We start from the raw sequence: 72,089 nt of genomic DNA on the forward strand, positions 1-72,089 counted from the left end.
TATATAGTTGTTACTCGTACACTTGATCGGTGTATCGCCAGTATACGGTAAACTAAAGACGTGTGCTCGGCTCACGCAAAGGTTAAAGCTTTATAATCAAGTGCTCATGATAAGTGTATATTATTACGAAGCTTTTCAGAAATCTCGTGGCCTAACTTAGGATGAATGTTACTTGAACTTGATGTTTACAAACTTGAAACTAGATATGGTAATGTCTACAAACAGATGATACGAAAAGAACTTTTTGATGTCACTCACAGTTGAAACTTGACATCTTACAAACAGTTTATTACTTAGCATTTGCTATATGCAAACTTTTGAGATTAAACCTTAGCGGTTTATTCAGATAAACATTTTTAAGAAATGACTTTCGACAAACGATTTATGGAAACTGTTTTATGAAACATACAAGAACTATTTACTCAAACCTGTAGATTCACTCAACTTTATGTTGATCCATTTTGCATGTTTTATCTCAGGTATTAGTTGCTCACGCTGTAGAACACTGCTGTTATGTAGAAGTCAAGCCAAGCATTGGGACCAGAGTTAATACGCCATTAGTGGATTTTGACGGGGTATTACATTTGGTATCAGAGATTTGGCTATAGAGAACTAGGATACATTAGTGTGCTAACCGTAGAGCGCATTAGTGGGTCTAGTCTATAGCCGTGTACTTAGAATGACTGTTATACGCCATGCTTGCACTGTTTGCTCTACTATGCTACCCGTAGGGCTACATATTAGACATCACATGCATATACGCATCTATATCTATAATGATATGGATTTGGACTAGATATATGATATCACGAATCACATATGTACACACGACGTGACACTTAAGAGCATTAAGTTGACTACGCTATCTTGAACTTATGGAGTAATGTCGAATGGATATGTGCGATAGCGTAATGTAATGACTGGGATTATATTACGGTGACTCATATAGAAGTTTTGACATTGCAAAATAAGGAATGGGGAGCGAGTCAAATAGGTTACCTGGATAAGCCCCGTTTAGAACATGAACCGTATAATCTCAAATATGAGTGGAAATTTACACTGTGCGCATTAATTGCTAATAATCCACTAAGAAGCGTATAATCACGTCGCAACTTGTCACTACTCGACACTGTCCGTCACCACCGATCATTACTTGGCACTACGAAGACACTGCCTGGAATATACTCGTCACCTCATACCACTACTCCTTACTACACATCGTTACTAACTACTACTCGACGTCGCCTCTCACTGCTAGACACGACTGATCGCTACTTTCTCACTGCTTGTCATTACTAGTTACTACTTAATGCTACTCGTTGCTACTTAAGACTGTTGAGTAATACTCATCACTACCAGCACCTCTACGATTTACTACTAGCTACTATGCGTCACGACTCATTTCGGATTTATCTTTAGAGGATGAATTCCTTGTAACAACCTGCTAAATCCGTAGTAGATATTGTCTACTTAACGTCCGACTTTCCTATCATTCAGGCACTCGCGGCTTTACGATTTTGCTTTCCAATATGAGTCTACCAGAAGAGGTATTCACACCTTCCCTCATAAAGGGTATTTCGTTCTTCTCCCCCACCGATGTGGGCAAGTCTGATAACTCACCCTGCTTTCAATATCAACTTCAATAAAGTTTGTCACGAATTCATTCTTACTTAACAATCATAATGTTTATGTACTCTCAACACCAGTGCCGATAGAAGCTTAGTCGCTAAAGAATTCCGTCACAACATTTAGAATCCAGTATCTGCCTTAGACAACGTAAACTCTATGGAACTATCAACTGGGAAGAAAAAGCATAAAGATTGATGTCATTTTAGTTTAAGGAGGTTCTGCTTTAAGAAGGTTAATCGTACACTCCCATCATAAACATCTCTCACCCGATCCCACCCTAAACTTAAATCAACGATTGGTCCTAAACCTTTTGCAAATTAGAAGCTAAGACCCATACTGTTAAGCTCATAACAACCTTCCGTAGCGAACAATACTTTTTTCGATGATTGGTGAGCCATTATAATAGAAATCTACTTGGGTGACCTTTGGAGTTAAATTATTTTACTTGGACTACCATATTTCTTTATTTGACCTTGTGGTTGGAATGGACTGGTTATCTGACGACACAACCGAGGCTGTTGCGACCAGAAGGCCATTCGAATTCCTTTTACCGAATACGAAACAATGATGGTGTATGGAGAGAAGATCAGTACACCGTTACGTTACATTAATTGCTCGAAGGTCCAGATGTACATGAGATAAGGATGTCTCGCAATTCTGGCACATATAAGCAAAGTTGAATCAGTAGTTAAGAGCTTGAAGATGTCCCAACTTTTAGAAATTTTCCTTAAGGTCCTTCTGAGAGAATTACCATGTCTTCCACCGCATAGAGACGTAGAATTGCAGACTGACTTAATGTCAGGAGTGGCGCCTGTAGTGAAATGTCCCGTTCTTATTGATTAAAAACGTTCCATATTAATTGATTTCGTTGCGAGGTTTTGACCTCTATATGAGACGTTTTTCAAAGACTGCATTCATTTTAAAACAAACCATAATCTTTATTTCATCAATAAAGGTTTAAAAAGCTTTACGTAGATTATCAAATAATGATAACCTAAAATATCCTGTTTACACACGACCATTACATAATGGTTTACAATACAAATATGTTACAACAAAATAAGTTTCTTGAATGCAGTTTTTACACAATATCATACAAGCATGGACTCCAAATCTCGTCCTTATTTAAGTATGCAACAGCGGAAGCTCTTAATAATCACCTGAGAATAAACATGCTTAAAACGTCAACAAAAATGTTGGTGAGTTATAGGTTTAACCTATATATATCAAATCATAATAATAGACCACAAGATTTCATATTTCAATACACATCCCATACATAGAGATAAAAATCATTCATATGGTGAACACCTGGTAACCGACATTAACAAGATGCATATATAAGAATATCCCCATCATTCCGGGACACCCTTCGGATATGATATAAATTTCGAAGTACTAAAGCATCCGGTACTTTGGATGGGGTTTGTTAGGCCCAATAGATCTATCTTTAGGATTCGCGTCAATTAGGGTGTCTGTTCCCTAATTCTTAGATTACCAGACTTAATAAAAAGGGGCATATTCGATTTCAATAATTCAACCATAGAATGTAGTTTCACGTACTTGTGTCTATTTTGTAAATCATTTATAAAACCTGCATGTATTCTCATCCCAAAAATATTAGATTTTAAAAGTGGGACTATAACTCACTTTCACAGATTTTTACTTCGTCGGGAAGTAAGACTTGGCCACTGGTTGATTCACGAACCTATAACAATATATATATATATATATATATATATATATATATATATATATATATATATATATATATATATATATATATATATATCAAAGTATGTTCAAAATATATTTACAACACTTTTAATATATTTTGATGTTTTAAGTTTATTAAGTCAGCTGTCCTCGTTAGTAACCTACAACTAGTTGTCCACAGTTATATGTACAGAAATAAATCGATAAATATTATCTTGAATCAATCCACGACCCAGTGTATACGTATCTCAGTATTGATCACAACTCATACTATATATATTTTGGAATCAACCTCAACCCTGTATAGCTAACTCCAACATTCACATGTAGAGTGTCTATGGTTGTTCCGAAATATATATAGATGTGTCGACATGATAGGTCAAAACATTGTATACGTGTCTATGGTATCTCAAGATTACATAATATACAATACAAGTTGATTAAGTTATGGTTGGAATAGATTTGTTACCAATTTTCATGTAGCTAAAATGAGAAAAATTATCCAATCTTGTTTTACCCATAACTTCTTCATTTTAAATCCGTTTTGAGTGAATCAAATTGCTATGGTTTCATATTGAACTCTATTTTATGAATCTAAATAGAAAAAGTATATGTTTATAGTCGGAAAAATAAGTTACAAGTCATTTTTGTAAAGGTAGTCATTTCAGTCGAAAGAACGACGTCTAGATGACCATTTTAGAAAATATACTTCCACTTTGAGTTTAACCATAATTTTTGGATATAGTTTCATGTTCATAATAAAAATAATTTTCTCAGAATAAAAACTTTTAAATCAAAGTTTATCATAGTTTTTAATTAACTAACCCAAAACAGCCCGCGGTGTTACTACGACGGCGTAAATCCGGTTTTACGGTGTTTTTTGTGTTTCCAGGTTTTAAATCATTAAGTTAGCATATCATATAGATATATAACATGTGTTTAGTTGATTTTAAAAGTCAAGTTAGAAGGATTAACTTTTGTTTGCGAACAAGTTTAGAATTAACTAAACTATGTTCTAGTGATTACAAGTTTAAACCTTCGAATAAGATAGCTTTATATGTATGAATCGAATGATGTTATGAACATCATTACTACCTTAAGTTCCTTGGATAAACCTACTGGAAAATAGAAAAATGGATCTAGCTTCAACGGATCCTTGGATGGCTCGAAGTTCTTGAAGCAGAATCATGACACGAAAACAAGTTAAAGTAAGATCATCACTTGAAATAAGATTGTTATAGTTATAGAAATTGAACCAAAGTTTGAATATGATTATTATCTTGTATTAGAATAATAACCTACTGTAAGAAACAAAGATTTCTTGAGGTTGGATGATCACCTTACAAGATTGGAAGTGAGCTAGCAAACTTGAAAGTATTCTTGATTTTATGTAACTAGAACTTGTAGAATATATGAAGAACACTTAGAACTTGAAGATAGAACTTGAGAGAGATCAATTAGATGAATAAAATTGAAGAATGAAAGTGTTTGTAGGTGTTTTTGGTCGTTGATGTATGGATTAGATATAAAGGATATGTAATTTTGTTTTCATGTAAGTAAGTCATGAATGATTACTCATATTTTTGTAATTTTATGAGATATTTCATGCTAGTTGCCAAATGATGGTTCCCACATGTGTTAGGTAACTCACATGGGCTGCTAAGAGCTGATCATTGGAGTGTATATACCAATAGTACATACATCTAAAAGCTGTGTATTGTACGAGTACGAATACGGGTGCATACGAGTAGAATTGTTGATGAAACTGAACGAGGATGTAATTGTAAGCATTTTTGTTAAGTAGAAGTATTTTGATAAGTGTATTGAAGTCTTTCAAAGTGTATAAATACATATTAAAACACTACATGTATATACATTTTAACTGAGTCGTTAAGTCATCGTTAGTCGTTACATGTAAGTGTTGTTTTGAAACCTTTAGGTTAACGATCTTGTTAAATGTTGTTAACCCAATGTTTATAATATCAAATGAGATTTTAAATTATTATATTATAATGATATCATCATGTATGAATATCTCTTAATATGATATATATACATTAAATGTCTTTACAACGATAATCGTTACATATATGTCTCGTTTAAAAATCATTAAGTTAGTAGTCTTGTTTTTACATATGTAGTTCATTGTTAATATACTTAATGATATGTTTACTTATCATAGTATCATGTTAACTATATATATATATATATCCATATATATGTCATCATATAGTTTTTACAAGTTTTAACGTTCGTGAATCACCGGTCAACTTGGGTGGTCAATTGTCTATATGAAACATATTTCAATTAATCAAGTCTTAACAAGTTTGATTGCTTAACATGTTGGAAACATTTAATCATGTAAATATCAATCTCAATTAATATATATAAACATGGAAAAGTTCGGGTCACTACAGTACCTACCCGTTAAATAAATTTCGTCCCGAAATTTTAAGCCGTTGAAGGTGTTGACGAATCTTCTGGAAATAGATGCGGGTATTTCTTCTTCATCTGATCTTCACGCTCCCAGGTGAACTCGGGTCCTCTATGAGCATTCCATCGAACCTTAACAATTGGTATCTTGTTTTGCTTAAGTCTTTTAACCTCACGATCCATTATTTCGACGGGTTCTTCGATGAATTGAAGTTTTTTGTTGATTTGGATTTCATCTAACGGAATAGTGAGATCTTCTTTAGCAAAACATTTCTTCAAATTCGAGACGTGGAAAGTGTTATGTACAGCCGCGAGTTGTTGAGGTAACTCAAGTCGGTAAGCTACTGGTCCGACACGATCAATAATCTTGAATGGTCCAATATACCTTGGATTTAATTTCCCTCATTTACCAAATCGAACAACGCCTTTCCAAGGTGCAACTTTAAGCATGACCATCTCTCCAATTTCAAATTCTATATCTTTTCTTTTAATGTCAGCGTAGCTCTTTTGTCGACTTTGGGCGGTTTTCAACCGTTGTTGAATTTGGATGATCTTCTCGGTAGTTTCTTGTATAATCTCCGGACCCGTAATCTGTCTATCCCCCACTTCACTCCAACAAATCGGAGACCTGCACTTTCTACCATAAAGTGCTTCAAACGGCGCCATCTCAATGCTTGAATGGTAGCTGTTGTTGTAGGAAAATTCTGCTAACGGTAGATGTCGATCCCAACTGTTTCCGAAATCAATAACACATGCTCGTAGCATGTCTTCAAGCGTTTGTATCGTCCTTTTGCTCTGCCCATCAGTTTGTGGATGATAGGCAGTACTCATGTCTAGACGAGTTCCTAATGCTTGCTGTAATGTCTGCCAGAATCTTGAAATAAATCTGCCATCCCTATCAGAGATAATAGAGATCGGTATTCCATGTCTGGAGACGACTTCCTTCAAATACAGTCGTGCTAACTTCTCCATCTTGTCATCTTCTCTTATTGGCAGGAAGTGTGCTGATTTAGTGAGACGATCAACTATTACCTAAATAGTATCAAAACCACATGCAGTCCTTGGCAATTTAGTGATGAAATCCATGGTAATGTTTTCCCATTTCCATTCCGGGATTTCGGGTTGTTGAAGTAGACCTGATGATTTCTGATGCTCAGCTTTGACCTTAGAACACGTCAAACATTCTCCTACGTATTTAGCAACATCGGCTTTCATACCCGGCCACCAAAAATATTTCTTGAGATCCTTGTACATCTTCCCCGTTCCAGAATGTATTGAGTATCTGGTTTTATGAGCTTCTCTAAGTACCATTTCTCTCATATCTCCAAATTTTGGTACCCAAATCCTTTCAGCCCTATACCGGGTTCCGTCTTCCCAAATATTAAGATGCTTCTCCGATCCTTTGGGTATTTCATCCTTTAAATTTCCCTCTTTTAAAACTCCTTGTTGCGCCTCCTTTATTTGAGTAGTAAGGTTATTATGAATCATTATATTCATAGATTTTACTCGAATGGGTTCTCTGTCCTTCCTGCTCAAGGCATCGGCTACCACAGTTGTTTCTGATTAAATATGTGTTGAAGACTTTTGTGGTCAGTATATATAATACTTTTGACCCCATATAAGTAGTGCCTCCAAGTCTTTAATGCAAAAACAACCGCGCCTAATTCCAAATCATGCGTCGTATAATTTTGTTCGTGAATCTTCAATTGTCTAGACGCATAAGCAATCACCTTCGTTCGTTGCATTAATACACAACCTAGACCTTGCTTTGATGCGTCACAATAAATTACAAAATCATCATTCCCTTCAGGCAATGACAATATAGGTGCCGTAGTTAGCTTTTTCTTCAATAACTGAAACGCTTTCTCTTGTTCATCATTCCATTCAAATTTCTTCCCTTTATGCGTTAATGTAGTCAAGGGTTTTGCTATTCTGGAAAAGTCTTGGATGAACCTTTTGTAGTAACCAGCTAGTCCTAAAAACTGGCGTATGTGTTTCGGAGTTTTCGGGGTTTCCCACTTTTCAACAGTTTCTATCTTTGCCGGATCCACCTTAATACCTTCTTTGTTCACTATGTGACCGAGGAATTGAACTTCTTCCAACCAAAATGCACACTTTGAAAACTTAGCGTACAATTCTTCCTTCCTCAATACTTCTAACACCTTTCTCAAATGTTCACCATGTTCTTGGTCATTCTTTGAGTAAATAAGTATGTCATCAATGAAAACAATGACAAACTTGTCAAGGTATGGTCCACACACTTGGTTCATAAGGTCCATGAACACAGCTGGTGCATTAGTTAAACCAAACGGCATGACCATAAACTCGTAATGACCGTAACGTGTTCTGAAAGCAGTCTTTGGAATATCATCTTCTTTCACCCGCATTTGATGATACCCGGAACGTAAGTCAATCTTTGAATAAACAGACGAGCCTTGTAGTTGATCAAATAAGTCATCGATTCTCGGTAGTGGGTAGCGGTTCTTGATGGTAAGTTTGTTCAACTCTCGGTAGTCGATACACAACCTGAATGTACCATCTTTCTTCTTGACAAACAAAACAGGAGCTCCCCACGGTGATGTGCTTGGTCGAATGAAACCACGCTCTAAAAGTTCTTGTAATTGGCTTTGCAGTTCTTTCATCTCACTGGGTGCGAGTCTGTAAGGAGCACGAGCTATTGGTGCAGCTCCTGGTACAAGATCTATTTGAAATTCAACGGATCGATGTGGGGGTAATCCCGGTAATTCTTTCGGAAATACATCGGGAAATTCTTTTGCAATGGGAACATCATTGATGCTCTTTTCTTCAGTTTGTACTTTCTCGACGTGTGCTAGAACAGCATAGCAACCTTTTCTTATTAGTTTTTGTGCCTTCAAATTACTAATAAGATGTAGCTTCGTGTTGCCCTTTTCTCCGTACACCATTAAGGGTTTTCCTTTTTCTCGTATAATGCGAATTGCATTTTTGTAACAAACGATCTCTGCTTTCACTTCTTTCAACCAGTCCATACCGATTATCACATCAAAACTCCCTAACTCTACTGGTATCAAATCAATCTTAAATGTTTCGCTAACCAGTTTAATTTCTCGATTCCGACATATATTATCTGCTGAAATTAATTTACCATTTGCTAATTCGAGTTAAAATTTACTATCCAAAGGCGTCAATGGACAACTTAATTTAGCACAAAAATCTCTACTCATATAGCTTCTATCCGCACCCGAATCAAATAAAACGTAAGCAGATTTATTGTCAATAAGAAACGTACCAGTAACAAGCTCCGGGTCTTCCTGTGCCTCTGCCGCATTAATATTGAAAACTCTTCCGCGGCCTTGTCCATTCGTGTTCTCCTGGTTCGAGCAATTTCTAATAATGTGGCCCGGTTTTCCACATTTATAACAAACTACATTGGCATAACTTGCTCCGACACTACTTGCTCCAGCATTACTCGTTCCGACACCATTTATTCCTTTCGTTCTATTAACCCCTGGTCCGTAGACCTCACACTTCGCCGCGCTATGACCATTTCTTTTACACTTGTTGCAAAATTTGGTGCAGAACCCCGAGTGATACTTTTCACACCTTTGGCATAGCTGCTTCTGATTGTTGTTATTGTTGCGGTTATTATTGTTATTGGGATGATTATTGTAGTTGCTGTTGTTGTTGTTGTTGTTATTGTTGTTGTTGTTGTTGGGCCATTTGTTGTAGTTGCGATTGATGTTGCGATTGTTGGGATAATTGTTGCGATTATTGTTGTAATTGCTGTTGTTGTTGTATTGGTGATTCTTATCACCGTTTTCCTCCCACTTTCTTTTGACTTGCTTCACATTGGCCTCTTCAGCTGTCTGTTCTTTAATTCTTTCTTCAATCTGGTTCACTAGTTTGTGAGCCATTCTACATGCCTGTTGTATGGAGGCGGGCTCGTGTGAACTTATATCTTCTTGGATTCTTTCCGGTAATCCTTTCACAAACGCGTCGATCTTCTCTTCCTCATCTTCGAATGCTCCCGGACACAATAGGCACAATTCTGTGAATCGTCTTTTGTACGTGGTAATATCAAATCCTTGGGTTCGTAACCCTCTAAGTTCTGTATTGAGCTTATTGACCTCGGTTCTGGGACGGTACTTCTCGTTCATCATGTGCTTGAATGCTGACCACGGTAGTGCGTACGCATCGTCTTGTCCCACTTGCTCTAGATAGGTATTCCACCATGTTAACGCAGAACCTGTGAAGGTATGCGTAGCGTACTTCACTTTGTCCTCTTCAGTACACTTACTTATAGAAAACACCGATTCGACCTTCTCGGTCCACCGTTTCAATCCGATCGGTCCTTCGGTTCCATCAAATTCTAAAGGTTTGCAGGCAGTGAATTCTTTGTAGGTGCATCCTACATGATTTCCTGTACTGCTAGATCCAAGGTTATTGTTGGTATGTAGCGCAGCCTGTACTGCGGCTATGTTTGAAGCTAGAAAAGTACGGAATTCCTCTTCATTCATATTCACGGTGTGTCGAGTAGTCGGTGCCATTTCCTTCAAAATAGTCAAATGGAACAAGTTAATCATACAGAATATTAAGAGTAGTTAATAGTATTTCGTAGCATAATATGAACTCATTTATAAAAGCTTTTTCTTCATATTAGCGTTTTATAAGTTTAAATTCGGGTAGTACCTACCCGTTAAGTTCATACTTAGTAGCTAATATACAATTCAACTACTATAATTCTATATGAAAAACTGATTATAATAATATTTCGCGTTCAAACTTTTACACAATATTTTACAAACTTACAATACCGCTTATTTTACATATAGCATGAAATATAGCACACAATAAATTTGATACAAGATGGTTGTGAAGATAATTCTAGCTAGTACACAAGTCTTTCAGCAATGGCAATAAAGACACGTAATTCATACGTCCAGAAACAAGTCATGCATTCTGGTTTTACTAGGATTACTTCCCATCCTTGGTCTTGTGGAACATAACCGTTATGGCCGTTGATAAGACAGTGTGTTGTAACGTCGTCAAAGGGACGAGGGTTACGTAATGTCTAACAGTCTCGTAACAATCTAAAAACCTCATTTCTTACCCCAATTACCGACTCCGTCACTTGTGGGAACGTTTTGTTTAATAGTTGTAGCCCGATGTTCTTGTTCTCACTTTGGTGAGAAGCGAACATTACTAATCCGTAAGCATAACATGCTTCTTTACGTTTCATGTTAGCCGCTTTTTCTAAATCACGAAGTCCAATATTCGGATATATTGAGTCAAAATAATTTCTTAACCCATTGCGTAAAATAGCATTTGGGTTCCCCGCAATATATGCGTCAAAGTAAACACATCGTAACTTATGGATTTCCCAATGTGATATCCCCCATCTTTCGAACGAAAGCCTTTTATAAACCAAGGCATTCTTGGAACGTTCTTCGAATGTCTTACAAATTGATCTCGCCTTAAATAGTTGTGCCGAAGAATTCTGACCGACTCTAGACAAGATTTCATCAATCATGTCTCCGGGTAGGTCTCTTAAAATATTGGGTTGTCTATCCATTTTGTGTTTTTATACTGTAAAATAGACAAGAATTAGATTCATAAAAAAAAAATACTTATTAATACAAGCAATTTTTACATATATCATAAAGCATAAGCACACTATATTACATATATTACACCACACGAATACAACTATCTTATTCCGACTCGGTTGTTTCTTCTTCTTCGGTTTTGGTTCGTTTTGCCAAGTTTCTAGGGATATATGATGTTCCCCTAATACGAGCCGTCGTTTTCCACATTGGTTTAGAAAAACCTGGTGGTTTAGAGGTTCCCGGGTCATTGTTACAACTTAAGGACTTCGGGGGTTGACGATACATATAAAGTTCATCGGGGTTGGAATTAGATTTCTCTATTTTTATGCCCTTTCCCTTATTATTTTCTTTTGCCTTTTTAAATTCAGTTGGGGTAATTTCTATAACATCATCGAAATTCTCGTCGGAATCCGATTCATCGGAGAATTGGTAATCCTCCCAATATTTTGCTTCCTTGGCGGAAACACCATTGACCATAATTAACCTTGGTTGGTTGGTTGAGGATTTTCTTTTACTTAACCGTTTTATTATTTCCCTCACCGGTTCTATTTCTTCATCCGGTTCCGATTCTTCTTCCGGTTCCGATTCTTCTTCCGGTTCCGACTCTTCTTCCGGTTCCTCTTCGGGAACTTGTGAATCAGTCCACGAATCATTCCAATTTATATTTAACTCTTCATTATTATTAGGTGAGTCAATGGGACTTGTTCTAGAGGTAGACATCTATCACATAATATCAAACGCGTTAAGAGATTAATATATCACATAATATTCACATGTTAAAAATATATAGTTTCCAACAAAATTTGTTAAGCAATCATTTTTCAAGTAAACACGGTCGAAGTCCAGACTCACTAATGCATCCTAACAAACTCGATAAGACACACTAATGCAAAATTCTGGTTCTCTAAGACCAACGCTTGGATACCAACTGAAATGTCCCGTTCTTATTGATTAAAAACGTTCCATATTAATTGATTTCGTTGCGAGGTTTTGACCTCTATATGAGACGTTTTTCAACGACTGCATTCATTTTAAAACAAACCATAACCTTTTTTTCATCAATAAAGGTTTAAAAAGCTTTACGTAGATTATCAAATAATGATAACCTAAAATATCCTGTTTACACACGACCATTACATAATGGTTTACAATACAAATATGTTACAACAAAATAAGTTTCTTGAATACAGTTTTTACACAATATCATACAAGCATGGACTCCAAATCTCGTCCTTATTTAAGTATGCAACAGCAGAAGCTCTTAATAATCACCTGAGTATAAACATGCTTAAAACGTCAACAAAAATGTTGGTGAGTTATAGGTTTAACCTATATATATCAAATCATAATAATAGACCACAAGATTTCATATTTTAATACACATCCCATACATAGAGATAAAAATCATTCATATGGTGAACACCTGGTAACCGACATTAACAAGATGCATATATAAGAATATCCCCATCATTCCGGGACACCCTTCGGATATGATATAAATTTCGAAGTACTAAAGCATCCGGTACTTTGGACGGGGTTTGTTAGGCCCAATAGATCTATCTTTAGGATTCGCGTCAATTAGGGTGTCTGTTCACTAATTCTTAGATTACCAGACTTAATAAAAAGGGGCATATTCGATTTCGATAATTCAACCATAGAATGTAGTTTCACGTACTTGTGTCTATTTTGTAAATCATTTATAAAACCTGCATGTATTCTCATCCCAAAAATATTAGATTTTAAAAGTGGGACTATAACTCACTTTCACAGATTTTTACTTCGTCGGGAAGTAAGACTTGGCCACTGGTTGATTCACGAACCTATAACAATATATACATATATATCAAAGTATGTTCAAAATATATTTACAACACTTTTAATATATTTTGATGTTTTAAGTTTATTAAGTCAGCTGTCCTCGTTAGTAACCTACAACTAGTTGTCCATAGTTAGATGTACAGAAATAAATAGATAAATATTATCTTGAATCAATCCACGGACCAGTGTATACGTATCTCAGTATTGATCATAACTCAAACTATATATATTTTGGTATCAACCTCAACCCTGTATAGCTAACTCCAACATTCACATATAGAGTGTCTATGGTTGTTCCGAAATATATATAGATGTGTCGACATGATAGGTCGAAACATTGTATACGTGTCTATGGTATCTCAAGATTACATAATATACAATACAAGTTGATTAAGTTATGGTTGGAATAGATTTGTTACCAATTTTCACGTAGCTAAAATGAGAAAAATTATCCAATCTTGTTTTACCCATAACTTCTTCATTTTAAATCCGTTTTGAGTGAATCAAATTGCTATGGTTTAATATTGAACTCTATTTTATGAATCTAAACAGAAAAAGTATAGGTTTATAGTCGGAAAAATAAGTTACAAGTCGTTTTTGTAAAGGTAGTCATTTCAGTCGAAAGAACGATGTCTAGATGACCATTTTAGAAAACATACTTCCACTTTGAGTTTAACCATAATTTTTGGATATAGTTTCATGTTCATAATAAAAATCATTTTCTCAGAATAACAACTTTTAAATCAAAGTTTATCATAGTTTTTAATTAACTAACCCAAAACAGCCCGCGGTGTTACTACGACGGCGTAAATCCGGTTTTACGGTGTTTTTCGTGTTTCCAGGTTTTAAATCATTAAGTTAGCATATCATATAGATATAGAACATGTGTTTAGTTGATTTTAAAAGTCAAGTTAGAAGGATTAACTTTTGTTTGCGAACAAGTTTAGAATTAACTAAACTATGTTCTAGTGATTACAAGTTTAAACCTTCGAATAAGATAGCTTTATATGTATGAATTGAATGATGTTATGAACATCATTACTACCTTAAGTTCCTTGGATAAACGTACTGGAAAATAGAAAAATGGATCTAGCTTCAACGGATCCTTGGATGGCTCGAAGTTCTTGAAGCAGAATCATGACACGAAAACAAGTTCAAGTAAGATCATCACTTGAAATAAGATTGTTATAGTTATAGAAATTGAACCAAAGTTTGAATATGATTATTACCTTGTATTAGAATGATAACCTACTGTAAGAAACAAAGATTTCTTGAGGTTGGATGATCACCTTACAAGATTGGAAGTGAGCTAGCAAACTTGAAAGTATTCTTGATTTTATGTAACTAGAACTTGTAGAATATATGAAGAACACTTAGAACTTGAAGATAGAACTTGAGAGAGATCAATTAGATGAAGAAAATTGAAGAATTAAAGTGTTTGTAGGTGTTTTTGGTCGTTGGTGTATGGATTAGATATAAAGGATATGTAATTTGTTTTTCATGTAAATAAGTCATGAATGATTACTCATATTTTTGTAATTTTATAAGATATTTCATGCTAGTTGCCAAATGATGGTTCCCACATGTGTTAGGTGACTCACATGGGCTGCTAAGAGCTGATCATTGGAGTGTATATACCAATAGTACATACATCTAAAAGCTGTGTATTGTACGAGTACGAATACGGGTGCATACGAGTAGAATTGTTGATGAAACTGAACGAGGATGTAATTGTAAGCATTTTTGTTAAGTAGAAGTATTTTGATAAGTGTATTGAAGTCTTTCAAAAGTGTATACATACATATTAAAACACTACATGTATATACATTTTAACTGAGTCGTTAAGTCATCATTAGTCGTTACATGTAAGTGTTATTTTGAAACCTTTAGGTTAACGATCTTGTTAAATGTTGTTAACCTAATGTTTATAATATCAAATGAGATTTTAAATTATTATATTATCATGATATCATCATGTATGAATATCTCTTAATATGATATATATACATTAAATGTCTTTACAACGATAATCTTTACATATATGTCTCGTTTAAAAATCATTAAGTTAGTAGTCTTGTTTTTACATATGTAGTTCATTGTTAATATACTTAATGATATGTTTACTTATCATAGTATCATGTTAACTATATATATATCCATATATATGTCATCATACAGTTTTTACAAGTTTTAACGTTCGTGAATCACCAGTCAACTTGGGTGGTCAATTGTCTATATGAAACATATTTCAATTAATCAAGTCTTAACAAGTTTGATTGCTTAACATGTTGGAAACATTTAATCATGTAAATATCAATCTCAATTAATATATATAAACATGGAAAAGTTCGGGTCACTACATTACCTACCCGTTAAATAAATTTCGTCCCGAAATTTTAAGCTGTTGAAGGTGTTGACGAATCTTCTGGAAATAGATGCGGATATTTCTTATTCATCTGATCTTCACGCTCCCAGGTGAACTCGGGTCCTCTACGAGCATTCCATCGAACCTTAACAATTGGTATCTTGTTTTGCTTAAGTCTTTTAACCTCACGATCCATTATTTCGACGGGTTCTTCGATGAATTGAAGTTTTTCGTTGATTTGGATTTCATCTAACGGAATAGTGAGATCTTCTTTAGCAAAACATTTCTTCAAATTCGAGACATGGAAAGTGTTATGTACAGCCGCGAGTTGTTGAGGTAACTCAAGTCAGTAAGCTACTGGTCCGACACGATCAATAATCTTGAATGGTCCAATATACCTTGTATTTAATTTCCCTCGTTTACCAAATCGAACAACGCCTTTCCAAGGTGCAACTTTAAGCATGACCATCTCACCAATTTCAAATTCTATATCTTTTCTTTTAATGTCAGCGTAGCTCTTTTGTCGACTTTGGGCGGTTTTCAACCGTTGTTGAATTTGGATGATCTTCTCGGTAGTTTCTTGTATAATCTCCGGATCCGTAATCTATCTATCCCCCACTTCACTCCAACAAATCGGAGACCTGCACTTTCTACCATAAAGTGCTTCAAACGGCGCCATCTCAATGCTTGAATGGTAGCTGTTGTTGTAGGAAAATTCTGCTAACGGTAGATGTCGATCCCAACTGTTTCCGAAATCAATAACACATGCTCGTAGCATGTCTTCAAGTATTTGTATCATCCTTTTGCTCTGCCCATCAGTTTGTGAATGATAGGCAGTACTCATGTCTAGATGAGTTCCTAATGCTTGCTGTAATGTCTGCCAGAATCTTGAAATAAATCTGCCATCCCTATCAGAGATAATAGAGATTGGTATTTCATGTCTGGAGACGACTTCCTTCAAATACAGTCGTGCTAACTTCTCCATCTTGTCATCTTCTCTTATTGGCAGGAAGTGTGCTGATTTGGTGAGACGATCAACTATTACCCAAATAGTATCAAAACCACTTGCAGTCCTTGGCAATTTAGTGATGAAATCCATGGTAATGTTTTCCCATTTCCATTCCGGGATTTCGGGTTGTTGAAGTAGACCTGATGGTTTCTGATGCTCAGCTTTGACCTTAGAACACGTCAAACATTCTCCTACGTATTTAGCAATATCGGCTTTCATACCAAACCACCAAAAATGTTTCTTGAGATCCTTGTACATCTTCCTCGTTCCAGGATGTATTGAGTATCTGGTTTTATGAGCTTCTCTAAGTACCATTTCTCTCATATCTCCAAATTTTGGTACCCAAATCCTTTCAGCCCTATACCGGGTTCCGTCTTCCCGAATATTAAGATGCTTCTCCGATCCTTTGGGTATTTCATCCTTTAAATTTCCCTCTTTTAAAACTCCTTGTTGCGCCTCCTTTATTTGAGTAGTAAGGTTATTATGAATCATTATATTCATAGATTTTACTCGAATGGGTTCTCTGTCCTTCCTGCTCAAGGCATCGGCTACCACATTTGCCTTCCCCGGGTGGTAACGAATCTCAAAGTCGTAATCATTCAATAATTCAATCCACCTATGCTGCCTCATATTCAGTTGTTTCTGATTAAATATGTGTTGAAGACTTTTGTGGTCGGTATATATAATACTTTTGACCCCATATAAGTAGTGCCTCCAAGTCTTTAATGCAAAAACAACCGCGCCTAATTCCAAATCATGCGTCGTATAATTTTGTTCGTGAATCTTCAATTGTCTAGACGCATAAGCAATCACCTTCGTTCGTTGCATTAATACACAACCGAGACCTTGCTTTGATGCGTCACAATAAATCACAAAATCATCATTCCCTTCAGGCAATGACAATATAGGTGCCGTAGTTAGCTTTTTCTTCAATAACTGAAACGCTTTCTCTTGTTCATCATTCCATTCAAATTTCTCCCCTTTATGCGTTAATGTAGTCAAGGGTTTTGCTATTCTGAAAAAGTCTTGGATGAACCTTCTGTAGTAACCAGCTAGTCCTAAAAACTGGCGTATGTGTTTCGGAGTTTTCGGGGTTTCCCACTTTTCAACAGTTTCTATCTTTGCCGGATCCACCTTAATACCTTCTTTGTTCACTATGTGATCGAGGAATTGAACTTCTTCCAACCAAAATGCACACTTTGAAAACTTAGCGTACAATTCTTCCTTCCTCAATACTTCTAACACCTTTCTCAAATGTTCACCGTGTTCTTGGTCATTCTTTGAGTAAATAAGTATGTCATCAATGAAAACAATGACAAACTTGTCAAGGTATGGTCCACACACTCGGTTCATAAGGTCCATGAACACAGCTGGTGCATTAGTTAAACCAAACGGCATGACCATAAACTCGTAATGACCGTAACATGTTCTGAAAGCAGTCTTTGGAATATCATCTTCTTTCACCCGCATTTGATGATACCCAGAACGTAAGTCAATCTTTGAATAAACAGACGAGCCTTGTAGTTGATCAAATAAGTCATCGATTCTCGGTAGTGGGTAGCGGTTCTTGATGGTAAGTTTGTTCAACTCTCGGTAGTCGATACACAACCTGAATGTACCATCTTTCTTCTTGACAAACAAAACAGGAGCTCCCCACGGTGATGTGCTTGGTCGAATGAAACCACGCTCTAAAAGTTCTTGTAATTGGCTTTGCAGTTCTTTCATCTCACTGGGTGCGAGTCTGTAAGGAGCACGAGCTATTGGTGCAGCTCCTGGTACAAGATCTATTTGAAATTCAACGGATCGATGTGGGGGTAATCCCGGTAATTCTTTCGAAAATACATCCGGAAATTCTTTTGCAATGGGAACATCATTGATGCTCTTTTCTTCAGTTTGTACTTTCTCGACGTGTGCTAGAATAGCATAGCAACCTTTTCTTATTGCAAGGATCAGCATGTTACTCTAAGATTGATCTAAGGTCCGGTTATCATCAGATGAGAGTAAAGGAGACAGATATACCGAAGACAGCATTTATGATACGCTATGGACATCACAAGTTCACAGTAATTCCATTTGGATTGACGAACACACCGGCTGTGTTCATGGATCTCATGAACTGTATGTGTAAGCCACATCTGAACAAGTTTGTTGTTGTGTTTATTGATGATGTTCTGTTATATTCTAAGAACGGGGAATAACATGAACAACATCTCCGTTTAATACTAGAGATGCTCAGGAAGGAGCAGATGTATGCGAAGTTTTCAAAGAGTGACTTTTGGTTACAAGAAGTTCAATTTTTGGGTCATATAATAGGATTTAATGGTATTCACGTTAATACTGCGAAGATAGAAATGGTCAAGAAGTGGGAGACTCCTATGTCACCAACGCATGTTCGGCAATTCTTAGGTCTTGCCGGTTATTATAGAAGATTCATTGAGGAATTTTCTAATATTGCCCGGCCGTTGAAAATAATGACTCACAAGGGTAAAAAGTATGAGTGGACTAAGCAACATGAGTCTGCATTTTAGTTGTTATAATAGAAATTGACTACTGCTCTGATTTCATCCGTACCCGAAGGGAATGAAGATTTCGTGGTTTACTGCGACACTTCACGACAGGGTTTTGGTTGCGTGTTGATGCAACGTAAGAAAGTGATTTTATATGGATCACGACAATTGAGGATACATGAATAGAATTACCCGACACATGATTTGGAACTTGATGCTGTGGTCTTTGCTTTGAATATGTAGAGACACTACTTGTATGGTACAAAGTTTACTATTTTCACGGATCACAAGAGTTGCAACATATCTTTGACCAGAAACAGCTTAATATGAGGCAGAGACGTTGGATAGAGCTATTGAATGACTATGACTATGAGATTCGCTATCATAATGGCAGACTAATGTCGTTACAGATGCCTTGAGTAGGAAGAAAAAGGCTAAACCTCTCCGAGTTAGAGCATTGAATATGACTATTCGAAGAAACCTTACTTCTCAGATACACGATGCACAACTAGAGGAATTGAAAGAAGAGAATGTTGTTACCGAGTCACTTCCAGGAATCGATAAGAAGTTTATTACTCGAGAAGATGGAACCCGATATTTCATAGACAGAATATGGGTACCGAAATTTGGCAAATTAAGGGAACTAGTGCTAGATGAGTCACACAAGACAAGGTATTCTATTCACCCTAGATCTGACAAGATGTACCAAGATCTTAAGGCACTGTACTGGTGGCCTAATACGAAAGCAGATATAGAAACCTATGTTAGTAAGTGCTCAACGTGTGCTAAGGTAAAAGCAGAACATCAAAAACCATCAGGACTGCTGACACAGCCAGAGATTCCCTAGTGGAAATGGGAATGTATTACTATGGATTTCATCACTAAGTTGCCCAAGACTGTGGGAGGTTATGATACGATTTGGGTTATCATTGATCGTCTCACAAAGTCTGCTCATTTTCTACCAATTAGGGAAATGGATAAGATGGAGAAGTTGGCACAGGTTTACCTAAAAGAATTGGTTTCTCGACAGGGAGTGCCAATATCCATTATTTCCAATGGATACATCAGATTTACATCTAGATTCCGGCAAGCATTGCAAGAGGCAATGAGAACTCCTTTAGATATGAGTACGACATATCACCCTCAAAAAGATGGTCAAAGTGAGAGAACCATCCAAACACTAGAAGACATGTTAAGAGCATGTGTTATCAATTTTGGAATCGGATAGGATAAACATCTACCGTTAGCAGAGTTTTCATATAACGATAGTTATCATGCAAGTATAAATGCAGCGCCTTTTGAAGCACTGTATGGCAGGAAGTGCAGATCACCCGTATGTTGGACTGAGTTAGGAGATAGTCAATCGACTGGTCCTTAGATTATACATGAAACAATCGAGAAGATCGCGCAGATACAAGAGAAACTGAAAATGGCGCGGAGTCTTCAAAGGAGTTACGCCAATGTTAGAAGGAGAGATTTAGAATTTCAGATTGGAGAAAAGGTTATGCTCAAGGTATCACCCTGGAAGGGTGTAGTACGTTTCAGTAAAAAAGGCAAGCTAAGTCCGAGATATATTGGACCGTTTGAGATTACAGAAAGAATTGGACCGGTAGCGTACAGATTGAAACTACCACAAGAACTTAGCGAGATTCACGACACTTTTCAAGTTTCTAACTTGAAGAAATGCTCATCGGACTAAAGTTTGATAATTCCTTTGGATGAGATACAAGTTGATAGTAGACTTCATTTCGTATAGGAACCTATTAAAATTACGGACCCTAAGGTCAAACGTATAAAGTAGAGCAACATACCGATTGTCAAAGATCGGAGGAACGCCCGTAGAGGACCAGAATTCACGTGGGAGAGTGAAGATCAGATGAGACAAAAGTATCCGCAATTGTTTCCCGAGGAGACGACTACGGCGGACGTGCACTAAAATTTCGGGACGAAATTTTTCATAACAGGTGGGTAATGTAACAACCCGACTTTTTCCGTTACTATCGTTACTTGTCCGTTAAATATTTAACGGTGATTACTTAGAACCTTATGTGTTTAACAGAATTAAATGCATATTTGATCCTAGTGGATTACTTGAATTAATATGTTATATTAATTTATGAACTTATTTCGGATAGCGAAATAACTAGAAAACGTTACGATTAAGTTAATCGCCTAGAAAGCTTTTCAGTTTACGGAACTCGGAAAAACGATGAAATAATTATTTTCAATAATTATTGACTTTAAGAAAAACTTATTTAATTTATTATTTAATTAATGGATTAAATCCGGTGATTTCGTTTTAACGACTAGTTAACGTTCCAGAGATCCGGTACGGTTAACGGCACTCGAAACGGACCACGCGCGTACAAGAAAATAACGAAACGGATAGTATTTCACTTTTAATAATTATTTTATGTAATTATTATGTTTTAAACATACTTTCAATTTATTAGAATTTATATAGATTAAGAATGCGAGAAATTAACGTTTATCGATCCGGTTTGCGTTTTCGGCTAACGACACTTAAAGGCTCTTAACGGGATCCCATAGAAAATCATCTAGCAACATTTTCGAACCCCTGGACTCCTTTTTACAGCCCTTGGTCGAAATTTACAAGGGGAGGGCCTTCTTCGATTTATTTTGGGCTAGTTGTTATTTGAGTCCATGTAAATTAGGCCCTAACTTATCCCTAAACCTAATTTAATCAAACATAAGGCTTCTATTCTTCCCTCTCTCCAAAACCACGACCAAGAAGCAGCTCTAAACTCCCATACAAGTCGACATCTTCATCTCCTTCAGTCTCCATCAATTGCTTGCTCGTTTGCTTAATCGTTTACATATTCGTGATCCTCTCGTTCTCCTCTACACGTATCTACTTGCAATTTGTGATTTAAAGGGATAAAACCATCAACCCTAATCTTTTTAGATCTTATTTTGATCAATTACATGGTGTACAAGAGTCTAGTGCTCACTTGATTGCGGTTAGAGTCGTTGTTCGTCGTTAATTTGCTCGATTGTTGTCTTTGTTATGAAAACTGAATTTGATTGTTATGAATCTGATTATGTGAGTTTATGTACTTATCATATAATGTATCTAGATGTATATATCTCGAAAAATTAATAAATTTGGACTTTGAATTTGCATGATTTCGTTACCGGATACTTAAAAAAAAACAAAAAAAACAAAAAAAAAAAACTGAATGAAGCAGCAGAAAACTGTAGGCAACCGTAAACGACCTTAGTCGTCGGAAGTTTGATGATAAAGAATAGTATGTTGGAAAAGCTCAAAAACGTTGGGAACTGGAAAACGGATTGAGCTAACCACGAAGGAGACCAAGGACAAATACAAGGACCAAACCCTATATTCAAAGAATTCAGGTAATTCTGGATCCGATGAAATCTTTAGAGAATATCTTGCTCCGAGGTCATGTTAAAATCTTGCGGAAAATTTTTCTTCATCAACCATCGAACTTAGAAATTCCAAAATATCATCATCAATATCTTCGATATTTCTGAGGATATTTTCATAAATATTCTTGTCCGAAATTATATACCTCTTCGTGCTTCCGGTGTATCATTATATTGGAAACATTCAATAGAAAATTTAGTACCGAAAAGCAGATTATGCGAAGCTATGAAGAAAGTCATGGACAAATCACAAAGAATAAGTTTGACTTCAAAGAATCCAAATGATTCAATGTCTGCTAAAGTCTTTAGTGAATATCTTGCTCCTTACTCTAAACCCTTGCAGATAATAGTTTCTATCATCCTCTGATCTTAGATATTTCGAGATATTATTGTATCTTTCATTATAAATATCATCCATATTTCTGGAGATATTTTTATAACTATTCTTATCTGAAATCATTAATCTCTTCGTTCTATCGGTATTACATCATATAGAAACTGTTAGTTTCTATATTCTGTAAACTTTCGAGCTTAAAATATGAATGTTATTGAAGTAATGTTGGGAACTGATGCATGAGTTAGTATAATATAATGACACTTGATCAACGTGATTATATTACAGTAAGTCATGCTGAGTTTCTAATGGGACGTGATGATTCACAGATCATAACGTCATCATGTGCCATGTTACATGACTCTTACATTTTATCTGCTATATAAACATATAAAGAACATATTTTCTTGATAGTTCTATCTTTTTCGGATATTCTCGTAATTTGACGAATCAAGATCGTGCTATTACCATCTCTTTCTTAGAACATTAACTATGTTCATTTCGAAATTCATATTTATGAATTCTAGATCATTATTCGCTTGATTTAAAGTCGGGAAGAGAAAACAAAAACATGGAGCTCCGAAATATAAAGGAGGATATAAAGCCAGATAACAACCCGAAAAGATCTTATTATTATATATTTCAAACCGTGTATGTCAATGTTTATCGCAACATAAAGACACGGGAGAATTAAAAACACTATAACCCCAAGGGAAAAGTAGAAGTAAGCAGATTCCTCTGGTGAAAGTTGAAAAAGGAGAATGGTGGTTGTGATAGTAATGATAAGGACAATGATTAGAACTGAATTTAGCATTTTCATAAACTTTTGGATATGGGGATTTGATATAGGACTGGTAAAAGTAACGGAATGGAAGAAGTTTAATTTATAATGGAAATATCAGACAGAGTAATCGAGGCAGATCACCGTAATTAATTATAGAGATCTTAATTTCCTTACTCGCCGAAGAATCAAATCTTTTATATTTCGAAGATTTTCTTTAAATCCCTTGAATTCCGGAATTCAACCCTGACTCTGTCAAAAGTTAAGACGAATCTTTATTTTTTCTATTTCAATCTTTTGCGATAGCTTCACTCATACGCTTCAAGTAACCGAATCGTTAATCTATATTACTCGGTAATGATAAAACTCTAGTAATCAACTCATATTCGCCATGAAAACATTTTTATTGTTAGCCATGACCACCTCACTCAAATTTCGGGACGAAATTTCTTTAAATGGTAGGTACTGTGATGACCCGGGAATTTCCAACCAAATTTAAACTTTATTCTTATTTGATTTCGACACAATAAGCAATGTCTGTTAAATCGAGTCTCGAAAATTTTGAATTATATTATATATTCATTTACCGTTTGACTGTTCTCGACTATTCACGAACAACTAATTGTAAATAGAATTATATATATTTAAATATATAAATATATACAATAAATTAAAATATAATTATAATATACGATGTAAATGATAGAATCAATTATGTAAATTAAAGTAATATATAATATTTAGTATTTTTATTATTATTAATAATATATTAACAGATTTTATTAATATAATTGTATTATTAATTAGTATTATTATTATAAACACAAATATTAATTAATAATGATAAACATAATGTCAGTTAATTACGCGTAATTTGTATTATATATCACTATCAGATTACTTTTCCTGCATTCTGTTCTGCTTGTGGTAAATGGTCGACACATTCAATCTATAAATCCATTTGTCCTTGCTTCATTTCACTATACACGTTTCTATTTAATTTGATTATTATAGTTCCTTATTTCCTTTGCCTTGTCTGCTTCTGTACTATCACCCGACACCTTTCTTGAAAATGGGAACACACATCTACATCCTTCTTTTTGTCTTGTGCTATTGATCCCACAAAACTACACTAATATTTTTTATTTCTATTATTATACAGATTACATGTACTATATATCTATATTAATATATATGAGTACTTATATGATACATGTAAACCAAGGCCACCCTCAATTAATTATCACCCTCCTTCAAACTAACCGGGAACTACAATCATCATCATGTTAGTTAATGAACATCACCCTCCAAAACTCCAACCATCATCACCAAAGTTTGATCACCACCTTACTTAATGAAAACCATCGAGCCACCAATCACCACCATCAAAACGCTACTACATATGCGTGACTTGTAAACCGAACTACTACCTATTTCCTGGTTGTATTCGACCACCAACCCAACCCGAACAAACCTTAGTTACTAATGCAACCAATCGAATACCATCACTATTTGATAAAACCATTTCCATACTGCTCGACTTATTGCTAGTTGTTGTTGCTATTGGTTTAAACCCAACCCATGATCACCACAAGAATCAAATGTTTATTATTAGATACTGCTTCTATTTCTGTTAAAACCTTATCAACACCTTCAAACACCCTTTAACCATCATCTAATACCTCAACATATTGCTACGTGTACCCGTGTTTCTGTTTTTCTGTTTCTGGCCAGGTCAAACACCCATCACTTTCATCATGCTCGATCACCATTTGGTTTCCACTCAACTGCTACTATCTTATTATTCAATCGACCAACAAGAACCACACAAAACACCACTAGCAATTAAATATTAAAAGTTCCAATCACTAAAATACCAACTACGTGCAACTGTACCTAGTGGGAGTGGGTGTCGAGAAAAAGAAAAGAAAAAGAAGGGTAGGGGATGGCGATGGGCAGAATATATTATACATATGGGACAACTTGCAAACCTTGTGGCCGACATGTATCCACCAAACAATTCCAATTGTTGATTAAAGAAACCAAATCAACCACTCACATTACTTTATTCTATGGCTATCATTCTCTATTACGGTTCCAAGGTCTTGTGTTTGTCTATTTCTCTTAATCGAAGCCATATTACATTACATTCATTTCTAATTTGACCAAATTACTTCCTAGCAACAATAAGCCAACAATTTTTGTGGCCCAAGCGAATGATGAAAATGAGATGGTGATAAAAGAAGGTTGATGATGAATATGGATACGCGATGCAGCAATGATGAGAAAGATGATGACTTTGTGATGTTGTTGTCGAACCCTATAAACCCCACAGGTTACCATCTCGTTTGTATTTTTTTTCTAACTTCCCGACAACAAATCCCATAACAAACGGGATTGATAAACAATTATGTATATATACCAAATCACTAAATGGGTATCGTATTGGTCTATGAATTGGGCCGACTAATCTAATTAGTAATGGGCTACTCTTGGGCTCTAGAGCAACTTGGGCCACTATATTGCAAACTCATCATTTTCTGTTTCCTTAATTGACGACAACACACACACATATTATTTAAGCGATGATGATGTTATGAGGAAAGTACCACAATGATAAACGATCATACAGTAGATGATGTTAGTAGGATAATGTTGATCATAGATCCGTGATCATGAGTATAATATACAGATGTAGTAATAATAATCGATCATGATGATCATTGTGATAATAAAGCTACTCGATAATGATCGTGAAGATGAAGATGAAGATGATCATGACGATGGCGAGGTCATGATGATGATGATCGTGAATTGATGATGATGCGTATGAAAAGGATGATGCCTTGATGATACTGTATTAATGAAACGACTAAGATATTGATTATGATTAAGGATGATAATGATAGCGGGTTAAAACAAAATCATGTACCATTTAAAACAGAAAAGTAACAATTGGTTTATTGGTTTGGGCGTGTGGGTGGTTAGCAAGAGGTCGCGGGTTCGAGCCCTGGCAACGACAGTTTATTCTTTTAAAGCCTTACCCATTTAAGGTTGTCATTTTTATTTATTATTATTATTATTATTATTATTATTATTATTATTATTGTTATTATTATTATTATTATTATTATTATTATTATTATTATTATTATTATTATTATTATTATTATTATTATTATTATTATTATTATTATTATTATTATTATTACTAAAAATAAATGACTAGTATAATTGTCAAAATTAATATTAACATTATTAAATCTAAGTATTATTATTATTATTAATATTAATATTATTATTATTATTATTCTTATTCTTATTATTCTTATTATTATTATTATTATTAATATTATTATTAATATCATTTTTAGTAAATACTCTCAATTATATTAAAAGAATCATTTTTACTATTATTATTATTATCATTATTAGAGAAGTTATCATTTTTTTTTTATCAAAATTATTATTATTACTATCATTATTATTATTTTGACATTAATATTATTATTTTTATATTATCAATAATATTATCATACTAACTATTATTATTATTATTGTAAAATAAAAATAAAAATAAAAATAAAACTTTTAGTTATTATTATTATCAATATTATTTTATCAAATAAATATTAGTTATATAAAACTATATTTAATACACATAACATAACTATATTAATAGTTTTATAATAAATATTAATAAATATAATTAATAAGGTTATTAATGAAAAACCTAATTAAAATAACAAATATACCACTAATAATGATATATAAATTTATTCGATTATCATTATATGTGTTAATATATATATAAATGATATAGGTTCGTGAATCCGAAGCCAACCCTACACTTGTTAAATGTCGTCATATGTATTTTTACTACAAAATACAGTATGGTGAGTTTCATTTGCTCCCTTTTACTCTTTACATTTTTGGGCTGAGAATACATGCAAATGCTTTATTAACTGTTTTACAATATTTATATGCGTGAGTCTCATTAATTCCTTTTTAAATATTTTTGCAATATATATTTTTGGGACTGAGAATACATGCGCTGTTTTTATAACTGTTTTACGAAATAGACACGAGTAAATCAAAACTACATTATATGGTTGAATTATCGAAATCGAATATGCCCCTTTTTATATAGTCTGGTAATCTAAGAATTAGGGAACAGACACCCTAATTGACGCGAACTCTAAAGATAGATCTATCGGGCTCAACAAGCCCCATCCAAAGTACCGGATGCTTTAGTACTTCGAAATTTATATCATGTCCGAAAGAGGATCCCGGAATGATGGGGATATTCTTATATGTATATTGTGAATGTCGATTACCAGGTGTTCAATCCATATGTATGATATTTTTGTCTCTATGCATGGGACGTATGTTTATGAGAAATGGAAGTATGAAATCTTGTGGTCTATTAAAATTATGAAATGATTACTATAAACTAATGAACTCACCAACCTTTTGGTTGACACTTTAAAGCATGTTTATTCTCAGGTATGAAAGAAATCTTCCGCTGTGCATTAGCTCATTTTAAGGACATTACTTGGAGTCGATCATCGCTCTGGAATCAAATGTTGATGACTTCGTCTAGTTGGATTAGGACGGGGCATTTCACATATAATGTATCTATATGTATAGATCTCAAAAAATTAATAAATTTGGACTTTGGATTTGCATGATTTCGTTACCGGATGCTTAAGTTATGATTAATCGAAGTTTCGTTAGGGTTTTACATGTAATCCGAATTTTCTGAGTTGCATGCTTTGTGTTTTAGTTTATATAAAATGTACTACTGTATTCCTTGTGAAAAGTTATGCAATTTAGACTTGAGATTTATGTCAAAAGGTTATGTAATGCTCCCGTTATGTCAAAACGAAGATTTGATTTTTAAAGTGAGCTGAATCGTTTTTCAAAGTTACATAAAAATTGATAGAGTGAACTAGGAATTGTTTGAGACTTTTATATTCTGGAATTTGTTTTTTTATATGTTTCTTGACATGTTTCATTTGTATGTGAACTTGAGAGAATGTGATTTGACATGAGATATATGCTCGTCTAAATGATATGTCTGCTTGATGATTAGAATCTGATGAGTCTGTTAAGATTTGCGAAACTGTACAAATTGGCTAAATCAATGTTTCTGATTATTTTATCACTAAATTTTTGAGATGTTTTGAGATGACTCCAATTGGCCGTTCATCAAAATCTATTTTCTATATGTTTTGAAAAATGTTTAAAAACTGACGCGCGGGCAGAAATTGCTGTAACGAACTATGAATAGACCCTTTCTGATATTAGACTTTTATTTATTGTATGAGGCTTTGACCAGACTTTTTGGAATCAATTTTAAGTGTAGTTATGATCTGGAGTTGTTCATGATTTAATGGTTTATGTGCTATGAGCTATAGTTGGATTTTTCTACGACGCACGAATTTCTAAGGCATGCTTTAAGGTCCAAAAGTGCAATATGCTTAATTATGATTTGTAAAGTGATACTTGACCTAGGTTTGACTTGTTGACCATGTTTGAATGACCTACTGAGATGTTTGACTTTAGTTGACCACTTTGACCGAGTTGACTTTAAGGTTGACTTTGGTTGACTTTTGTTGACTTGCTTGGATTAGTTGACTTTTACTTGTTCATTGAGTCAGTCTGAGCACTAGGACTTTGTGTACACTATGGGTTGACATAGTATTACCTATATGTGTATACTTAAGATGACTTACATGATTAGGTTACGTTGTTCGATCGAGATTGTTCGATTACTATACGTTTTGCTAAGATATTCAGGTGCTTTTGCTAAGGTGAGTCTACAGTCCCTTTTTCATCAACATTTTTGGGATGAGATACATGCTACTTTTGAAATATTTCTTAAACTGTTTTTACAAACATATTACATATTAGGCACGAGTAACTTACCAAGAATATTGTCATAACCCGTCCTTAACCATAAGAACGAGTTAGATAACGTATGATTTCATTGCGAGGTATTGACCTCTATATGCGACATTTTTAAAAGAACAACTGCATTTATTTTACATTACAAACCATAACTCTTATTTTAATACAAGCTTTAGACAATAAAAAGATGATTATCGTTTAGCGATAATCTTAGACTTACAAACTTTACATGTGATGATAACAATACGATTTCTAGCATATTTTACATTACAAATCCTCCGATATGCAGTTTTATTTTTGACACAAATATGCATACTCAAGATCTTGTTTAAATTCAACATGTTGCAGCTGAAGCTTTTAGTTATCACCTGAGAATAGACATGTTTAAAACGTCAACATAAAGTTGGTGAGATATAGGTTTAATGCCAGCAGCAATATATATATATATAGACCACAAGATTTCATATATAAACATTTTAATAAAAATATTCTAAGTGGTTGAGCACTTGGTAACCATACTTAACATTTAATCACGTCGCATATTCCCTTTATTATGAAATCTTACTACATCGTACCAAATGTAGTCACAAAACGAAGTACTGTGCAACCGTTGAATACTGGTCGTCCAGTCCGGTTGGGGTTGTCAGGCCCGATAGATCTATCAACAGGATTCGCGTTTACAATACCGCTGTAAATAATAGTTACCAAGCTACAGGGAAGTATGTCAGTGGTACAACTCAACGTAGAATATATTTTTCAGTTACTTGTGTCCATATCGTAAAACATAAAATATATGTATTCTCATCCCAAAATATTTAGAGTTTAAAAGTGGGACTATATACTCACTTTGCCTTGAAGATATGTAATTTCGACTTGGTCTCCGATTGATATCACGAACCTATCCATATATAATTTATCAATATATTTTCATTTTAAACAATCGTCACATATATATATTTATAATACTTTTAATACTTTTAATAATTCCTTAGTCCGTAGTTAGCAGTCCGATGTTAGTAATTCAATTTTAATGGTTCATTTTTAGGTGTTTAATAAACCCCCAATGAAATAAATAAAACCCCCATCGAATATGTATTGGTCGAGATTAATCTTGACCCACGGTACCGGTGTTGTCAAATGACGTGTTGCGTACATAAAGTACCGGTGTTGTCAAATGACGTGTTGCGTACAATCATGGGATCTTATGATTAATCTTCTCGTATTGTTTACGGGTGATCCTGAACCATATAAAATTAAATTATGAGTACATATATATAAAATATCATGTTATTTTAAAAAGATGTGATTTATTTAATTTTTCTCCAATTATTTTCGTGACTAAACAAGTCTTGGATATCCGATTTTGTTTTGGTCATAGTTTCTTCGTTACAACTCCGTTTTCGTTGGTTCAACTTGCCACTTCCTTGGATCGAGTCCCTCTTTAAGAATATGAACTGTAAATACCTTAGTTTGTATTCGAAATCACAGGTCAAAGGTCAAACTTTGGTGAAACTTATGAAGTTAATCATTTTTGTTACAAAAATATCATTTAATGACCATTTTTCTAAAAACACTTATACTTTGAATTAAATCATGAAATTTTTATGTGTTAACATATTCATAAGAAATATCTTTTTTCCAGAATATAAACCTCCAATTCAAAGTTCAAGATGGTTTTTAATTATCCAACCCCAAACAGCCCCCGGTTGCACTCCGACGTCGTAAAAACAGTTTTTAAGGTGTTCTTTGAAAAACCAAGTTAAACCTTGTTAAATTAGCATATATTTAAGATATATTACAGGTCTTGAAGTATTTTAAAAGTTAAGTTAGAAGGATCTATTTAGTTTGCAAACAAGTTTGAAAACATTCAAACTATGTTCTTGTTGTTAAAATTTTATACCACAAAATAAGATAGCTATATATATATGAATCGAATAAGGTTATGAACATAGTTACTACCTCAAGTTCCTTGGAAAAGGTTGCTGTAAAAGAGGAGTAAGAACCTAGAACCAAAAGGGTGATGGAATTGGATGAAAGATTGGAAGTAAACTTGTGTTCTTGAAAGGATTCTTGAAGTATTTTTGTAAGGGTTTTATTATGGTGATTAAGTGATGTTTTTGAAGCTAGATATTCATGGTATCTTGATGGGATTATGATGAACACTTAAGGTTCTTAAGATTGTGTTTTGTTTAGAGAAAATGAGGTAGTAAAGATTGAAAATGGATGGAGTATATAAAGCCTTAAAAAAACGTTTTTCATGGGAAACATGGACAAGATTTTCAAGTTGTTATTTTGTGAAATTAGTCAACAAACTTCCAAATTCTAATTACCTCTCATCTAGGGCAGTAATAATGGCTAGTTAGGTGGTGATTTGATGTGTATATACTAATAGTAAATACGTATAGAAGCTAGGTATGATACGAGTACATATACTCTAGATATACGTATAGAAATCTTGTGAAAAATGGAATGAGAATTCAAATATAGCTATCTTTTGTGAATACACTTTTATTGTTTTATGTATTTAATTCCTTAAAAAGTGATTAAATACATTACATATACGATATATGTATAAACATTATAGGTCATAAGTATTTATGTCAAATAACGTTACGTATGATTATCGTTTTGAAAACTTAAGTTAGTAGTTTCAAAATATACTTATAACTTATTGTTATTAATACAAAATGAGATATTACAACATTCTTAGATCATGTTAAATATGTATATATATATATATACACAAACGTATAATTATCATATGTTATATAGTTCGTGATATCATCGGTCAACTAGACGGTCAAACGTTGTGTAAAACTCTTTTCAAAACATAATTCTCAACAATTTGGATTGCTTATCATGTTGGTAAGTTTAATTTATGTAAATATTAATCTTATAAGTATAGAATGATCGGAAAAATGCGGGTCATTACAGTACCTACCCGTTAAATAAATTTCGTCCCGAAATTTTAAAATTGTACCTATTTTGCGTCATCGAGAAACAAGTGTGGATACTTTTGTTTCATCTGATCCTCTCGTTCCCAAGTAAACTCAGGACCTCTTCGAGCATTCCAACGAACCTTAACGATCGGTATGTTGCTCTGCTTGAGCTGTTTAACTTCACGGTCCATGATTTCGATTGGTTCTTCGACGAATTGTAGTTTCTCGTCGACATGGATTTCTTCAAGAGGAATGGTGAGATCTTCCTTTGCAAGACACTTCTTAAGGTTTGAGACGTGAAAGGTATTATGTACTCCAGCGAGTTGTTGTGGTAACTCGAGTCGATAAGCTACCGGTCCAATGCGTTCGATAATCTTGAACGGGCCTACATATCTTGGGTTCAGTTTACCCCTTTTTCCGAAGCGTATTACACCTTTCCACGGTGACACCTTTAACATAACCATGTCACCGATCTGAAACTCTAATGGTTTCCTTCGAACATCGGCGTAGCTCTTTTGGCGACTACGGACTGTTTTCAATCTCTCCTTGATTTGTACTATCTTCTCAGTCATTTCGTGTATGATCTCGGGACCAGTTAATTGTCGATCTCCTACTTCATTCCAACAAATAGGAGATCTACACTTCCTTCCGTACAATGCTTCGAATGGCGCAGCTTTAATGCTCGCATGATAACTATTATTATACGAGAATTCTGCTAATGGTAGATATTTATCCCATCCGTTTCCAAAATCGATCACACATGCCCTGAGCATGTCTTCAAGAGTCTGAATCGTTCTTTCACTCTGCCCGTCGGTTTGCGGATGATACGCGGTACTCATATCCAAACGAGTTCCTAGGGCCTCCTGTAGTGATTGCCAGAACTTTGATGTAAATCTACTATCACGATCGGATATAATGGAAATAGGTATTCCATGCCTTGAAACAACTTCCTTTATATACAATCGTAATAGTTTCTCCATTCTATCCGTTTCCTTTATAGGCAAGAAATGTGCAGACTTGGTGAGATGATCAACAATCACCCAAATGGTGTCGTATCCCCAGGCAGTCTTTGGTAACTTCGTGATGAAATCCATGGTAATACCATCCCATTTCCATTCTGGGATTTCTGGTTGTTGAAGTAACCCTGACGGCTTCTGGTGTTCAGCTTTGACTTTGGAACAAGTTAAACATTCCCCAACATATGTTGCAACGTCTGTCTTTAAATTAGGCCACCAATAATGTGTCTTAAGATCTTGGTACATCTTTCCAACTCCAGGATGTATCGAGTATCTTGTCTTATGTGCCTCGTTCAATATCAACTTCCTTAATCCACCCAACTTCGGTACCCAAATACGATTTGCAAAATATCGAATTCCATCTTCCCGTATAACGAGTTGCTTCTCATACTTCTTCATTATTTCATTTTCTATATTTTCTTTAGTAAGTGCTTCTCGTTGAGCCTCTTTGATTTGTGAGTTGAGATTCATGCGAATTTTTATGTTCATCGCTCGAACTCGAATTGGTTCTCGTTCCTTTCTGCTTAAAGCATCGGCCACCACGTTCGCCTTCCCGGGATGATAACGAATTTCACAATCATAGTCGTTTATTAACTCGACCCACCTACGTTGTCTCATGTTCAACTGTTTCTGATCAAAAATATGTTGAAGACTTTTATGATCAGTAAACACAGTGCATTTAACCCCATACAAGTAGTGTCTCCATATCTTCAATGCAAACACGACTGCTCCCAGTTCTAGATCATGCGTCGTATAATTCCGCTCGTGAATCTTCAATTGTCGGGATGCGTATGCAATAACTTTCTTCCGTTGCATAAGAACGCAACCAAAACCTTGTCGCGAAGCGTCACAATATATTTCAAAATCATCGTTCCCTTCTGGTAACGATAAAATAGGCGCCGTAGTCAACTTCTTTTTCAGTAATTGAAATGCACTCTCCTGCTCAGAAGTCCATTCATATTTCTTCCCTTTTTGCGTTAACGCTGTCAACGGCTTAGCTATTCGGGAAAAATCTTGAATAAACCTTCTATAATAACCGGCTAAACCCAAAAATTGGCGTATCTGCGTTGGTGTCTTAGGAGTCTCCCATTTTTCAATGGCTTCAATTTTTGCTGGATCAACCTGAATTCCTTTGCTACTAACAACGTGGCCAAGAAATTGCACTTCTTTCAACCAGAAAGCACATTTAGAAAATTTAGCATATAGCTGTTCTTTTCTCAACAACTCTAATATCAACCTTAAATGCTGCTCATGCTCTTGCTCACTCTTGGAATAGATAAGAATATCATCAATGAAAACGATAACAAACTTATCTAAATATGGACTACAAACTCGATTCATGAGGTCCATGAATACAGCTGGCGCATTTGTCAACCCAAACGGCATGACCAAAAATTCGTAATGACCGTAGCGTGTCCGAAAAGCAGTTTTCGGTATATCTTCTTCTTTGACACGTAATTGATGATAGCCCGATCTTAGGTCAATTTTCGAGTACACACATGATCCTTGGAGTTGATCAAATAAGTCGTCAATTCTCGGTAGTGGATACCGATTCTTGATAGTTAACTTATTTAATTCACGATAATCTATACACATTCGGAAAGATCCGTCTTTCTTCTTGACGAATAAAATTGGAGCTCCCCACGGTGAAGTACTTGGTCGTATGAATCCACGATCCAGTAATTCTTTTAACTGACTCTGAAGTTCTTTTAACTCGGACGGTGCAAGTCTATATGGAGCACGGGCAACCGGTGCAGCTCCTGGTACAAGATCTATTTGAAATTCTACAGATCTAAATGGAGGTAATCCCGGCAACTCTTCCGGAAAAACTTCAGGAAAATCTCTTGCCACAGGCACGTCGTTGATGCACTTCTCTTTTTCTTTCTTTTCGACTTTATTAACATGTGCTAGAATAGCATAACATCCCTTTTCTAAACACTTCTTGGCTTTCAAACAGCTAATGAGTTTTAGTTTTGAGTTACCCTTCTCTCCATAAATCATCACCGGCATTTTATCCTTACAAGGAATGCGAATTGCCTTCTTGGCACACACAACTTCAGCTCCTACTTTGGACATCCAGTCCATGCCGACTATTACATCAAAACTTCCTAATTCTACGGGTATCAAGTCAATTTTAAACGTTTCACCGGCAAAATTTATTTTACAATCACGACAAATTTTATCGGCTTTAATTAGTTTACCATTAGCTAACTCAATCAAGTACTTAGCATCTAGAGGTAATGATAAACAATTCAATTTAGCGTGAAAGTCTCTACACACGTAACTTCTATCAGCACCAGTATCAAATATAATAGATGCAGATAAGTTATTAATGGTAAACGTACCCGTAACAAGCTCCGGGTCTTCACATGCCTCTCTAGCATTAATAACAAATGCTCTCCCACGTGCAGGTCCGATATTCTTCTCTGGATTCGGGCACTAGCTCTTATAGTGACCTTGTTTTCCACACCCAAAACAAGTAATGGTAGCCAAAGCAGTTCTATTTGCATTGGTGGCAGGAGTCTTGGTACCATTTGTATTTGTAACGAGAGCCCTACAATCTTCAGCAAGATGACCCTTTCGATTACATTTGTTGCATACCACATTACAGTAACCAGAGTGATGTTTGTGGCATCGGTTGCATAAAGGATTTTGTCCTTTATAACCAAAGCTTAAACCACTACCCGCACCTTGCGTGTTTTCTTGTTTCTTAAAAGATTGTTGTTGGTTACCTCGATCATAATTTCCATTCCACTTTCTTTTGTTACCTGATACCTTCACATCAGTATTGGATACTTTCTTATCCATGATGACCTGATCCATTAGCTCGTTTGCCATGGTTATAGCTTCATGAATTGTCTTAGGTTTCGATGCTGTAACATTTGCCTTGACCTTTTTGGGCAAACCATCTTTGTACATTTCAATCTTCCGTTCTTCGGTTGGAACCAATTCAGGACATAGCAAAACTAATTCCATGAATCGCTGATTGTAGTTGGTGATTTCAGTACCAATAACCTTCAGACTTCGTAACTCATCTTCCAACTTCCTAACCTCGTTCCTTGGACAATACTCGTTGATTAACATTATTTTGAATTCTTCCCATGGGGTATCATAAGCTACATCTCCTCCTACAGCCTTCACATAATTTTCCACCACGTGAGTGCACTATCTTGTAAAGTGCACGATGCATACTTGGTCATGTCCTTTTCAACACAACCACTGATTTTAAACACAGTCTCCATCTTTTCTATCCACCGGGTTAAACCGATCGGTCCTTCTGTTCCACTGAATGATGAGGGCTTGCAAGCTTGAAAAGTTTTGTAAGTGCACCCCACACGAGGATTTGGGTTAACTGCAGCACCTCTTGCAGCCTCGACCCATAACATTCTGTCGTTCACTCGCTGATTGATGAGTTCCTGGATTTCTTGTTCCGTCATTCGGTTCAATCGCGCCATATTCTTCTATAAGAATGAAAATAAAATAATTATTCACATGGAATATTATAGATGTAGTGTATATTTACAGTACATTATAGCTTATTAATAATATGAACCAGGTATTATTATAAAAGCCTTTTCTTCTTATTAGCGTTTTATAATTATATCTAGGGTAGTACCTACCCGTTAATGTCCATACTTAATAGCTTAGTACAGAATCAATTACTACCATCTAAATAATACTTAACCATGGAAAATTATTGCATTTCACACTTCACTATTTTACATATGCTTATCTTACATCGAACATTAAACAAACCACACTAATAATATTATACAAAACATTATATGATCCCATGGTTTAATACGGCAGCACATCGTTTGGTCTATTTTCTAGGACGTTTAGGATCAAGGAATCGCTTAACGCTTATCCTGGCTGTCTGCCTAGATTTTGGCTGTGGGACTGAAGAACTGGATGCCGGGATAGAACGAATAGGAATAGCGGGAATAGGGGTGGTAGTGTCTAGTGGAGTTGGTGCCACATCATCCTTACTAAACTCGGGATTTGAATTTTCTAATTCATTAGCCTTTCGTTTCTTTCCTAGTTCGAACTCGTCTTTTGTAATTTCCTGTATTTCTTCCTCGGGTTCACTTTCCTCCTCGGGTTCACTTTCCGAGTTCTCTATAGTCGGTTCATCCGGAATTTGTGAGTCTTCCCCAAAGATATTATTTTCGTCATCGGATAGGTTAATGACTGGAACACCATCTGAAGATTCTGATTCGGAGTCGCTGAATGTGATAACAAGTTTTGAGCCCGACATCTATCACACAACAACTAACCCATTAGTACTACATAATATTTACATATAAATTTTAACCAACAATGATAAGCAATGGTTTTTAAATCAGACCCGGTCAAAGTCCAGACTTACTAATGTATCCTAACGACTTATTAGTTAGACACACTAATGCAAACCTGGTTCGCTAAGACCATCGCTCTGATACCACATGTCATAACCCGTCCTTAACCATAAGAACGAGTTAGATAACGTATGATTTCATTGCGAGGTATTGACCTCTATATGCGACATTTTTAAAAGAACAACTGCATTTATTTTACATTACAAACCATAACTCTTATTTTAATACAAGCTTTAGACAATAAAAAGATGATTATCGTTTAGCGATAATCTTAGACTTACAAACTTTACATGTGATGATAACAATACGATTTCTAGCATATTTTACATTACAAATTCTCCGATATGCAGTTTTATTTTTGACACAAATATGCATACTCAAGATCTTGTTTAAATTCAACATGTTGCAGCGGAAGCTTTTAGTTATCACCTGAGAATAGACATGTTTAAAACGTCAACATAAAGTTGGTGAGATATAGGTTTAATGCCGGCAGCAATATATATATATATATATATATATATATATATATATATATATAGACCACAAGATTTCATATATAAACATTTTAATAAAAATATTCTAAGTGGTTGAGCACTTGGTAACCATACTTAACATTTAATCACGTCGCATATTCCCTTTATTATGAAATCTTACTACATCGTACCAAATGTAGTCACAAAACGAAGTACTGTGCAACCGTTGAATACTGGTCGTCCAGTCCGGTTGGGGTTGTCAGGCCCGATAGATCTATCAACAGGATTCGCGTTTACAATACCGCTGTAAATAATAGTTACCAAGCTACAGGGAAGTATGTCAGTGGTACAACTCAACGTAGAATATATTTTTCAGTTACTTGTGTCCATATCGTAAAACATAAAATACATGTATTCTCATCCCAAAATATTTAGAGTTTAAAAGTGGGACTATATACTCACTTTGCCTTGAAGATATGTAATTTCGACTTGGTCTCCGATTGATATCACGAACCTATCCATATATAATTTATCAATATATTTTCATTTTAAACAATCGTCACATATATATATTTATAATACTTTTAATACTTTTAATAATTCCTTAGTCCGTAGTTAGCAGTCCGATGTTAGTAATTCAATTTTAATGGTTCATTTTTAGGTGTTTAATAAACCCCCAATGAAATAAATAAAACCCCCCATCGAATATGTATTGGTCGAGATTAATCTTGACCCACGGTACCGGTGTTGTCAAATGACGTGTTGCGTACATAAAGTACCGGTGTTGTCAAATGACGTGTTGCGTACAATCATGGGATCTTATGATTAATCTTCTCGTATTGTTTACGGGTGATCCTGAACCATATAAAATTAAATTATGAGTACATATATATAAAATATCATGTTATTTTAAAAAGATGTGATTTATTTAATTTTTCTCCAATTATTTTCGTGACTAAACAAGTCTTGGATATCCGATTTTGTTTTGGTCATAGTTTCTTCGTTACAACTCCGTTTTCGTTGGTTCAACTTGCCACTTCCTTGGATCGAGTCCCTCTTTAAGAATATGAACTGTAAATACCTTAGTTTGTATTCGAAATCACAGGTCAAAGGTCAAACTTTGGTGAAACTTATGAAGTTAATCATTTTTGTTACAAAAATATCATTTAATGACCATTTTTCTAAAAACACTTATACTTTGAATTAAATCATGAAATTTTTATGTGTTAACATATTCATAAGAAATATCTTTTTTCCAGAATATAAACCTCCAATTCAAAGTTCAAGATGGTTTTTAATTATCCAACCCCAAACAGCCCCCGGTTGCACTCCGACGTCGTAAAAACAGTTTTTAAGGTGTTCTTTGAAAAACCAAGTTAAACCTTGTTAAATTAGCATATATTTAAGATATATTATAGGTCTTGAAGTATTTTAAAAGTTAAGTTAGAAGGATCTATTTAGTTTGCAAACAAGTTTGAAAACATTCAAACTATGTTCTTGTTGTTAAAATTTTATACCACAAAATAAGATAGCTATATATATATGAATCGAATAAGGTTATGAACATAGTTACTACCTCAAGTTCCTTGGAAAAGGTTGCTGTAAAAGAGGAGTAAGAACCTAGAACCAAAAGGGTGATGGAATTGGATGAAAGATTGGAAGTAAACTTGTGTTCTTGAAAGGATTCTTGAAGTGTTTTTGTAAGGGTTTTATTATGGTGATTAAGTGATGTTTTTGAAGCTAGATATTCATGGTATCTTGCTGGGATTATGATGAACACTTAAGGTTCTTAAGATTGTGTTTTGTTTAGAGAAAATGAGTAGTAAAGATTGAAAATGGATGGAGTATATAAAGCCTTAAAAAAACGTTTTTCATGGGAAACATGGACAAGATTTTCAAGTTGTTATTTTGTGAAATTAGTCAACAAACTTCCAAATTCTAATTACCTCTCATCTAGGGCAGTAATAATGGCTAGTTAGGTGGTGATTTGATGTGTATATACTAATAGTAAATACGTATAGAAGCTAGGTATGATACGAGTACATATACTCTAGATATACGTATAGAAATCTTGTGAAAAATGGAATGAGAATTCAAATATAGCTATCTTTTGTGAATACACTTATATTGTTTTATGTATTTAAGTCCTTAAAAAGTGATTAAATTCATTACATATACGATATATGTATAAACATTATAGGTCATAAGTATTTATGTCAAATAACGTTACGTATGATTATCGTTTTGAAAACTTAAGTTAGTAGTTTCAAAATATACTTATAACTTATTGTTATTAATACAAAATGAGATATTACAACATTCTTAGATCATGTTAAATATGTATATATATATATATACACAAACGTATAATTATCATATGTTATATAGTTCGTGATATCATCGGTCAACTAGACGGTCAAACGTTGTGTAAAACTCTTTTCAAAACATAATTCTCAACAATTTGGATTGCTTATCATGTTGGTAAGTTTAATTTATGTAAATATTAATCTTATAAGTATAGAATGATCGGAAAAATGCGGGTCATTACAAATATACATATGAGTTCAGATCAAAAATCCCTTAGCTTGATTATATTAGTTACTTTGTGAGCTCGACTTATAGGGACGGTACCGTTAGGTTTGACAAACCTCACCGCAACGTTAAACATGTGCTTATATAGTTGTTACTCGTATACTTGATCGGTGTATCGCCAGTATAGGGTAAACTAAAGACGTGTGCTCGGCTCACGCAAAGGTTAAAGCTTTATAATCAAGTGCTCATGATAAATGTATATTATTACGAAGCTTTTCAGAAATCTCGTGGCCTAACTTAGGATGAATGTTACTTGAACTTGATGTTTACAAACTTGAAACTAGACATGGTAATGTCTACAAACAGATGATACGAAAAGAACTTTTTGATGTCACTCACAGTTGAAACTTGACATCTTACAAACAGTTTATTACTTAGCATTTGCTATATGCAAACTTTTGAGATTAAACCTTAGCGGTTTATTCAGATAAACGTTTTTAAGAAATGATTTCTGACAAACGATTTATGTAAACTGTTTTATGAAACATACAAGAACTATTTACTCAAACCTGTAGATTCACTCAACTTTATGTTGATCCATTTTGCATGTTTTATCTCAGGTATTAGTTGCTTCACCTGTAGAACACTGCTGTTATGTAGAAGTCAAGCTAAGCATTGGGACCAAAGTTAATACGCCGTTAGTGGATTCTGACGGGGTATTACACTAAATCTCTTGTGTTTGCTTATTTATGAATCTCTAATGCTAATTTTTACCCCAAATCAATTGATTATTGTTGTTTGAATGAATTACATGAAATTGTGTTGTTGAGTTAGCTAAAGATCTATTACTATGAGTTTGTTTTAGGCTTGACTTTAATTACATATGTTGTGTAGCTCTCTTAGTGATTTGAGAAGTGAATCAATGTGTGCTTCAATACCTTAGGTGATCTAGACAACTAGCTTAGGAATTGCAAGTGATTATGTTCTTGATCTAGGTTGGTTTTCAATTAGCCTCTAGTCAACATAGTAATGCCGATTATCTTAAGTGATTTCGATAGTTGGGGGTTTTAAGTGATTTCAACCCAAGCTCAATCTCAATGACCAAATCATGCTTAACTGATAGGTCAGATCATGTTGAGATTGAGAGAAATGATAAGATAAAGAGAGATTCGATATGTAAGCATGAGACTCGGTATTAGAGAGAATCGGTACAATTACATTCCATAGCTTCTAGAACTCGGTTACAATGCAATGGCTATCTAATTAGGACTACTTAGGTTCCTTATATAGCCCTCTTCTAAGGAACCTTCATTTAAGCTTATTTTCACATTAACACTATACAACTTCGGGGTCCTAACAATCTCCCCCTCAGTGTTAAATGTGAACTTTACAACATAATCCTATTTTGAAATCTTGAGAGGCCCAATCGTTAGTTTCCATCGTGTGCCATCTGGTTTCGAAACTTCTACTTGATTTTTTGAAACTTGTTTAGAAGGTTTCCAGACACCCCATGCTTTTCTTGGATCTCCCTCATATAATGGATATTCATCCATTTCCTTGAAATATCTTCTCTTTCTCTGTCCACGAAGTATCTCAAACTGTCTTGTACGAACTCGGAGTTTCAGACGATCTCTTATATGCTTTATGAATTCTCCAAGACCCATTATCATGTCAATGTCATGGAACTTGCTTTGATGAATCTTAAGATACTTCAGTGCAGCCTTAAGTGTTCCATCTGAATATTTGTTCAGCTCTTCAGTACGAATGAACACCTTTTCTTTTTGAGAATTTACAAAAACAAACCCTTCGGGTTCGAATTGCATTTGAAACATCCTCATATCCTTCAGTCCCTCTGTAAATTGATTCGGACACGTAATTCGAATCTTTTTCCTTTTTGCTTCGAGACCTATTTGAAAATCTTCACGTCTCATCAGTTTAATTGTCTCCATCATGTATCTTTTCACAGCTTCCAAAGCTTGAGCCTTAGCAAAAGGTCGAATGATGATGATACTGAGGTAGTTGTAGATGTGAATGATGTCAAGCATGTCAAGATTATGAAAATCTGCTTCTGTGAACTTGTACTCTTTCTCATCTTCTCTAATAACGTGGAACTGACTGATGACGTCTTTCTTTTCGCTTATTTCTACTCCGACTCAAGTAATATTCAACACTTCTGAAATACGATATTTTCTTTGAAGCCACAAATCATCTTCATCTTTGTTGATATGTTTTCTCCACATAAACTCATACCAATTCCTTTCACTTGCTGGAAGCAATCGTGAACCTATATAAGTAAACCTTTTACTCCTTAGTAATTCATTGATGCGGAAGATCTTGTAAGCATTTTTCTCGATGAATGTGTTTCTTAACGTTATAAAATTATGTTCTACTCCTAACAATAATCTTTGCTCCTGATTCTTAAAGAATATTCCATGATTGTATTTGAATCTGGAATTCACTATTTCACTTGATATAGGTGTACCAGAAATTGAACTTTCATTAGCATTTGTTGGATTTGAACTCGATGAGGGTGTAGAATTTGATGAATGACCAGTAGGATTTGTTACATCATCATCTTCAATATGATCAAAGATCTCATCTTCATTTGGATTAACATAAAGATTGTGTTCGTCGTCATCAGAAGAATCCATTTCATCATCACTTTCGATTACTGGTTCAGGATTCTCTTCATCTACAATCTCTACATCTTCCGGAATTGAAGATACTGATGATAAGTTGCTTAGAATGACAAATCCATCGTCATCCATCTCTTCAAGATAGAAATCACTCAAGTTCAAATCCTCATCTACCAGTCCACTATCAGCCTCATTATGAACAATTGGAATTATAACTTGCTCAGGCTCCTTATCATCAATTTCATCATGTGTAGAAACCATTTCTGATTCCATCTGAACTTGTTGAGCTTGTGAAGCTGATGAAGACCTTACACCACCACCCTTAGTTGAAATGTTTACCGTTAGATATTCTCCATCTACTCCTATCTCCCCCTCATGGCTATTCTGAGGATCAGAATCGTCATGTTCATCATCACGGTGAGGACTCAACGGAGAAGAGCAGGAATTAAGTGGATATCAAACATGAGCACGAAACAATGCTTGAAGCGAAGTGCGTCGAAGAACATCTAGATTGACTCTAGAAAACATACGATTGAAATATTCTTGCTCCAAAGCATCATAGAAAAGTGGTAAATGAGAAGGTGATGGTGGAAAAGTAACAATAGGGACACCAGCAGCAGCAACTGTTGAAGGCGATATCGGTGGAAGTGTTTGAGTTGCCGTGAGGGCAGGTAAGGATGATTGTGCGATATTATTCTTATATGTAGGGCTGTACATACTACTAGTCATATTCATGATATCCCCTTCTGATGGAGGTTGGGTAACAACCGGAGTTGTCACCGGTGAAGTTTCTTTCGAAGCATCCGCCTCCATGACTTTGGTCTCATGGGACTCTGACAGAGTAGTAGAACTACCCGTCTGTTTAGTTCTCGCAGAGAAATTGCTATCCCGGACTCCTGAAATCATTGATATACCATGAGGTGGCACATCTCTTTCAGTTAAAGACTCTTCCTCCAGACCCTGAGATTCAGAATCCGGAAGAGAAGTGGTTTGAACCAATGGATCACTTTCATGAACCAAGGGAACAGTCTGCTGGAAGTCTGATAAATATCCTGAAGGATTGTCATGTTGACTCGTTTCCATGGGACGCGGCAGATCTTCCTTATCAAGATAAGCCGGACCTCGAGACCCTGTTGTACGTTGAAGTACAGGAGGATTTCCAGCCGATACGCATGGTGCCTTTTCAAGATTTTTTGGCTCCCCTTCAGCCATTCTGGACTTCAATGATTGAGTTTCCTCAATTGATTGAGTCAACGCAGACTTTACTGCAGAGGAAGACTTTAATTCCTTAGATGCCGAAGCACCTTGCTTTGTAGGATTAGTTATTAAGTCCTGTTTAGATTGGATGGGCTTAGTGGTCGTTTTACCATCCGTGCATTTAGATCTCTTGCCTACCGAAGCTTGCGCTTCATTTAGCGTAGGGCTTACTGTTATTCTTGAATGTGATACGGAGATGGGTGAGGGTGACCTAATTGGCTCTAGGTCTTGGTCCGTATCACCACTGGTTGGAGTAACTGTTTGGCGGACGATGGGTTTCGAAGTCCTAGATCTAGTTACTCGTTGGGTTGGCGGAGTCTGAATCATCTCATCAGGCATGTATCGAGTTCTCTTAGGAGAATGTTCAGGAGATGATTCAGATGCTGTTGCTGAAGTGTCACTGCTTACTTCGGGTGTTGTGGAAAGGGTTGGTTCAATCCTAGTTGGACTAGGTTCCCTGATCCTCACGGGTTGAGCTTGGTGTGCTACCCTAGATCGTTTGAGGTTCACCCTAAGTGGAGGATTAGCTGGCCCGGGTGGTTGAACTACAGGTTCCTCTACAACCTCTGGGGCTGGAACCACGGCAGGTTCAACTTGTTCTTGTTGTACCGGGTTCGGAAGAGGTATTCCTACATCCTGAAAATAAGAACGCATACGAGCGTCTTGGGGTTCAGCTAGCCTCACTAGCCAATTTGGAATTGGCGCAGTGAATTGATTATCAGACACCATAGGGGTGTTCATCTTCAGCTCTCCAAACCTTTTCATCTGTAATCCATGTGTACCTGGTACAAAGATATTTTCATTTCTGCAAGCATTGATAGCATCATGGATAAAGATACAGAAAAACCTTTCGCAAGGGATGTATGAACCCCTTGGCTTTTCAACCTGTGCCTGAACCAAATCCCATATAAGTTCTGCATAATCAGGATTCTCTACTCTTGTGAATGAGTAGAAAAGTTTGAGCATCGGCACAGTTAAGCTATCAGATCCACTTCTTGTCATCAACAAGCATCTGTTGATGATTGAGAAGATCACATACCACTTTGAGTGCAGATATTTCTTCTGAAACTTAGCTGGTGGAACATTGGTAGCTCCAACATAACCAAGATCAAAGACAGAAGTCATCATTTGCTGAGTAGCAGGAAAAGCAGGAGCATTCTGTACAAGAGGAAGTCTGAATATCTTCCTGAAGTCTGCTTTTGTGATACTCCTGAATCCTTGTACTCCTCTCAGCCTAAATTCAAATCTGGCTGGTTCGCCCTGTGGATTAGTATCATTTGGTTGTGTGGCCTCCACAAATCTGATTGATCTGTTAAGAATATCCAAGTCTGTTTCTGGCACACTAATTGTGGAGCTCAGAGCAGGCCATAAAATATGCCTCTCTAGAATTGCAGTCCAATATTTGCAGGGAATATTGGTTTCAGAGTTGATAAAGTGATTGTTCGCCATTTAGCTTTATAAATAAGAAATAAAAGACCACAAGATATTTAACAAAAAGCATATATCTCTATTCTTATTTGCCTTTGAAATCCTTTTTATATTTTTTAAATTTTAAGATTTTTATGGTTTTTCAAATATAAAAGTCTTTTATTCTCAAATATGAACAAATAATTGACAACCATGACATTCATATGATATTCATCTTAGTACAAAATCATCATGCAAAGTCAATTATATAACACAAGGAATCAAAACAACACTTAGTCAATTTCAGCACAATTCAAGCAGATTCGGTAGTTATGAAAACTTTAGATTCTGTAACCAAATAAGCTTGAGTTTTCATATCAAAAAAATATAGAATAAACATGTTAAGTGTTTGAAGATAAAAATCAGAAAATTTCAAGGTACCAAATTTCAGACTCGGTATCAAGAAGGAAAACCAGATTCGGTATCTTCAACAATTAACAGAAAGTCACTCAAACATGCATATTCTATCACATATCATGTAATTTCACAACCATGATCAAACAACCATTCAATTACAAGCATATTAACATGTTAATTGTATGAACAAATTCGGTATCAAGATAAGAACACATTCGGTAGATACAGAATCCATCAAATAAGCAATTAAACATGTAATCAGGCTCGGTCAAATGATAGATCAGTCAATTTAACTCAGATTAGACAAGATTTCATGTTGATTTTCCAAATCAATTGAGTTTAATAAAAGATTAATTGAAATCGACTCAGACTCGGTATAATCAACAAGATTTCAAAAATTAAACATCATAATCCAGTTATTTTGAACTTTTCTGGTTGATAAAAACATAATTATCTCAGATCTACAATAATATATCTTAAACATTGATTAAAATGAACAATTACCAAGAATTTGAAGAAATAGAATGACGCACTCGGTAGAATTTGGCAGATTCGGTATAATCAACAGACTCGGTAGGTAATTAATAACAGTAAGAGTAATGTTTGACTTTGACTCTACTTTTATAGATACCGAAGGTAAAATACCGAATGGGCTTTACAGAATGGGCCTAATATACCGAATTCAGTTCAATTTTTTAAAACATAAACAATTTAACTCCAAATCTTGACAAATTGATTTTTCCTCTTGAAATCCATTTCAATCTTTTCATGAAAAACAATTCTAAGACAATTTTTTTGAAAACTTTGAACTTACTGAATCTGTACAGTTGGTTGTCAGACTCGGTAAAATGCTAAAAATAGCATTTATTCAGTAAAATTTAAATATTTTTGGATTTTATCTTTTCCAATTTTTATGAATTTTTCAAAATAAGATTTGTACTTAAAAGAACTTTGAATTTTATACAAAGTACAAATCTCCAGTGATACCAATTGTTGACACGGGTTGCATACTGAGATATATACAAGCCATAGTGAATTATTTCAGATAAAAACAAAGAAATTTTGAATTCACTTTAGAAAAACAATATTTTTGAATAATTTTCTCATTTTCTCCCCTTTTCTCCCCCTCAAAATGTGATATACAATAAAGTAAATCAACATTTTGATTATGTTCCCAAGAAAATGAATCAACTCCCCCTTGAAATAGGATATCAATGAGTTACCTCCCCCTTGCGTAACCATTGAACAAATGTACCTAGGAAGTTATCATTAATCTAAAGGCAGTCCCTTAAAGAAAAATTATCTAAAGCACTGAAACTTAGTTGCTCCCCCTAGAAAGTATCTACTCCCCCTAAACACAAGATCCCAAAAATAAGTCCCAACAGATCTAAGGAATATCAAGCACTATACTCTACCATGCCAATCTCTTTGGTCAAGAATTTTAGCCTAAGTTGTGTTTAGTTTTAGAATGCTGAACCGGGTTGCTTGTTATTGCAATAGCACTTTGTGAATCACAATAGATCGGGGTCTTAGAAATCTTAAAGCCATAGTCCAAGAGTTGAGTTTGCATCCACAAAACTTGTGAACAACAGTGAGTTGCAGCAATGTACTCAGACTCAGCTGTTGATAAAGACACACAGTTCTACTTTTTGGATGACCAACCAACTAACCTATTCCCTAACATCTGAATTGATCCAGATGTGCTTTTTCTATCAACATGGCAACCACCATGATCCGCATCAGTATAAGCAGTGAGATTGAAATCGGATCCATGAGGATACCAGATCCCAAGGTTAGGTGTACCTTTAAGGTATTGAAAAATCCTAACAACCGCTTTGGAGTGAGATTTCTTAGGGTTGGACTGAAAGCGGGCACAGACAGTTACGGCAAGTGTAATGTCTGGTCGACTTGCAGTCAGATACATTAAAGAACCAACCATGCTTCGATAAAGCGTAATATCAAAGGGTTCCCCATTAGTATCAGCATCCAGTAAAGTCCTCATTGGGGTTGTCATTGGTTTTAAAGCAGTCATTTTAAAACGTTTTAGCATATCATTGATATACTTTGTTTGACTGATAAAAATCCCATTTGGTAATTGTTTTACTTGTAACCCCAAGAAGAAAGTTAACTGGTCAAGCATGCTCATTTCGAATTTGCTGGCCATAAGGTCACCAAATTCTTTGCATAAGGCCGGGGACGTGGAACCAAAAATAATATCATCAACGTAAATTTGAACCAAGAGAATGTGATCGTGGTTTTTACGAATGAATAGCGTTGTATCAATCATTCCATGAGAGAAGCCATTGTCCAGCAAATACTTTGTTAAGGTCTCGTACCATGCATGCGGTGCTTGCTTCAGACCGTATAAAGCTTTCTCCAAGTAGTAAACGTGGTTTGGATGAATGGGATCGACAAAGCCTTCTGGTTGATCAACATAGACTTCCTCTTGAAGATAACCATTCAGAAAAGCAGTTTTGACATCCATTTGAAACACCGTGAACTTAATATGAGAAGCAAATGCAAGGAAAAGATGAATTACCTCAATCCTAGCAACCGGAGCAAACGTTTCGTCATAATAAATGCCTTCTTATTGTCGATATCCTTTGGCCACAAGACGTGCCTTGTTTCGAACCACAATTCCATCAGAATCTTTCTTGTTCTTGAAAATCCACTTTACCCTTATTGGTCGTTGACCCGTTGGTCTTGGAACTAATCCCCATACTTTCAATCGTTCAAATTGATTGATCTCGTCTTGCATTGCAACTACCCAGTATGGATCTAGTAAAGCTTGAGCAACCATTATTGGTTCAATCTTACTAAGAAAGGCTGTGAATAGACACATATTCTGAGTAGCCCTTCGAGTTGACACTGGAGCAGATGCATCACCAATAATAAGATCTATTGGATTACTTTTAGTCCATCGGGTGTGTGGAAGAGGTTGTACATCAGTGGTATCCATTGAAACATCAACCGTTGTTGACGTTGAGCCTTGATCCGCTGGATCTGATGTAACATTATCTAATGGATTCAATAGAGTTTCTGGAGAAACAGCTGGAGTTGTATCAACTGATGAATCTTGAATTAGTTCAAGATTATCAGTAACAAGAGGTTGGAGGGAGGATGAAGAAGCAACAGGTGAATCATTTGGTGTTGAATCTTCATCAAAAAGACTTTGAAGAGTCTCCACAGTAGTTGACTGTGATGGTGTAACCGGTACGGCTTGAACATTTGAATCCCGTTGAGGGGTATAAAGACTATCAAACAAGATATCCAGTTCCTCTGATGTAACCGTAGGAACACCCTTCTTCGAGAAAATTGAGTTTTGCGCGAAAGAAGTAATAGCCAGGTTAGGATCGGGTTTTGAACTGAGTTGTTCAAAAGCCATTCCCGAAAATTCATCGAACTTGACGTTAATGCTCTCTTTAATCATCTTTGTCCGCTTATGATAAACACGATAAGCAACTTTGTTCGAGGAATAACCAAGAAATATGGCCTGATCGCCATGAGGATCAAACTTTCCGAGGCTGTCAAAATTGTTAAGCACAGCATATACAACCAAAAACACGGAAATATTTGACATTCGGGCGTCTACTATATAATAACTCATATGGAGTTTTATCAAAACGTTTGTTTACAATACAACGATTTTGGGTATAGCATGCAGTTGAAATGGCCTCCCCCCACATTTTTGGAGGTAATTTGGAGTAGGCAAGCATCGTTCGTGCTGCTTCGCACAACATACGATTACGTCGTTCGACTACTCCATTTTGTTGGGGGGTCCGAGCAGCAGAGAACTGATGTTCAATGCCTTTGTCTTTAAAATAACTATCAAGCGGGTCATTCTTAAATTCCGTCCCATTATCAGTTCTGATGCTTTTAACATGTTTGTTAAAAGAGCGTTGAATCTTTTTAATGAATTCAATGATAATTGCGGGGGTTTCTGACTTAGTTCGTAAAAGAAAAATCCATGTAAACCGGGTATAGTCATCAACAATGACAAGCACATGTTTCTTGCCACTGAGGCTAGAAATACGCATGGGTTCACATAAGTCCATATGCAATAATTGCAAAGACGATGAAGTACTGGGATTTTACTTAAGCGGATGATTAGTCCGTTTCAACTTACCCATCGCACATGATGGACACACATGATGCTTATCATATTGAAAGGTTGGAATACCATCAACTAAATCTTTAGAGACTAGTCGATTGATACCCTTGTAATTCAGGTGTGACATCCGATGATGCCATAACCATGAATTTTCTTTGGTAGAACGAGTGGCCAAACACATGGTTGCATGTGATGGTGCATCATTGAGGTCAATAGTATATAGTGAAGCACAACGTTTACCAACAAGAAGATCATTCCCTCCGGTGGATTGCACCGAGCATTATTGACGTTCAAACAAAACTTTGAGATCTCCATCGCAGAATTGGCTCACACTAAATAAACTGCACCCCAAGCCCTCAACATATGAAACCCGTTTGATTGTTATGCCATTTTGCACAAAATCTCCGTAACCCGTTATTGTTGCAATCTCATCATTTCCGAATGTAACCGTTCCTAGGAATTTGTGAATGAAGTTGACAAGCAAGGATTTATCGCCCGTCATGTGTCGAGAACAACCGGAATCGATATACCAAACATAGAAGTCGAAACCCTGTAAATGTGAATTTCCTAGAGTTTAGGTACCCAAAGTTTTTTGGGTCCTTTTCGGTTAGTACCAACAATAAACTTTGGATTAACAACAAACTTTGGATCAATGATGAAATAATCACGTAAAGCATCATGCAGTTTAGATAATAAAGCATCATTTAAAACCACATTACATGAAGCATCATACGCAATATCAATCTTTACATCGTTATCAGAAGTCTTAACACACAATTTATTCCAAGTAGATGTTTTGTTCACAGATGAAAATTGAAAAACATGAGATGATTTCCTAGGCCGACTAGCAGATTGCTTTGGTTTGGTTGATACTTTCTTAGTCGTGGACTTAGGAACCCATACAGATTTGTAATTCATGTTTGGATTATGACCTGTGACACGAAAAACACCTTTGTTAGTTAGACGTCCAAACTTTTCAGTTGACACATGAGATGACTGATTTTGCAGAATTTCCAATTTGATTGTACGTTCTTTTGCATCATACTCACTTAAATCAGGTTTAGAACTTATGTGTGTTGTGGACTTAACTAATTTCTTTAAAAGACTCTCTTTTGAAGTTTTTGTCATAGGAATCATAGGAATCTTTTCAGTTAACACAGAACCATTTGGAGAATGAACCTTTTTAACAATATACTGAGTTGTAGAAACAACTTTCGAACTATGATTGCCAAATTGAGAACGTAGAGAATTTTTAAGAATAGTAATGGGTTTTACATCCTTAGATGTTGTTGTTCCCTTCCCCTTCTTAGTAATCCCACCAGTACATTCAAGCACATTGGTTGCAACATTAGACGTTTGCTTAAGTGTGTTAGCCTGTTTCATTTGAATTATCTTTTGTTTTAAGCTTTTAATCTCAAGACATAATTCTTCAGCAGAAACTATCACTTCACCTTCCTTAAAAGCATAAGTACATTCTTTCTTAGGCAGTGAAGGCAATTTATCACACAAAGCAATCATTTGTTCTAATGATTGGCACTTAAGTTGCAAGTCAATATTCTCCTGTTCAAGTTGAGCTACTATACGATTCAAATTACGTACAGCAGGCAAATGCAAGTAATAATCATGCAAAGAATCAAGTTGACTTTCAAAATCTATCAAAGGTTCAATGTTCGGTTCATCCTGAGGTTCTACTTTATCATCTAAAGAATTTTAACCTAGAGAATCTGTCTCAAAGAAGACAGTTAGTTCATGTGCTAGGTCTGCACGGAAAACATCATCTGGACATGCAGGTAAAGTTGGTAGAATTGGTTTCATATCAAAAATTGGTTCATCAAACACCTCATCTATTGCAGTAATGCTAGAACTAGGTTTGTTAAACACATCATTCTCAAGCATTAAAATGTATTTCTCTAGCATGAGTGTTGGGATATAAACCAGTCTACGCTTAGGCACATAATCTTCACGTTGCATGTTCTTTTCAGTTTCAACAAGATTTTTCAAGAAATCAGGATTCGATTTACCTATCTTAGCATTGATTTTTTCATACATTAAGCTAATTTGATGGTATTTCCTAGATTTACGATTTACAATAATATCATCAAAATCAGCATCAGAAGCATGTACAAAATGCGATGGTAAACCAGCTTGAAAATAATCAGAATGATATAATCCTGGAATCTTTTTGGAAGCATCTTCCAAAATTTTCGGATCTTCATAACCCAACCCCCACTTTTCACCATGAATCATTTTTGGTCTATTCATGAAAATCGTTTGTTTTGAAAGTTCCATATCCATGATAGCTTTGGATTGCTCTATTCGATAGAGTTTTTCCTCATATCGAGCAAGTTGTGCTTTCATATGAAAAGATTCTTTTGACAATAAAGAAATTTCAGTGTTCTTTTCAATTATGGTGTTTTTCAATTGAACGATTTTCTTGTTTAGTTTTGAAAGTGTGGGTTCATGTTGGTTTTTCAAATCAGAAAGATCTTTTTCTAAAAATTGAACTTTTTCTGCAAGTCGTTCCGATTTTAAACGATAATCAGTTCTTTCAACTTTAATTGGATGAATTGTCTTTTTCAGATCTTCCAACTCAGTTTCCTTAGAGTTGAGTTGGAGAGTCAATTGTTGCACATCCGTTTGCAATTTGGGTGAGGAAGGTCTGGTCTCATTCATTTTGATTTTATCTTTTAAAACTTTGTTTTCAGATTTTAAGCCTTTGACTTCTTTTGACATTGAGACCAGATTCTTCATCAAGTCATTTTGCATTTTTATAAAATCAGGTGAGATTTCAGATGATTGTACCTCATCATCATCGGATGTTGAGTCAGAATTCTCCATTGCTTCCTTAGCTTTGATGAGCTTTGTCACCTTGCAAACATTTGCATGTTTCACCTCTGAATCTGAATCGTCAGTCCAGTTAAACCAAGTATCATCAACCGGTTTTAGCTCTCCCCCAGTTTCCACAATCTTAGCCATCAACATTTTCTTCTTGTAGTAAGCTGCGTCCTTCTTCTTAGGCATCTTGCACTCACGAGAGTAATGACCAGCTTTGCCACAATTGAAACAAATTGAATCTTCCTTCTTGGAATCATCAGCACGTTGTTGTTTAGATTGATCAGCTTTCTTGTAGTACGAGGAAGATGACGAGTTTTTGCGTTGATTGCTTGATTTGCCTTTAAACTTGTGTTTGTTCAAGGCTTTTGTGAACATGGCTGCCATCTTGACTAATTCAAGATGAGAATCATCAACATCAGAAAGATTCAAATCTTCTGAATCAGTTGATTCTTCAACAAGCACTTTCTTGGACAAGCTTTTGGAAGACGTCAACGATTTGCTCTTCTTTTTGGTAATTAGGGCAAGTGGATCGCCCGGAGAAGACTCTTTCCTTCCTTCTTGAAGTTTAGACACTTCAGGTTGGTAATGCATAAGAACTCCAACAAGCTCATGAATATTCAACTTGTCAATCTCTTTAGTAGATCGAACAATGGTTCCATAAGGAAGCCAATCAGCATTGAGCTTTTTGAGAAACTTCATGTTGACTTCAGCATTTACTTTTATGATCTTGTACCTTTTTAGCTCATTGAGAACACCATTGAAACGACGATAGGTATCCTTGAGTGGTTCATCAGTTTCCTGCTTGAAATCTTCATAGAATCCCAGAGCCTTATTCAATTTAGTAACGTCTGACATGTCATAACCTTCTTGCTATCGTTTGATCTCATCCCATATATCTTTTGCTGTTGTGTTGCTATCAACATTTTCAAACAATTCATACGGGATATCTTGCATAACAATATCCTTTGCCTCTATGTCACCCTGAGCTCTCTCACGCTTATCACCAGAAAGTTCATAGACTGGAATTGGCATACCAGTATCCGGATGATAATCAACAACTGGACCATCTCTCAGAGAAGCCCAAATGTGTTTTGCTTTCTCACCCTTATAGTCTATGTACTGAGTGATACGGTGAAGCCACTGAGTGTATTTGCCATCAAACAACACTGGAGGACGGGAATCTGATCCAATGATCAAAGTATCTTGAGTAGACATCTTGAAAATGAGGTAGATTCGGTAAAGATTCTGTATTACATAAATCTAAGATGAAAAATCACAACAATCTGATCAGAATGTCAAATTCTGTAACAGATTCGGTACTGTAGCAGATTCGGTAAAGTAGCAGATTCGGTAAAGATTCTGTATATCAGATTCTGTAAAAGAAACTGATCAGAAATACAAGAGACACACCCAGATTCAGTATAGATTCGGTAATCACAAGAATTGTAGCCTGTAACCACTTAAAATAATGGATTAAGTGTTACAGAAACTCAGATTCTGTATTTGATTCGGTAGTCAGATTCTGTATGAATTTGAAGTTCAAACTCAATTCAATCCTTTTGAATTAGATTCTGTAACCTTGCTGCACAAGGAAACACGTTAGTATCACACAAAATATCAAAGATACCGAAAGTATAGGATACCGAATGTCAACTGTAGCAGTTGACAATACCGAGTCTAAGTTTAAAACTTAGAAATATGACAGAATCCTTTCTCAAACCACACCAATTAGCTGCGTATAATCAAACTGAATGTGATAGAATCACAATCACACCACAATCTGCAACACTTAATATGAATTTAAGTAATGAAGCAGACTCGGTATGACAGTTACGATACCGAGTGTTGATCAAATCTTCAAAACTTAATGAATTGAAGAAATTGAACCGTCAGAAATGTGATTTAACACCTCACGAACACAACTGAATCCTTAAATCTTCACAAAAATTCAGAATCAAGCTTGAATTAAGCAATACCGAGAGTTTTAGCCACAAACTCTAAAAATCAACTTGATTCTCCATAATTGAAGTTAAAAAGCTGTAATGATGATCGAATCTCTTTCTAAAATACCTAATGCACCTTTGCTGAACTTATCACAAGAATCTGAACGTCAGATTATCAAATTCGATGATACCGAATGTGATTCAAAATACCGAGAGTAATCAGATTCTGTAATCTACAATCTCTGGATCGATATAGTGATGTAGAATCACTTCCTGGAAGCTCTGATACCAAATGATAGGTCAGATCATGTTGAGATTGAGAGAAATGATAAGATAAAGAGAGATTCGGTATGTAAGCATAAGACTCGGTATTAGAGAGAATCGGTACAATTACATTCCATAGCTTCTAGAACTCGGTTACAATGCAATGGCTATCTAATTAGGACTACTTAGGTTCCTTATATAGCCCTCTTCTAAGGAACCTTCATTTAAGCTTATTTTCACATTAACACTATACAACTTCAGGGTCCTAACATTAACTCGATCTTAGGATACAAAGCTTATGTGAATTCATGGAGTATCATTTGATTTAAGGTTTAGTAGTGATGCAAAACATTTAATAGTTCAACAACTAATGAGATAGCAAAAATAGGCAAAACGGGGCAAGCCAAGCATAGAGAGGATTAGATAAGTGAACACGTCTTAGTTAATTTATTTTTAAGTCTTAATACTTCATTACTTATTTCTTGCTACTAGCTTAATTGTTAAATTTAGGTTTGTTTAATTGCGCAAGTTTTAGTTGTTAGTTGATATCAATCAAAACCCCCCAATCAAACAAACCCTAGGACAATTGATAGTTTCAAATATCCAGCTTACACCGCTTCCCTTGAGATGAACTTGATAAAAATACTTACATTAAAGTGCTATAATAACCGGGTTCTAAGTGCTCGTTAGTTGTGTATGCTTGATTGTAGTGTTTGAATCAAATATAAATTTAGAGGGTAAAAGATGTATATCGCACGAACGCATCAATATCTTAGTCCATCTTATGTGTTTTCCAATTCTCTATCCATCTAACATCAGTTCATAAGCCAAATCAATTCACACAAATTGCAGTTTTCATATTATAGCATCATTACATACCGAAACTTCAAACGATCATAACTTAGGCTATTCAAAACGAAATTATGCGATTCTTGCGAGCAGAGTTATTAATTTTTCGATAGCTTTTCATCTAGATACTTTTAATTTACAGAAAAATTAATTACAATATCAGTAGCATGCCTTTTAAATTCGAGATTCAATTAAAACACACAAACCGAGCAAATTAACGACTAATATCATGCATACACACATAGGATTGAGCAATAGACCAACCAACACTATGTAATCTAATAAAAAATCATACTTATAAAATCTAGGGTTTGCTATTATACCTTTCTAGAGCAATCAACATGTAACGACCCGACTTTTTCGACTTGCTTTTGTGCTTTGTGCTTTCACGAAACTGCGTATTTGTGCGTACTGAGCTATATTATACTCTGGGATCTTACTACATGTGGATTACTTTTGTTTATATGTTTAAACGTGTCATTAAGTACATAGGTTACTTAACTTGATCCCCGGAAGCCTTTATGACTGTTAGTGTCACTTGACGTTTAGAACAAACTGCGTACTGTGTACACGTTTAACTTTGGTCACAATCAGAATATTATGACTACGAAACACTAATTGTTATTTTATACTAACAATTACTTGGGTTTTTGGATGCTTAATTACGCTTAGTAATTTACTAGAGCACACTAGTTAGTCTTGTTGGACTTTCTACCTTGTTAGACTTTAGCCCACCCTACACTAGCTAGTGGACTGTTTAATTAGCTTAAATTTAATACGTTAGTGACCCATATTAATGTAAGAAAAATGCCCATTTATTAGAGGGAACATACTAGCATTTTTGTTAACCATAATCCATAATGTTGCATGGGATCCTAACATAAACACCAACTTTAGACAACCATTAACCAAAAAGCAAAAAGGTTTCCCCTTTGTCCCCCACCAAACTCACGGTCACCACCACCTCCCCACACCCTCACCTTCTATAAATACAAAGCTTATTCATCCCATTTCACACTTGATCTCATTCACAAATTACACACACATACTCTTTAATTCTCTCTCTAGTCTTTCTCACTCTAAAAAGTGTAAGTTTTAAATTTTATTCTTTTTCTTCTTCCCTTCTCATTCACGACATCATCATCATCAATGGGTCTAGCTCTTTAGCTTTTATATTTTGTTATATCTTGTAGATTCAAACTTGGATTTGAATCCTTCAAGAACATGGAATATTCAAGCTTCCTAGCTTTGAATCTTCACTTATTTTGTTATATCTAAATCTTGTAGCCTTTAATCTCTTTATTTTGTTGTAAAGACTCAAACTTGTGTTTGTAATCTTCATGTAACTTGAAGATCTAGCTTCATGCTTCAAGGATCTTTAAGAACAACCAAGATTCAATCTTTCTAGCTTTGAATCTTCATTTCTTTTGTTGGATCTAAGTTTTCTAACTTATGATCTCATTATTTTGTTATAAAGATCAAAATAAGCTTTATGCTTCAAGATCTTCAAGAACACCAAAGATTCAAGCTTTCTAGCTTTGTAATCTCATAACTTGTGTGAAAAGGATCCAAGCTCTATAGCTTAGGATTCCATTACCTTATTTGATCAAGTTTGTGTTCATACTTGTTTGATTGAAGGAAAGTTTATAGCTTTAGTTGTAAATAGAACTTGTATTTGTGTTAAGACTAAGAATATGATGTAACCTTGGTTCATCATCCTTCTAAAACTCTTAAGTGAGTTGTATTCTTACTTGGTCTTAACATATTGTGTGTTGATGGTTGAATCTTGGTCAAAGTGATGCTAACACATCAATGAGTTGTACATTTGAAGCTACAAACATCAAGGATGAGAACCGTGATGAGCATCAAGCACCAAGAATCCCACCGGAGCACTTGTTTACTATTTTTTAGGGTCTGATCAGACTCCTGGGCTTCTGAAAAATTAATTTTCAGATAGTTCGTTTCGAGTAGATGACTTTTCGTTTAGGCCTCGCCTAAATCCGATATATGGTTTAGGATTTAAAGCCTTCCGAAAGTCACTACGCCTTTGTAACGTTATGCTGAAATTTCTGACCTACTCACACTTAAACAGTCACCACGGTCAAACGAAGACGATTTAGGTTCTGAAAATTGGTCAGCTGTTAGAGGACTTACATACGGAGCCTTGGCCACTGACTAGCGTCTTTTCGATTTGTATAGAGGTCGTAACAGCTGTCCAAAGTCAGCCTTTTATTTCGATCTCTTTTCTTGTTAAACATACCTTAGCTTTGATGAATGATGATGATGTTGATGGTGACACTTAAACGTAATTTATTCACTTTTAAACTTTTGGGGACGACATACTGACCTAGTAACCTTTGACTTAGGTTGACGACCTTTCGGACCGACTTACTACTTGCATACGTTTCATACCAATTTTTACTGCTTATTCACTGTGAGTTATAGCATCCCTTACTACTTTTTACTATTTTTGGGACTGAGAATACATGCGCTTTTTACGTTTTACATACTAGACACGAGTACTTAAAGTTTATATATGTGTGGGTTACAAAATGGCACAAAGATTCCCCTTAGCTCGGTAACGTTTAATCATTGGTTTCCTAATCGTGAACGCGAATCTTAGATATGGATCCATAGGGTTTGACAACCCCACTAGGGCTAGTCGCGCTAGCAGATAACGGGTGTTTAATACTTCGAGGACAAATGCACTCGCCAAGTGCACTTTTAGGGAGTGATATACATACGTTAAGTCTAGTTACCGGGTGCCCACGGTTAAGCATATACTTTTCATACTGATTTAAACTGCTGATTGAAGCACTGAAATCTTTTGGTCTACATTACTTTACTGATTACAAACTATAGCTCACCAACATTCGTGTTGACATTTTAAGCGTGTATTTCTCAGGTGCTTAGACGATGTTGCTTCCGCTGTTAGACTTGCTATCTCGGTGTTATAGACTTGATGTTATGGACCTATTGTGTTAGATTTCTGCTGCATTACTTAGAGATGTCTCAAACATGAAACTTTTATTTTGCATTCGTAACTTATGTTATTTTCAAACAATGGCTTTGTACTTACCTTTGGGTCACGTACTTATGTTAACGCTTCTATTCATAGGAAGCACGTTATCTTTTGTAAAACGCTATCTTTTATGAATGCAAAACTGGTTTTCAAACAGCATGTAGTGTTTCACCTTGTAATGATCCTGTTGTTGATGAACCGTACACGATGATTTTGTACGGGGCATCACATTTGGTATCAGATTATTGGTTGTAGGGAATTAGGTTGCATTAGTGAGTCTAGACCAGACCGAGTAGGATTCACTAATAGGACTAATCTACTACTTGCTCGTTTACTTGTTACTGCTTACTACTACTGCATGTTACTGCTTACTTATACTGCCGTATGATCTTGCTGCATGCTACTGCTTACCCTTACTGGTATGTGAACTTGCTGTATGCTATTGCTTATCCTCATTACTGCATGCTACTGTCTACTTTCGATTGCATGTTACTTTGTTTAGTACTGTTGTTGTTGCCATGCTATGTACTGCGGTAGACGATCTAGGTTGCTGTAGTGCCTGATTACGTGCTTGCTATATATCTTACTGACATGGAAAAAGTTATTTTTCCTTGTTCAGATGTCAGACATGCTACCAATGACCTTTTACTTTAAGAGTGACTCAGATACGTCTGCTACCTTGCCTACGATTGTTGCTGATTCACCGCTACCCTCCGGCCCAGCGATTCTTCATCCGGAGATAGCAGATACGCGCTTGACCTGATGGACGTCTCGGACGGAGGCGAAGATCCAGAGGAGATTCCAGCTCCACCCAGCCCTGGACTCCGAGGAGCATGGCACCATTTCGGTGATGCTGTGATTCCTGGGGGAAACCGTGATGGTCCTTTCCATAACGAGCATGGACATTGGGCTAGACGCACTGCTGATGGACGTGTTGTACCGATTCCACCAGGCAGATATCGCTTATGACCACCGGCCAGACGCTTTCTCCCGCCCGTGATGATCCTGCATTACCTTCCGATGATTCAGACGATTCATCATCCGACGACTCCAGCGAGGAGGATCCCGAGGATGATTCTGAGGAGGACCCTGAGGAGGAGCCCGTGCAGCCACCCTCTACCCCGCCGAAGAAGCGGTACCGTTTCGATGGTACTATTCTTCCAGGGGTTAAAGGAGGTAGACCGTTCGTGAACGCACATGGACAGTTGGTTAGGGTCACAGCCCGTAAGCGGGTCGTACCGTATCCTGCCGATCCATTCGTGCATAAGACCGCCGGCACTGTGCCGTCTACATCTGCATCATCTGCACCACCGGCGCCACCTGCACCATCTGCACCACCTGCCTACCAGCATCCCCCGTCGTCGAGGAACTGACGAGGGAAGTGCATGCCCTTCGTGCTCGAGTAACTGAGCTCGAGGATCAGATGTCCCACCTAATGGACATCATTTACCCACCTTCGCCCTAGGACTATTGTATTAGATTTCCTTATGTATTCCGTTTGTAGTTTCATGTTTTTCATTAATGTAATGTACGAACCTCATGCCATTGTACGTAACTTTCTTATTTTGAATGAAATTATTGTTGCTTAATTGCTGTACGATGTTTTATCACATGTTGGCTTTTGTGCTATTTGTTGCTGTTTGTCATGCTTAGTTATCGTGTATTGTGTTGTTTCCGTACTGTTTACCTTATGCTTTGACGTTACCGATTATGGGATTTTGACTTAAGTCAAAACTTTTGTTTGGAAGATCGATGGCTAACGGAAGAGGTCCGAGAGAAATCCCCACCGCAGCTCAAATTGAGGAGATGATAGCTACTCGAGTAGCCGCGGCTATAGCGAATGCCAACCCTGCTCCAGCTCCATCGGCTAACCCAGCTGTTCAGAACGGGTGTACTTACAAGGAGTTCCAGAGCTGCAAGCCCTACAATTTCAGCGGAACAGAAGGGACAGTTGGGCTGACAAGATGGTTTGAGAAGTTGGAATCTGTGTTTCGTGTGAGTAACTGCTCCGAGGGGAATAAAACTAAGTTCGCATCCTGCACTTTGTCGGATGACGCTTTGACTTGGTGGAATACGCTCGCCCAGGCGTGAGGAATTGACGAAGCTTATGCTACACCATGGGAAGAGTTTAAGAGGGCTATGATCGAGGAGTACTGCCCCAGAACTGAAATTCAGAAAATGGAAGCGGAGTTTTGGGAACTGAAAGTTGTAGGAACTGATCTTGATTGTGACGACCCGGAAATTTTTTGACCAAATTTAAACTTAATCTTTATATGGTTTCGACACGATAAGCAAAGTCAGTAATGTTGTGTAACAAAATTGTAAACTATATTCATAATATCATTTGACCTTTGACTACTTCCGAACGATTCACGAACAACTAATTTGTAAATAAATATATATAATTTTATTTGAATTATTATTTGAAATAATATATGATTTAATTGTTGGAAATAAATATACAAAATAATATCAGTATAATTAATACTTTTAATTTAATATATAATATATAGATATGCATATAATTAAATATGTATATATAAATATATATGTATATTATAAAAAGAAATATTATATATTGTAATTGTTAAAATCAATGTTGAAAAATAATAATAATATATTATAATTATTTAAAGAGTATATATATATATATATATACTCTATTTTTATATATATATATATATATATATATATATATATATATATATATATATATATATATAAATAGAGTATATAGAATATATATTTTGTGATTTCGAAGTTATCTAGTAAACGATAGAAGCACTCGTTTATCATTTGATGATTATTTAACCAAGTTAAACTTAAACTTATATGATTTTAAAATAAACGGATATCCAAAAATGAGTGATATAAATTTTAGGCGTATTAAAAGTATATTTAGGAGCTATTTGTTAATTTTTACAGTTAGCATATTTTACTTAGGGTTGAGAGCTAATAATTAATTTAATTTTTAATTAATAATTTTAAACTGTTAACGATCATTTATTTTTATAATAATGACTAAAATAAATAAATATAATTTATGTAAAATTTTGGGATATTTCTATGGGCTTGTATCCGCCACTGATTATCAACGGAGTACGAAACATTCCCATTTAAGTTATGTCGAATGAACCATTCCATAATTTAAAATGGCTTTACTGGTAGTATTTCAATTCACATGTGTTAAGTATATATTATATTATAAATATTATTATATTATATATTCCTGTTATCAATTTGTTATAACCTATCCGTGATTGAACAGAGAAAAGATGATTTTATGTGTCATGATTCAACTATCTTAAATATCCATATATGTGTGTGTGTATATATATATATATATATATATATATATATATATATATATATATATATATATATATATATATATATACTATAATCACAAGTTTAGATAGAGTATTATATCAATATTATTATTATTACTTTTGTTATTATTTATATTAATAATAATATTATTATTTGTACTATTATAATATATATTACATAGATATGAAGTTTGAAATATATAAATTGCTGTAGTATTATTATTACTATCAATAATAATATTAGAATTATTATAATAAGTATTATTATTAATATTATGATTATAAATCTTATAGTTATTATTATTATCATTAATAATAATACTATTATTACTAGTATATTATTAAAGAAATTTTATTATTTATAATATTAAGAGTAACATTATTATTGTTATATTTATTAAGTAATAAGATAAATTGTAATGTATAAATAATGATACATAAATTATGATATTTATAGATACAGAAAATATGGATACAGATTTATATATATAAGCAGATAGATTACGCGTTTGTTTTCCCATATCTCTGTATCACTTTTGTTTTATTTATTTATTTTTTTCTTTGGTTCGTTCCTTCCACAAGGAAGCTGTCAACCACCTTGAAGCTAGAAGACAAGCTCGATCAATCAATTACTACATAAATCATTCAATCATCAATAGCATTCATTTACAAATTCGTTACTTGTAACTCATAACCCTAGAAACCGAAATTTTTTTAAAAAAAGAAAAACCCCTCTGCTTCTCTGCTCAAATTTTTTTACCCATTACTCGATTTCGAATGTAATTCAAAAATCTAAAAATGCAATTGTGTTACAAATCGTTTGGTCGAACTTTATGCAAAATTTCCAGTCCTAATTCTTAAAATCAAGAACGAATTTGAGAGTCAAAGTTCTAAATTGAAAAAGTTAAATTTTTTGTTCATCCTAAAATTCGGAAGTTTCTTGATGTTTCAGATTCAATTGACGAGTCACTAAGTTTGTATGAGTGAATTACTACCTCTTTTATATATAAATCTTTGTCTAAAACGTTCTATAAAACAAAATCAAAGTTTAATTTTTTTTTCTTCTTTACGTAAACAGCAGAGCAACAAATTTAATTTTTTTTCTTTTGTTATATAATACAAACACTTACTATGGATTGATTTTGTTTCGTTGAGAGTCTTAGAGTCAATTCATTGAGGTATTGTTGTGATTGATTACTCTGAACGATCGGTGAAGATGAAAATGGAAATAAAGAAGCACGAGTTATATACTTTTAGGATACATATAATTCAGGAAACACAGAATGGAATGGATGGTTATGTGGGTGTTTGTGTTAACGAATGGTCTCGGGTTCAAGCTCGACTAATGGCATCTATTTTTTTTTTGAAAGCCTATTTTAGTGAGGTAGCAATCCTAATCTTATTCTTATTATTATTATTATCATTAGTATTATTGCTATTATTTTTATTATTATGATTATTGTTATTGTTATTACTATGATTATTATTATGATTGTTATTATTAGTATTATAGTAATTATTATCATTAATATCATAGTTACAAGTATTATGAATATTACTAATGTTATTATTATTATTATTATTGTAGATATTATTATTATCAGTATTAGTATTACTATTATTACAATTATTACTAAAAGTAATGTTACTTTTAAATCTGTCATGCCTGTTAACAACCAGTATTATCATTGGAAGTAACGTTTTTACTACTATTAATATTATCATTGGTATTATCAATATCATTATCACTAAAAATATATGCATATAAATAATAATATGAAAATTACAAATAAGATTAAAACTGAAAAATCGTTATTATTATTATTATTAACACCGTTATTATAATTGTTATTGTTACAAACAAAAACTTTGTATAAAAACATATTATGATTTTACTAATATTACTTATTACTATATTTTATCAATAAAATGTTATTAATTAAACCATATTAACATTTAACATAATAATTATAAACTATATAAAATATATGAATTAAATATATTAAATTATCTATATACCATATAATATAAACAAGTATATTATTATTAATAATAATATATATAATTATTCGACTACGATTACATGTTTTAATATATATAATTGATACAGGTTCGTGAATCCGAGGCCAACCCTGCATTGTTCAGTTGTTAAATATCGTCATATGTATTTTTACTACAAAATACATTATGGTGAGTTTCATTACTCCCTTTTTAAATGCTTTTGCAATATATATTTTTGGGACTGAGAATACATGCGCTTTTATAAATGTTTTACGAAATAGACACAAGTAATCGAAACTATATTATATGGTTGAATGATCGAAGACGAATATGCCTCTTTTTGCTTGGTAGCCTAAGAATTAGGGAACATCACTAATTTTGAGAATTAGTGCACGCCTAATTGACGCAAATCCTAAAGATAGATCTATTGGGCCTAACGAACCCCAAAAGTACTGGATGCTTTAGTACTTCGATGTTATTTTTATCATGTCCGATAGATTTCCCGAAATGATAGGGGATATTCTTATATGCATCTTGTTAATGTCGGTTACCAGGCGTTCAATCCATATGAATGATTTTTGTCTCTATGCATGGGACGTATATTTATGAGAAATGAAAATGAAAATCTTGTGGTCTATTAAAATGATGGAAATGAATGTTTATGATAAACTAATGAACTCACCAACCTTTTGGTTGACACTTTAAAGCATGTTTATTCTCAGGTATGAAAGAAATCTTCCACTATGCATTTGCTCATATTAGATATATTACTTGGAGTCATTCATGACATATTTCAAAAGACGTTGCATTCGAGTCATCGAGTTCATCAAGATTATTACTAAGTCAATTATAGTTGGATACATTATGAAATGGTATGCATGCCGTCAACTGTCGATGAAATGAAAGTTTGTCTTTTAAAAACGAATGCAATGTTTGTAAAATGTATTATATAGAGGTCAAGTACCTCGCGATGTAACCAAATGTAATGTATTCGTCCAGATGGATTAGGACGGGTCATGAAATTGATGGCTATAACCGAAGGTACTTGGAGTTAGCTTTGATGTGCCCCACAATGGTTACTCCGGAGTACAAGCAGATGGAGAGGTATCTGTGGGGATTCCCCAAGGACATTCAAGGAAATGTCACTTCATCGAAACCAGCGAATGTCCCAAAAGCTATACATATGGCACACACCCTGATGAATCAAATTACCCGCCAAGAGTCAGAGAAGGCGAAATCAGAATCGAGAACTAGTAATGGGAAACGTAAGTGGGACGGAAACAAGGGAAAAGGTTTTGACCAGAACCCAGCTAAGTGGTATGAGAATTTCAAAGGGAACAACGACTGGAGGAACCCGAATCCTAGCTCCAACCCTAACTACAAAGGTACTCTTCCACAGTGTAAGAGATGCTACAAGCATCATACTGGACAATGCAACGTAGTGTGTGAGAAGTGCAAAAGGATTGGACACATTGACAAAGATTGTAAGAGCACCGCCCCAGTTGTGAGGACAAACCCAAATGGACCAAGGAAGTGCTATGAGTGCGGACAACAGGGCCACTTCAAGAATGAATGTCCCAACAAAAAGAAGGATGGCAGGCCAGCACGTGGAAGAGCCTTAAACATGAACGCAAGAGATGCCCGCGAGAATCCTGACTTGGTTACAGGTACATTCACTATCAATAAACTATTAGCTTCTGTTCTGTTTGATACTGGTGCCGATATAAGTTATGTATGTAGACACTTTTGCTCTAAGATAGATTGGTCTTTAGTTCCTTTGGAGGAGAGTATGTTTGTTGAGGTAGCCAATGGAAAACATGAGAAAGTCGACCAAATTGGCCGAGGAGGTATTATCAACCTAGCCAGAGTGGATTTTGAAATTGATCTAATACCCATCAAATTGAGAAGCTTTGATGTGATAGTCGGTATGGACTGGTTGTCCAAAGTAAGAGCCGAAGTTATATGTGGTGAGAAGATTCTCCGTATACCACGCGAGACTGGAGAGCCACTGATTGTTTTTGGAGAGAGATGTAGTACGAAGTTGAACCTTATTAGTTGCTTGAAGGCATAAAAGGTTATGAAGAAGGGGCGTTTTGCTATTCTGGCACATGTAAAGAAGCTAGAAGTTGAAGAGAAGAGCGTGGATGATGTACGAATTGTGAACGAATTTCCCGACATCTTTCCAGAAGAGTTTCCTGGATTACCGCCGCCGAGATCAGTGGAGTTTCAGATTGATCTAGTGCCAGGAGCTGCACCCGTAGCTCGCGCACCTTATCGACTTGCACCTTCCAAACTACAAGAGTTGCCGAGTCAACTGTAGGAATTGCTAGACCGAGGGTTTATCCAACCAAGTTCATCGCCTTGGGCCGCACCTGTTTTGTTCGTGAAGAAGAAGGACGGATCTTTTCGCATGTGTATCGATTATCGTGAGCTGAACAAGTTGACGATCAAGAATCGGTATCCCCTTCCCAGGATTGACGATCTTTTTGACCAGCTGCAAGGATCCAGCATTTACTCCAAGATTGGTTTATAATCAGGTTATCACCAGTTGAGGGTGAAGGAGAGCGATGTGCTGAAAACTGCGTTCCAAACTCGTTATGGTCATTACGAGTTTCTGGTGATGCCATTCGGTTTAACCAACGCACCTGCCGTATTTATGGATCTCATGAATTGTGTATGCAAGCCATATCTGGACAAGTTTGTTATCGTCTTCATAGATGATATCCTCATCTATTCCAAAAGTGAAACAGAACATGAGCAACATCATCCACTCGTGCTAGAACTCTTGAGACAAGAGCAACTTTATTTCAAATTCTCTAATTGCGAATTTTGGTTGAAGGAAGTTCAATTTCTCGGTCATATTGTGAGCGATCAGGGTATCAAAGTCGATCCTGCAAAGATCTAAGCTATCAGCAAGTGGGAAACCCCCACTACTCCAACTCATATCCGCCAATTTTTAGGCCTCGCCAGTTACTATCGTAGATTCATTGAAGGTTTCTCTCTGATTGCGCATCCTTTGACTGCACTAACTCATAAGGGGAAGAAGTTCGTTTGGGAGACCGAGTAAGAGTCAGAATTCTAAACCCTGAAGCAGAAGTTAACCACCGCACCTATTATGTCCCTTCTTGAAGGCAGTGATGACTTCGTTATGTATTGTGATGCCTCCCGACAAGGCTTTGGGTATGCACTAATGCAACGGAAGAAGGTTATTGCTTACACCTCTCGACAACTAAAGATTCACGAGCGAAACTACACAACTCACGATCTCGAGCTTGAAGCTGTTGTCTTCGCACTAAAACTGTGAAGACACTATCTTTATGGGACTAAGAGCACTATCTTCACCAACCACAAAAGCCTCCAACACATTTTTGATCAGAAGCAACTGAATATGAGACAATGTCGATGGATCAAGACATTGAACGATTATGATTGTGAACTTCGTTACCACCCTGGTAAGGTAAATGTCGTAGCTGATGCCTTGAGCCGAAGGGTGAGAACGGTACCTCTTCGTGTTCGTGCCTTGAACATCACCATTCAGACAAATCTTAATAGCCAGATTCGCGTAGCTCAAGAAGAGGCTCTCGAGGAGGAGAATATTTCTCAAGAGCACTTGAACATTCTCGTTTCTCGATTTGAGGTCAAGGAGACTGGACTCCGATACTTTGCCGGAAGAATTTGGGTGCCTAGTTATGGAGATTTACGGAGCCTTATTCTAGACGAAGCCCACAAGTCAAGATATTCAATCCATCCAGGAGCTGGTAAGATGTACCACGACCTCAAGGTTCAATATTGGTGGCCAAACCTCAAAAGGGATGTTGCAGCATATGTTGGAAAGTGTTTAACTTGTTCCAAGATCAAATTTGAACATCAGAAGTCGTATGGGTTACTTCAACAACCCGAAATCCCGTAATGGAAGTGGGAAGGAATAAAAATGGACTTCATCATGAAGCTACCGAAGACGGTAGGCAGTTATGATACCATAAGGGTTATCGTTGACCGTCTTATCAAATCTGCACACTTCCTAGCCATGAAGGAAACTGATACGATGGAGACACTGGCATAGTTATACATAAAGGAGATTGTATCTCGTCACGGTGTACCCTTATCGATTATCTCAGATCGTGATACCCGTTTCGCTTCTAGATTTTGGCGTTCTTTACAAGAAGCCTTGAGAACATGTCTAGATATGAGTACAGCGTATCACCCGCAAACTGACAGATAGAGCGAGCGCACGATCCAAACCTTGGAGGACATGTTACGTGCTTGTGTTATTGATTTCGGGAAAGCTTGGGAGAGATATTTGCCGTTAGCCGAATTCTCTTACAACAACAGCTATCACGCAAGCATTAAGGCCGCACCTTTTGAAGCATTGTATGGCCGTAAATGTCGTTCTCCTATCTGTTGGGGCGAAGTAGGTGAAAAACAAATCACCGATCCCGAACTCGTCCATGAAACAACCGAGAAGATTGTCCAAATTCAAGCGAGGCTCAAGATAGCCCGTGATCGTCAAAAGAGCTATACCGACCTTAAACGTGGAGATCGCGAATTTCAAATCGGCGACCGCGTTATGTTGAAAGTCGCACCTTGGAAAGGTGTAATCCGTTTTAGAAAGCGTGGAAAGTTGAATCAGTGATATGTTGGTCCTTTTGAAGTCTTGGAGTGTGTTGGACCCGTTGCTTACCGTTTGGATCTTCCGACTTAATTGAACGCAGTTCACCCCACTTTTCACGTGTCGAATCTGAAGAAATGTCTTCCCGAACCAGAACTCGTCATACCTCTCGAGGAGCTTACAATTGACGACAAACTCCATTTCGCGGAAGAACCTGTCGAAATTATGGACCGTGAGGTCAAGACCTTGAAACGCAATAAGATTCCGATCGTCCGAGTCCGATGGAATGCAAAACGAGGGCCTGAGTTTACTTAGGAGCGAGAGGATTAGATGAAACAGAAATATCCTCACCTCTTCACAGCTCTACCATCTACCTCAGCTTAAAATTTCGGGGTGAAATTTTCATTAATAGGTGGGTAATGTAACGACCCAACTTTTTCGACTTGCTTTTGTGCTTTGTGCTTTCACAAAACTGCGTATTTGTGCGTACTGAGCTATATTATACTCTGGGATCTTACTACATGTGGATTACTTTCGTTTATATGTTTAAACATATCATTAAGTACGTAGGTTACTTAACTTGATCCCCGGAAGCCTTTATGACCGTTAGTGTCACTTGACGTTTAGAACAAACTGCGTACTGTGTACACGTTTAACTTTGGTCATAATCGGAATATTATGACTACGAAACACTAATTGTTATTTTATAATAACAATTACTTGGGTTTTTGGATGCTTAATTACGCTTAGTAATTTACTAGAGCACACTTGTTAGTCTTGTTGGACTTTCTACCTTGTTGGACTTTAGCCCACCCTACACTAGCTAGTGGACTATTTAATTAGTCCAATTTTAATAAGTTAGTAACCCATATTAATGTAAGACAAATGCCCATTTATTAGAGGGAACATACTAGCATTTTTGTTAACCATAATCCATAATGTTGCATGGGATCCTAACATAAGCACCAACTTTAGACAATCATTAACAAAAAAGCAAAAAGGTGTCCCCTTTGTCCCCCACCAAACTCACGGTCACCACCACCTCCCCACACTCTCACCTTCTATAAATACCAAGCTTATTCATCCCATTTCACACTTGATCTCATTCACAAATTTCACACACATACTCTCTAATTCTCTCTCTAGTCTTTATCACTCTAAAAAGTGTAAGTTTTAAACTTTATCTTCTTCTTCTTCCCTTCTCATTCACGACATCATCATCATAAATGGGTCTAGCTCTTTAGCTTTTAGATTTTGTTATATCTTGTAGATTCAAACTTGGATTTGAATCCTTCAAGAACATGGAAGATTCAAGCTTCCTAGCTTTGAATCTTCACTTATTTTGTTAGATCTAAATCTTGTAGCCTTTAATCTATTTATTTTGTTGTAAAGATTCAAACTTGTGTTTGTAATCTTCATGTAACTTGAAGATCTAGCTTCATGCTTCAAGGATCTTCAAGAGCAACCAAGATTCAAGCTTTCTAGCTTTGAATCTTCATTTTTTTTGTTGGATCTAAGTTTTCTAACTTATGATCTCATTATTTTGTTATAAATATCAAAACTTTGTGTTCATGATCTTCATGTAACTTGAAGATCTAAGCTTTATGCTTCAAGATCTTCAAGAACACCAAAGATTCAAGCTTTCTAGCTTTGTAATCTCATAACTTGTGTGAAAAGGATCCAACCTCTCTAGCTTAGGGTTCCATTACCTTATTTGATCAAGTTTGTGTACATACTGTATTGATTGAAAGAAAGTTTGTATCTTTAGTTGTAAATAGAACTTGTATTTGTGTTAAGACTAAGAATATGATGTAACCATGGTTCATCATCCTTCTAAAACTCTTAAGTAAGTTGAATTCTTACTTGGTCTTAACATATTGTGTGTTGATGGTTGAATCTTGGTCAAAGTGATGCTAACACATCAATGAGTTGTACACTTGAAGCTACAAGCATCAAGGATGAGAACCGTGATGAGCATCAAGCACAAAGAATCCCACCGGAGCACTTGTTTACTGTTTTTTGGGGTCTGATCAGACTCCTGGGCTTCTGAAAAATTGATTTTACAGATAGTTCGTTTCTAGTAGATGACTTTTCATTTAGTCCTCGCCTAAATCCGATATACGGTTTAGGATTTAAAGCCTTCCGAAAGTCACTACGCCTTTGTAACGTTATGCTGAAATTTATGACCTACTCGCACTTAAACCGTCGCCACCGTCAAACGAAGACGAGTTAGGTTCTGAAAATTGGTCAGCGGTTAGAGGACTCACATACGGAGCCTTGTGTACTGACTACGCGTCTTTTTGATTTGTATAGAGGTCATAACAGCTGTCCAAAGTCATCCTTTTGTTTCGATCTCTATTCTTGTTAAACATACCTTAGCTTTGATGAATGATGATGATGTTGATGATGACACTTAAACGTAATTTATTCACTTTTAAACTTTTGGAGACGACATACTGACCTAGTAACCTTTGACTTAGGTTGACGACCTTTCGGACCGACTTACTACTTGCATACGTTTCATACCAACTTTTACTGCTTATTCACTGTGAGTTATAGCATCCCTTACTACTTTTTACTATTTTTGGGACTG

This window comes from Rutidosis leptorrhynchoides, chromosome 2 (assembly GCF_046630445.1).
Source record: "Rutidosis leptorrhynchoides isolate AG116_Rl617_1_P2 chromosome 2, CSIRO_AGI_Rlap_v1, whole genome shotgun sequence".
In the NCBI taxonomy this organism is placed as follows: domain Eukaryota; kingdom Viridiplantae; phylum Streptophyta; class Magnoliopsida; order Asterales; family Asteraceae; genus Rutidosis; species Rutidosis leptorrhynchoides.